The sequence below is a fragment of the Paroedura picta genome, chromosome 5 (genome assembly GCF_049243985.1).
Source record: "Paroedura picta isolate Pp20150507F chromosome 5, Ppicta_v3.0, whole genome shotgun sequence".
Lineage (NCBI taxonomy): Eukaryota > Metazoa > Chordata > Lepidosauria > Squamata > Gekkonidae > Paroedura > Paroedura picta.
The window spans coordinates 54,768,588-54,840,676 of NC_135373.1; the positions used below are offsets into that span (position 1 = coordinate 54,768,588).

A 72,089-nucleotide genomic window follows, 5' to 3' on the forward strand; every position below is an offset into this window, starting at 1 on the left:
GGTGTAACCAACTTATTGCAAACTCCCATGGAATTTTCAAGGCAACAGATAAGCAGAGGTGGATTGCCTCTAGCTTCCTCTGCATAGCAACTCTGGTCTTTCTTGGTGATCTCCCACCTACCTAGTAGCAATCTGAAAAGTCACATTCAGATGACTGGTATAAACTTGGAGTAGTTGCTGCTCAACTGCGCAGTCCGTACTCACTGGGCATTGGATAATGGATGGTAACCATGTCTCATTCAACACTAGAAGTAGGTTGTTCATGAACAGGAACTCTTTGTTTCATAGTCCCATGTTGCTAACTTCACTTCTTCCAGACCGAATATCTAGGGGTGAGGGCTTTTTCATCTTTTTCCTTCACCAACTGACTAATTAATAAGTAAAATCTGTTTCACTATTAAAACAAATGTCCCATAAGTCTCCAGGATATGATATTGAACCTGATGAGTGCCATGAAATAAAGTCAGAGTTAGCCGAATGCAAATATTCTCTGCGTTAATCTTAATGATCCTTTAAAAAAACAACGGGTTTGATCCTGCAGATTCAGCACATCCCATTGCAGGCGGAGTCTTTCCCTGATACAAGAGGCTTTGTTCTTGGTAGAAGAACCCCTTGTGTCAGAAAGGCCCCTTGAAGCATCCCCCTGTTGAAGAAATAAATTGGCTCCACAGGGTACAACTCAATACATTGATGGATAGCCAAATAAGCAATCTACAAAGTCCTCAATCGAATCCCAGCACATCTCTCCCTGACATGCTTGTTACCTGTGTATGGGGAGGTTTTTTTAAAAAATGAGAAACATTGCTGGAGAGGTATTAATTTTGTTTTGTTTGTTTCAGAGAGGGAGCAGGAAGTGAGATTAATCCAGACTGTTCCATTTCTTTTGAGAAAAAAATAACTTCTAAAATAAAAATTAACTCCATGTGCGCATGAAGACCTAGAACTCAGAGGGAACATTTCGGCCATCTAGTCCAACCCTTTACTCATTACAGGGAATCCAAATCTTGAGCTGACACATATCTGTTCGATTTCTGCTTGGTACCTTCAGAGAAGGACAGCCTACTCACCCCAGGCAATTAGTTCAACTGTCAAACTGCTCCCTCTGTCAGAAATAGCTCAGATCCTGTAATTGAAGCACCAGATCTAGTGCTGCCTGCTGGGGCCACAGACCAGTTTTTCTTGTGTTTGAAAATAGCAATCATTTCCCTCAGACCTCATTTCCAGGCAACACATGCTCAGTGATGCAAGACCATTGCTGAGGGCTGCCCCACCTTAGGATTTGTACTCCGTCATCGTCACTTTTGCCATTTGAACCCATTTCACTTACTAAACACAATTACACCCTTCTAAATCCAGGGATGATCTGTAGGATTGCACTGTGGATGTATTCTCTATCCAGAAGCTATCTAGGGTGCATTGAATATTTTCTTTGGTTGTATTTCTATTTGCTCTAAGCCTTTTTCAAATGAAGCTCTTTGAGGTCTTTGCGACACAAGTGTATTATCAACAGTGTGAGATACAGATCACCAAAGCATCCACTCTAACAGCATCTTCAGGGAACAAGACATTCTGGAAACATAAATACTTCCAGAAATTGTCAGTTGTACTGAGCTATCACTATGGTTGCTGGCAAATTCCTAGAAAGAAGAGTATTTCTCTGCTTCACCTGAATAAACAATATCATCCGGTTGGCATATGAGAAATGGCAATGGTTTTTATGTGCAATTGGAATTTTAATAGAATGGTATTAATTTCCTCATTAAAAATACTACTACAGCCTCCAGTCATGATATTCTATCAAGTCCAGATTGGTCCTTCAACCACACTCAAAGGGCAATCCTGAACAGAATGACATCCTTCTGTTTGCCCAAGAGTGCCTCTGCCTAGCTACCCTGGGCTTCCTTGCTGGTCTCCCATTCAAGTACTAACCAGGGTGGCCCATGCAGATCAGGGCTTTTCCTCTGAAATACATGTAGAAGAACAAGAATTGGTTCTTATATGCCACTGTTCTCTACCCAAAGGAGTCTCAAAGTGGTCACCTTCCCTTTCCTCTCCCCACAACAGACACCCTGTGAGGTAGGTGAGGCTAAGAGAGCCTTGATATCGTTGCTCAGTCAGAACAGCTTTATCAGTGCTGTCACTCAGCTGGCTGCACGTGGAGGAGGAGTGGGGAATCAAACCTGTCTCGCCAGATTAGAAGTCCGCACTCCTAACCACTATACCAAGCTGGCTCTCCATGTATATCCATGTGTGTGCAGGTGTATATGTAAACACACCATGCTCATAATTCTTTATATGAATACTAGCTTCAAAGCCCTACAGCCTACCTTCTCATCACATCTCACGCCCATCATCGACTTCTGCATCTGGAGAGCTGCCCCAGCAGAGAGCAGCCCCTTGGTGAGAGGGGCAGCGGAGAGGTACCTGGCCAGTGGGTGCACCAGTGGAGAGCTGCCCCTGGGTTGGGGAAGGCCTCTTGCCACATTGTTGACATGCCGAACGGCCTTCCCGGGCCCAGGGGCAGCAGAGATGCCCCTCCCCACTGGGCGCGCCGGCGGAGAGCTGCCCCTGGGTCCGGGAAGGCCTTTCGCCGTGTAGCAGATGCAGTGAAAGGCCTTCCTTGACCCAGGGGCAGCAGAGAGGCCCGCGGGTGGGAGCTGTTCAGGGTGGGCCAATCTGGCCCTGATTGGCCCGATTCCATCTTGGACAGCCAGACTCACTCCACTCTAGGGCCAGTTTCATAAATATAAAGAGGAACTATGGATAAGGATGATGTATAAATTTCAAGCCTAATTCATTAACAAGCTTAAATTGACCACTACTGTAAAGGTGGCTCCTGTTCAGGGGTTCAGATATACTGCAGATATACTGATATGATGTATATATATTTTTTTAAAGGAACAATGGCAGTTATTCATGAAAAGGCTCCTGAATTTTACTTCACTTCAGGATTAAATTCCCTGTTCCCTAAATAAGTCATCCACCTGATTTTTTTTTTTTACTTTCATACATTTCAGATTTAAATCCCCAACTACATAAATATTTGAAAGTACTGTAAGCCAAAGGTGAAGCCTGGTCTAAAGTAGTTTGGCGTCATTAGATGTACTTTAATCATCTCGATAAAGTTTATCGTTTCCATTTCAGAGTATGAGGCTTTGTGCAGATGTAATAAAGAGAAAAGGCCTACAATCTATCCCAGGGCATACTTTATGAGGACACATAATATTCGTATTGGAACTGAGCCATCCCCCAAAATAGGGGGGTTATTTTTTTTACAATTTATTTGATAGCAAAGCAACTGCTCAGGGCAAAATCCTTATTGCATCTGTAAAATGTAGATATCCTTTCGAGCTGGCACAGACAATCTGGGCACTTTTCAGATTCAGCAAATGTTTACATATTAGAGTTTTTCATTTGCAAAGTGAAGGCTTTGCTTAGACTAAATGTGCTGTTTCATATCCTCAAGCAGCGCTTTTTGTAACTTTCTACTTCAGGACAAACTTCTCAGTATTGAATTGTCTGCTTAGATCCAAATACAGTTTGTAGAGAATTCAGAGGTATGTTCTAATTTACATAGGGTTATGTAAAGGCCTAACTGGGCCTCATTCGTAGAATACAACTGACAGATGGTCCCAGAGCATATTCCAGATTATTCTGGGTACAGATTCCAGGGCAGAGTCTGCACTTACTTTTTTTATTCCATTGTCAATCCTGTTGAATTCAGATAGCTTTGAACTCGGGTCTTCCTCTTCCCCCCCCTCCCCATTGAAACAGGAAAGTGTTCTGCATGTGGTTAGGGAGGCTCAGAAGGGGGGGCAAATGGAGACTCTTTCTCTGTTTTCTTGAAGGGGGGGGAGAGGATCCAAGAAGTCAGAGGAGGAAGGAAAAAATCCTTTCTTTTCTTGAGGGGGGGACGGACGAAGAAGGCACAAAAAAAAAATCCAAGGCCGACAGAAGTTGAGAGAACTTAGGGGCTTCTCCTTTAAGGCAGGCTTGTCACATGACCACCTGTAGCCAATCACAGGTCCTCTACCACGGAGGGGAGCCCAGATTCAAAACAATGCGATTTTCTGAATATATTCAGGATTAAAAGCAGTCTGAGATATTGCAGTATAAAGATAGGGTCACTCGGGATCAATCCTTCTTGCTGCAGAAGGAAAATTAAAATCGCCCCAAATCCAAACGGAAATTGCATTCTGTGTAGAGGGCAGGGAGTGAATCGATCTGGGGTTGGAATAAAAGCTCCGTGCAGTTTACACCTAGGAGAAGCTAGGTAGTAAGCAAGCTATTTTTGGGGGGGAAGCTGATCTTCTTGGCTAGGAAACTAAAAAAAAACTTCTGAGGAACACTAAAGTACCCAAAAATGCTGTTGAAAAGCCACTGCCCCACGAAGCAGTGGTCTGCCATTTGTTACCACAAACGTAATTTGTCCTCCCTTAAAACATTGTCATATTGATTGGTTGATTGGAAAGGAAAGATAATAAAGAAGGAACAGTCAAAATAACAATAGGGGGAAAAACAAAGAAGTGAGGCTGTACATCAAAAAGAAATAGTCATGAATATTTGTGAATGGAGAAGTCTCTGCTGGGCATCTCTACACCAATGGTACATTTAAAATATGTGTGATTTATAGAGGAACTGTCCAGTGGTCAAGAAATGGTCAGTTGTTGAGTTCAATGGAGGCTAGCTATTAAACTAGGAGACCAAACTTTCAGTCAGGCTTTGACTGAAAGTCGCAATACCAGAAGAGAACAGTGGCAAGCACCAAGGCCTTCAGGAAGTATCCTTGTAATGATGGTCCTATGATGACCCCATAACGATGGGAAGGAACACAGTATGATGCAAATAAGCATGCAACCCCATTGGAAAGATGTAGGGTAAGGATGTTCTCTCTCACACACACACGCCTAATGAGCAGTCCCCATCAGATGGGCTATCCAAATGCTCAAAACTTCTACAAATTTGCACTTGTTCTGTTTACTAGCTGCAACTGAGCGTTCCATGAGAACCTCAGGCCTGTTCAGAAGGTTACTTTAAGTAGTACAGTAGTAGAGTACATTGCAAATGGCAGCTTTTCAAGCATGCACATTTTTCTCACTGTTTGATGGAAGTTCTAGTTTCTATCCCACAGACCTCTCCTAACCATATACTGCTCTGCAGCCAATTGTTTATATACAGAGAAAGCAAGATATATTTTATATTTTATATTTATATTTATATATTGAGTTGTCTGCTATGGACAACTGGACTGCAGGGAACCATCTTTTGATGATTGTCTCATCTGTACTATTCATATTATTTCATGTATGCACTTTTTATGCACAGACCTGGCGACTTCAGACAGCAGCAATGGGGCAGGGGTGCTACGTGGTTTCCCATTTTGGTGTCCCTGGCACCCCCTCCACTGTCTAGCACCCAAGTGCTGCCTATTGGGAGGGCTACCTCTGGTTACCCATGCCTCTGTGTATACACAGGAACCACTAAGCCAAATCCATCAAAACAACTGAAATTTCATAGGTCCGCTTCCACTGTTTCAGTTCCCTGCCATAGCATAGCAAATCTTTGTTTTCAAATAGCTATTACAACTGGTATATTGAATTGAACTTAAATCTCACCCACTCCCAGAGATGAGGAGAAGGATTTAGTAATGTTCAACAGATGCTGAATCCCTTTGGTAGATGTCGGATTAATGTTTGCCCTTTGAGTTTCCTTTTCAATGCCTTCTCCACAAGATGATGGCGTCTGCATTTTAATGACTTCACTTTTTCCATTATGCTTGACATCTCAGGCTGACTATTTTTGCAGCCATTTCCTAACACTCTCAGGCTTTTACAATCTCTTTATATAAAAAGGTGTACTGTAGAAATAAAATTCTCCTTGCCCCATCAGATATCAAATATTGTGTTTAAGTTGCCTCATCACACTCACATAAAAATATGCACCTATGCACACACATAAATGTAATGTTAACTTTGCTATCTGTTAGATTTGAACTAAGATGCAATGTAAGCCCCATTTGGGAATTCTAACTATGTTCTAAACCAAAGCTGCAAAACCAAAGCTGCTCAGAGCAACTATTTTCTATGAAAAATATCTAGCCTTTTACTACTCCCCTTTTCTTCCTGTTAAGGAGACAAACTCAGAAAATGCTTTCCCTCAAAAGACACAAACTGACTCGATCCTTGGGGTGGGGCAGAAGGCCACAGGAATAATAATGCTTTAAAAAAAAGAAATGCTGAATAAAGTAGGATTTGGGGCCAGAACCTCAAATCAGGCAAACACAGGATTCCTGACCCCATGTTTCCTGTAATACTAATATGGGTCAGGAAGGATTTGTAGACGTCAACCAGCAACTGGGAGGAGGGAATTCAACGTGTTCCTTCATTTAACAGTTTCACACCAATTCTTTTTGAACAGCTGTCTTCCCAGCATGCCCCTTGAAGAACCGACATCAGCTTAGTTGTGGAAGAAACACGCCAGGGCCTTATACAGAGGGAAAAGGGTAGACTGTAGGCAAGGTAATATTTAAGCATTCCCCTCCTATCGACCAGTTTTTTAGGCAAAAAACAAATGCCCCCAATCCCTGTTTCTGTGCATTTAAGCCAGTGCTAGAGCTCACAGGTTTGCATAAATGATTACCTCCATAAAATTTAAGCATATTATCAAATAGTACCTCTCAAGGATTGGGGTGCTTGACTTCCAGTGGGGCTTCCCCCCCCCCATGCAAGCCTTCTGCTTCTGTCGAGCCGCCTGCTCTGTGTTCGTCCGTGCAGTCCCTTGCACGCCTCCTCCTCCTCTCTGCAGGCCTCCTTCTCTTTGTCCTGCAGTCCAACAGGTGAGGCCCAGAACACGGCCCCCCGGGGAGCGTGGGGAGAGGCTGCTAGCACCCGCTGTATTTCGCCTACAGCGGGTTTATCTTATAGTCACAGCTATAATGCTACAAAGCACATCTTACAACATCACCTCAGATCCAGCAGAGTTAGTGCAGATTCCGATTTCAAAGGTACAGCAATCAACTGCTTAAAATGGCTGCCTAGCTAGACAAAAGAGTGACTTTTGAACAGAAACATTTCTCTGTGTTTTTTGTGGTGTGTAATATGTTTAATTTTATATTATGTTCATAAGACTTAATCCAGATCTTCTCCCTATATTGCATGTTATGTCTGTTTTTAACCTTAATCCAACAATCTAGAGCAAGTAGAAATACCTTGATACGCACAGGGATGTCCCCACTCCGAAAAGGTTTCCTTATCCCTACAAAGGAAGGGGCAGCTTTGCTTGGGGAAAAAGGATGTGTGAAGAAGGATATGTCCAAGTGAATAGCAACACTGAGTCTCAGTGGGGACACCTGCTTTAGAAGATTCCGGGAAGCTTTACCTTTGGATCTGCGGGGAGTGCCTTAGGAAACAGTTGCTTCTATCATAGGAAGATTCTTGGTTTAGTACCTCCCAAGATTTTCTGATTGCCCCCTCATGGCAGCCATTTTGTGATTGGTCCCACCCCCCTATAGCTTTCTCAATATTCCAAAAGTTCCCATAAGGCTTGAAAGGGTGGATAATCCGAATTTAAATATTAAGACCACTACTTGAATATTATGTGATATAACAGAATATTAAGACCACTACCATCTAAATATTTTTAAATTATTATAATTTTTTAAAATTACATGCCAAGTTGTCCTCAGTGAGCAAACAAGGTTAAGTATCTTTTAAGATCTACAAGGGTCTCTTTCACTTATGCCTCTGCAGTAGGCTAAATGCGGCTGAGCAAACAGCCATCTAGTTCCTTATCTGTTTCTATTTTTGTATATGTTGTAGCAAGGAAAATAAATAGTGGTGTTCTCAGACCCCCTACCAGACGTTTGATGCCTTTGACATCACCGTAGATTCCCTATGAGTTGACCAAAGAGAGAGCTTCCTGTGGCCTTCCATAATCATCAATCTTTCAATCTGTGTCTGGGCAGGAAAAAATATGTCCTATTTTTAGAAGCTTTGAACATCTTTACCAGCGGGCATTCTCTGTCGGCAAACAATGTTCCACTGTGATTTTCCTTCACTAGATGATCTGCTTTTCATTCAAATAGTGCTTCTAAAGAGCCTACAGTTTCAGAACTTGTACAACAGGACAGCAAATCACACCTGGATAAAACTTCAGCTTAGTTAATTTTTTTGAATGGATATTTACAGAGGAAAATTAGGTCAATGGTTAGAAAAAGAATTGGTTTTTACATTCTGCTTTTCATTCACTACCCAAAGGAGTCTCAAAGCGGCTTACAATCGCCTTCCCTTCCTCTACTCACAACAGAAACCCCTTGAGGTAGGTGGGGCTGAGAGAGCTCAGACAGAACTGCTTTGTAAGAACAGTTCTAACCAGACTGACTAGCCCAAGGTCACCCTGCTGGCTGCATGTGGTGGAGGAGTGGGGAATCAAACTCGGCTCTCCAGATTACAGGCCACTGGTATTAACCAGTTCACCAAGCTGTCTTTCCAGCATTTCCAGACAATTCAATCACAGTTGAACAACACAAATCTTGATGCATTGGGGTTAGAAAAAGGCTTTGCAAGCTAGAATTAATTCAAAGACAATCCTTGGCAATAGCACAGTCATCTCCAACCAAACTCATTTTAGTATGACTTCCTTCTAGAATGTTTCAAGTATATAATATATCCTTATCCATTGTTGTTCCTCTATATATCTGTGAAACAGCCTGGGGGTGGGACATGTCCGGCTGTTCAAGTTGGAATAGGGTCAATCAGGGTGCAGCTGGCAGCACCCTGATTGGCCATGCCCCCGCAGCTCCCAACGTCCATCCCTGGACTCTAGTCTCTTTGCTCTCAGATGTGCCTCAGTGCCTGGAGCCAGCAGCAGGTAAGGGGAGAGGGCCCTGGGCAAAGGGTCATGGTGGAGGGCTTGCAAATGAGGGCCTCTTGGCCTTCTAGGCTGGGCCTTCTCACGAGCCTGCTGACTGCCTGCTAAGGAGCTCTGTCCTGGGCCTGCTAAAGAGCTGCCCGGCCCACGCCCGCCCCACTTGATCCAGCTGTGTGCTGCAGCCCAAAGCCACCTTAAACTGTCTGGCCAGGGGCCAGGGGCAAGGGGCCCCTTCAAGGCCCGTTCTTAGGAACGGGCTTTGAAGCTAGTAATTATATAAAAGGAATAACCCCTCTCTTTTTTCTATACTCATGCCCCCTTAATCCTCAAAACCATTCCCCATAATTTAATTCTTGTTCATATCACATAAAGAAATCTATAAGACATTTCCAGTTAGCAACAAATACAGATGTTGTCTTGTCTCTAATTAAAGAAGTTCGGCTATCTCTACCAGTTCCATCATTTTTATCATTCTTCCATTGTGTGTATCATGTCATTTTAAGCATATAACAATCTCACTGCTGTAGTCATATATATATAAACAGAGTTCTGTGTCTTTTTTCAAGTTTATCCATTAGTCCCAAAAGTATCTGGTTTCAATAGGATTTTTTCCTTATACAGAGAGATACTGAAGGTTTGCTGCAAGTTTAATTTTATTTTAACAAATATGCATATAGAGACTGGGCACAAGCAGATATCCAGACAGATGATATATGACTTTCAAGAAAACCCAGGTTCCAAAAAGCACACAGTTTAGCATGGGAGTGCTCTTGGCTACCTTCAAACCCCAAACTTCTGTATCCTTCACTGCTTATATTTTTACCATTAAAATGTTTCTCTCCAGTTCCCACTCAAGGAGACAGTGAATGCCAATAACTAAATGCCACTGGAAATCAGCAGATGCCACTGAAAATAAAAATCATCCTCAGTCACTTTCAAGAATCCTTTATTTATTTATTCATTTATTTATTTTTATATTTATGACCCATTGAGGATATATTTTTAAACATATTCTAGTCTTATTCTTTAAACACAGTTTTCAATTGACCCCAAATGAGGCAGCCCAACTTTTGATCAGGTCAAAGTATAACACCCATGCTAAAGGTAGGACACTGGTTACCAATTTCATGTTGAGCTCAGGGTGCTGCTTTTGGCCTTGGGAACCCACATACAGGAAGATCTGCCTGTCTCAAAATCTACTATTGAGTGTAGAAAGTCATTTTGGTAGTCTTCTCAATTGCCATTGCTAAGTATAGAAGCTTGCTTATGGCAGCTTTGTAGTTACTGTTGTCTGGCAGTGGTCCACCAAGTACTTTTCCCCTGAAGAAGCCTGATTCCATTGGTGTGGGTATTGGAATAATAACTTCCACAACCAGACTTTGGAACAGGTCCAGTATCTTCTGTTTTTGTCTGTTGTGGGGAGAGGAAGGGAAAGTGACTGTAAGCTTTGAGACTCTTTCGGGCAACGAAAAGTGGGGCATAAAAACCAACTCTTCTTCATGAGGGCAGCATGCAGGGCTTCCAAGGCTTCCATTCTGTGATCAAATTGTCTCCCCTGCCAGGTAGCTATACTTATATGGCTTCTGTTTTTACCTGAGTCTTCCTTTGTGGGTGACCTTTTCACCCCTCCCTCAACCACTGTGACACATAAATCCATAGGTCAGATATTAAAGAGCTTATTGCCCTACTTTGCTGAAGGGACAAATGCCTCAAATGGCAATATTGAGAGGTCGGTGTTCTCCAACCAGTAGCTACAGAAGGAAGACAGTACTGAGCTGGAACTACAATTAGCTGTATCGCTAACCCTTTTTTCTGACCACATTATACATTGTATGTTGTTCAACACAAAGCTTGTGTTTTTTGTTCAACTTTTATTTTTTCTACTTTTCAGATAACAAAAATTAAGGGATATGGGCTAAGGTAGCATAGGGTCCTAGTATGGCTTGTATTTAAAATTTCTCGTGCCGTGTTGTTTTTTCCGGGGTGTGAGAAATATGGCTTCAAAATTCTGCTCAGCTCTAAATGAATTCACTAATCTCTTTTTCATCCAACTGCAGTTCATCCATACCTCACAAAGGATTATCGTTGTCAACCTCTCTTATTGTTTCCCTCTCCTACTGGAAGGCAGGACTAGATCCCCAGTAAGTGATGCCATTACAGATGAAGCCATAAAGCTGCAAATATCAAATCCAAATTACAGGTCCATAAGAAAGCTAGCTGGGAAAGGAAACTAGGGACAATATTCATTCTACGCCTCAAGTCAAGAGTGTCTGTTTGCATTTCTGTTGCCACTGATGGCTTTTGCATGCAGCATTTATTTCTCTATAACTATTTGAGGTGCATCCAATAAAATGAAAATATTTTCAGTATGTACGTGGGCTGGAAAAAGATGAGAAAAATGTTGATAATATGTTTATGAAATTTACATTTGATTTTGGGAAATTAATAATTCTAAATGACAGTTCAAGATCTCCATACAACCATTGTTTACCACCAAGATGTATTTGCATTTTCACACACAACAACTGAATTGACTTCAATTTCCCTACCCCCCAGCTTTACAGAAAGTTTTTCATGAGTTTAGTTTAATGGGGAGAAAATTGTCAGGCAAGGCACAAATTACTTAAATTGAAATCTTTCTGTAGTTTAATTTTCTTTGTTTGCCCCCCTCCATCCAGTAAAGTACAAAATCTAACCTTAAGATACAACATCACCAAATACTTCAATGCACTATGCTGCACAATTTGTCAATGGTGCCATTTTGTTTTGCAAATACTTATATAGAGTCTGTTTAGACTTGCCCAAACTGCATTGTTAATATGAACTTGTTGCAGTAAATGTATGCATGGAAATTGCCCTGTGATCCTTGGAGGAAGTGAAGGATGGAAACTGAACTAATAGTTATTATAATTTAAAATATTAACTCCATAGGCAGACAAGAAAATTATTTAATGGCAATTTGAAAATTCAGACAAAGATTAAAAAAATATTAGACCTCTTAGTTTTACAAAGACTAAACACTGCAAAATTTAAGGTTATTTTCAGAGGCATTTTCCCTTGTGGAAAAAGGAGGAGAGCCAAACTGTACATTAATTTTTTTCATGTGTTCCTCACAGTCACAAAGCCATTGTGGGGAATGGCTTCTTTAAAAAAAAAAAAACGAGAGCAAGAAGCTTGGGGCAGAGAGGTAGTTTCTCACTCAAAAACTTTGCTGGGGAGATTTTTTAAACCCCCTTTTCTGCTATACGTGCAGATAGTCGCCGTGGAACAGCAAACTCCTCAAAATATCTCACACAAAAAACTGCTGATGGGGAAAGCAGGAGCCCCTCCTCCCTCCATGGTGCCTCACTAAGCCTGTTTGTGCTCTTTTTCTGTTTAAGAAGCATTTCCCTGCATCTGCTGTGCAGCTGCAGTGAACATATGAAAAAAGTAATATATAGTTTGGCTCAGAGATACTGATAAAACACATCATACATTAAAGCCCTCCAACATACCAACACAAAGCAATACCTCAAAATTGGGGATATTTGCCTTTTAGATGAACAGGACACCACTCTGAAACTTATTTACATAATCTCATCATTTCATTTTTATATGCATCACAAACTCTTTACTGGCATTACCTATAAGGCAATAAACAATATGGCTATAATTCAAAGTAGTATTTTACATATCATCCGGCCATGGGATATTCAAGCTGGAACCTTCTTTGCAGGTTTTATGTCTCCTGCAGCAGCTCTCCTTGAAGAAACAAGCCAGTTTTAGAAGGTGGTTTGCCTTTTCAGGAGTGGCATAGTGGGAACTGCTGCCATAACTTCAGTGGAATACAAAATGGTATGTGTGTCATATGATGTTTTGTGAATGCCCCAGGACCCTTCAAGCAGTAAGCTAACATGAGGAGCTGCCAGAAAAGGGGAGGGGGAGGCAGCCATCTATCTCTATGTTCATGCTTTCTGGATCTTAGCTACTGTGTTAACAGTTACTATACGTTATCACTTATGAAAAGTCTGGCAAGCCCAAAAGTGTAAGCGCATTTAAAATTGCCATTGTGCCTACTGAGTAATGAACTCCCTATTTTTAAGTGGCATTAACATTTTGTTGAACAAGTACTAGAAGGTGATGGCCAATATCCTGAGAAAAAGCAAAGAAATCATGCAGATGTACCATTGCAAGAAGTTTAAACATCCTCCTTGGTTTCAATGCTAAGCCCTTTCCTTTTGGCAAATCTCTCACTGGAGATGCTTATAAGCTAACGAAACAGCTATGAGACATTGCAGAACCAAAAAGCATAAATGCAGAGGATTCCAATGTCATGCAATGGCAGAAGAAAGTCAAGAATGTAAGGGGCATGCACTCATGCATTCTTCCCTGCACAAGAATACCTTGCTTCCACAAGCTGGATCACAGCCATAGTTCTCCCAAGTTTTTACACATTGCACTTAGTATAGAAAGAAAAAAAACTTGCACTTACTTGTAACTATTGGTCATTGAGGATCTTCTGTGTGGGCATAAATGGGGTCTGTGCATGAGTAGGTCTGCTGCTGGAGAGGTTCTTACAGCTAAAAGCCTCCAAAGGGCTCTGTGCGCTAGAGTCAGAAACTTGTTCCTATCCAAGGGACCATGTGCTTCTGAGCCAGATATGCAACAGGGCAGGAAGGAGTGTATGTGCTTGCATGGAAGATACTTGGTCAACGGTAGTTACAGATAAGTACAACTTTGTTTTTACCATTTATCTTTTTTGAAGTCCTACCTGGGGATTCTAGGAAGCTACTCACCAGGTGGTGGGGCATGCTCTCCTCACTTGAAGAGAAAATGATGTATTGCCTTCCCAACTCGAGCTTCTCACCTCACCTGACAATCCAAAGCGTAGTGGCAGTGCTCCCAGGTAATTTGCTGTTTGGAAATTCCCTTTTCTTCTTTTTTACTTACACAATGTGAGATATCTATGGTTTCTCACCATCCCTTTGTAATGTTGCATTTGCCCCTGGACTCACTTGATTGCTTCACCAATTTCTGACCCATTAGGCAGAAAGCACTTGGGGTCCAGTGGACTGTGTGGTGTTTCTTCCCTCCCCGTATAAGACGCTTTGAGAGCACTTGGAGAAGGTAAGTCTTATCTACTTAAAACTTGCAAGACTGATTGTTGTTTTAGACTTTTATTTCTGGAGTGCAATCTGAAACGTGTTTCCAAACAGCCTGGTTATTTTGGGTCAGCTTGTACAGTGGAAAAAAGGGAGGTTTTCGTTTCATGGCTGTGAATGACCTTGCTGATAGAAACAGTTGACTGTAATTTAATTGCTGCCTGCAATTAAATGCTTATAAGGATGCTGCAGATTTATGTGAGGACTTAAAATCACTCATAAAGAGTAAAAGGAAGCCAAACCAAAACACTGGGTGTTTTTCTTTTTCTCTTTTCTTCCCCGCCCTGTGTTTAGTACCATAAGGGTTTTTAGAAGTGCAGAGGAAGATGAGGGGGGAAAAAAAGACCTAGAACCCCTCATGAAGGGCCTCTGGCATACAAGCAAAAAGTAGAAATTTATTTGAAAGCAATAATGGGATTAATCATAATGTGGAGGTCCCAAACAGGTTCAGTCCCCTGGGGTCCTTGCATAGACTCAGTAAGCACAGTGGTATACAAACATATCTGCTGATGACCAAATAACAGCTCAACAGATCTCCATCATCTGTGCTCCATCAAAGAAAGCTGCCAAAGCCATAGCTCCAGAAGAGTGGGTATGGATGTTTAGTGGGCAAGGCAACCTGAGAAAAATCCACCAGGACAAAGGTTGAGCTGATGCCCACTTTCCTCTATTAAGACCAGATAAATATACAAATAGTGCTCTTAACCAAGTGTGGTGTCTGAGTATGTTAGAACTCACCATGGCATATGCTGAAGCATTGCCAAAATGCCGGCCTAAATTGATCTGCTGCATGGAGAGTTTGATGGCTTCAGTATGCAGGACCTTATCACAGGGCCACTTGTCCTTGGCAGAAGCTCCAGGAATGGTAAGAAAAGCTGACAGCCAGTCATGATGGTCTGGCAGTTGGAAATCTTGCAGATGTCCATCCTAGGACATCCAGTTTTCTTCTCTATCTGTGATTGTGGAATAGTAGGCCTGGCAGGCTTTAGATTGCATTTCTTCTGTCACTAGAGAAGACAGAGGAGAATGAGTTGTCAAATAGTTAAAGGGCTCCTTCTGGTTATGAGAAAATGTTCCACTCTTCTAGACATGGGTTGGAGGGATGCAGGGTTTTTTGCCACATTTCCTGTGTAATATCCTTAAGCCTCGCTAACACCAGGAACGAAGTAAATTGCCAAAGCTATCTTTAATTAGAGCGTAGACAAGGGTACAAAAACTTATTAACAAGATAAAAACTGAAAAGAAAAATCTTGTAATACTTTAGGCCAAGCTTTGGGATCAGTTAATAGGTATAACAAAAATGAGCTAAAAACATATTTTAAAATATTAACAAGAAAATTAAGAATTTAAAAGGTTAAGGGTACGCAATAATACTTGTGAACTTCGAAGAGGTGACTCAATATCTTATCTATTGGTTTGAGTTCAGACATAACAACTTCTATTTCAAGGAACTGAGCCATATGCATTGTCTGTTCCTCATGCATACAAAGATCTTCTGTAGGAGAGGCTGGAGAGGGCTCACTCACCCTCTCATCTAGTCTTGAATCTGACACAGTGCTGGATCTGTCCAATTCGATAGTAACCTCCATTGCTGAAAGTGGATAAGAGAAAGCCCTATGAGAGTAGAGATATACATTTACAAACCTGGATGAGCAAAGTTGTTCCCCTCATTCTTCCAGATAACTTGGAGACATCATATATAGGTGTAATGGCCATCACATAGAGGGTTGAGACTGAGGCCATGGAATCCGTGCAATTTGCTCTGGATCAAAGTGACACAGGACACAAAGGCAGCTTCTACTTTCGCATCCAAGATTGAAACCGGAAGGATCCTGGATCCATAGATGGAAACTAGGCTCCTCCTGAAGAGTTGCAGATTGGAGCACAAATTTGCATTTGTCCTTGGACTTAGTCTTCCCCCTATTGCCTGGTGGCTTGGTGAGGCACAATGAGCCAGAAGGGAGCATGACCTGGATTGGACCTATTACTATCTGGATCCAGCAGGTGGAGCTGACCATATAGATTCTGAGGACATGGTAACATAATTTTTCTGGAGTTGACATAGACAAAGGCTCTGATGTTTTAAAGGCTTTCTCCCACAATGCTGCTTTAATTTTGGATGCCCTATCCTTAGAAGCTTTGGGAGTATAGTATTGGCAGGCTGTACATATGGGGATGGTGTGCCCTTCACCCAAACAAACAGACTAAGTCATGTTCATTGGTTTGGGTCAACTTTGCCCCACAATGAGTGCATTTTTTAAAAGGGCTTGTTGAGCCATAATTACTTGGAAGTCAGAACAATCTCAGTGAACCAGTGGAAGCAATTCCTCAACAATGTAAAGGACTGAAGTCTTTGAAAAGACAGTCTTCTCCTTCAGTGGCAAAAGAGGAACTGAGGGTGGGGAAGCACATGGTCTGTGGGCAGGAACAAGTTTCTGGTTCCAAAACACAACAACTCCTACAGGCTTTTAGCTGTAAAAACCATAGCTGATGCAGAGTCCCCATGTAGGACTGCTGAGAAGATCAGTTATGAACACATGGTGGCAGAACATTTTGGCTACTATACTTTTGGGGGAGGGGGGAATTCTTTAAAATAAAGTTTGGACAAAATTAATTATGGAGAAATGGTTAGGTCACTTCCCATTTAATCCTGAGCAGGTGTAAAGGATCTTTTGTTTTATAAATAAATTTTAAGGAGAAGTATAAGGCAACATGCATATCATGAAAAATAAGAATTTGTAAAAGGGTCTAAATAAAGAAAAGGCAAAGAGTTTGAGTCTGCTACAATCAGTTCTCAAAAAAATGGAAACCCTTTAGGATGCATCAAGTTATTAAAATATTCTGTTCAATGTTTCTATAAACAGATACTGTCACAAGTAAACAGACAAAGTGGATTGATTGTTGCCAATTATTTAAACCTATACAACAAACATAAATAAAACTGCTCAAACTATTAAATATTGTACGGTAAGCCAGTAAATTCACGAACTGATTCTTCAACTTAACTCAAGACTATGACTGGAATGCATAAATAAATACACAAACATATTTGTGGCCTTTAAAAAAGCTTTGCTCTCTCGTTTGGTTAATACAAACATAAAAAATGAAAATGAAAAAAGAAAACAATTTCATGTCAATGTTTAGAATAATCCACAGTCTTTCAGGTTATTTTTTATGATGACATCAGTGACAGCATCAAAGACAAACTGCACATTTTTTGTATCTGTGGCACATGTGAAATGAGTATAAATTTCCTTCGTATCTTTTCTCTTGTTCAAGTCCTCAAATTGACATTGGATATACGCAGCTGCCTCTTCATATGTATTTGATCCTGAGGAAAAATAAATATACAAGACTTCAGTTCTAAAATAATTAATCATCAAAGTGAATACATCAAAGCTAAAACTGAGGAAAGATTACATTCTCTTCCACCTCTCAGGATCTGAAGATTTGTTTAGCTTCAGGGACATCACATGCACATTAAGGAATATTGAAATTGTTAAGGGATATGCTTTAAACTCTCCTGTGACAGGTGTGCATGAGACAGAATCATATGGGCTTAGGAATTTGTTCTAAAAACTTTCTTTTTAACATTATGAAATTCAAATGTATTCAAATGACCGGGAGAAATCTGATGAATAATTCCTTATATAACTTTTTCCAAATGTATTTAAATATCTCATGCTCTATAGACAAAATACTGTTTAATTTATAAATTCAAAATGTTTTCATTTATAAATTCAAAATGACTAAGTAAAATAACTTCAAAATCAGGTTTCTGAGTAAATGGCAACACACTACATTCTGTATTTGTTCTTATCTAATGTGGTATGTCTCAGAATACAACATCCGAAACAATTACTTTAAACCAGTGGTACCCACCTGGTGAAGTGTGGAGAGCCGAACACCCATGACATCAAACAAAAGAGCAACATCTATTCCTGGCATGAGGCCAACACCTTAGGAAGGCTTGTAGCTTATTCATTATACTGGTGCCAGCTGTTTCAAGGTGAGAATCAGCTGCCAATCACAGGCCCCATCAGGAAATGTCCCCTTTCCTGAATCAGGAAGTATGTGCCACATTGGTGAACGGCGCTGAATACAGCCACAAGCGGCATGAAAAGAGAAGTCACAATGGCTCCTGACCAACTGAGCAAAAACCACTGCTTTAAACCCTTTGAAAAGAGAATGTTGATTCACTGTGTTTTGAAATAGGCCAAAAAAGAGGCAATGGCATTAAGAACGCACAAGGCCTTAGTCCTTGTGAGCTCTCTTGTTGACTACAAAGCATGCAATTACATACAGAATATATAAACAATAATTCAGAACTGAAGATTTTAGTGGATTTTATTTACTCCAAATCATGGCAGGATTTATTTTTACTTTTATCTATGGTGGCATCAAATTTACAAACTGCATGCCCAACAAAAATATGGAAGACCTACAACAAATTACACAGTACAATGTCTTTTTATATAATCCTTCTACACAGTGATCTAAATAAATAATAGACTTTATTTTTGAATATACGTTATGCAGGGCTACTACCCAACAGAGAAGTGAAATTCCCAGATATTTTGAAACCGTGGGGGGGAGGTGTATTAAAAACCAAGCAATACTTACTGTCCTGTCAAACCTAAACTAATTTTTCTACTTTAACAACAGAAAATGGATCGTTATAACTTACTGAGCATATAAAATCACAATATTTGAAGTTTATGGAATTTAAAAGCTATAAATGCTTTAGTTTTCCACAAGCAAAATTGTAAATCTATCCAAAGCTTAAGAGAAAACCACAATTCTACCTTAGTCCATATGCCTTAATGTTAAACAGAAAACACAAGCTTTGTGTTAAATAACGCACAATATATTATTTGGTCAGAAAAAAAGGTCTAATAAATGATCAGTAATAATATCTGGACAGCTAGATATAGTTTCAGCTGGCTACTGTCTTTTTCATTCTGTAGTTACTGGTTAGAGAGAGCTCAGTTCTCAATGACACTTTCCTCTGAGGCACTAGTATAGTTTCTGCCTCACCTTTTGATCTTTTTGTCCCTCCAGCTAAGTAAGGCAATAAGCTATTTGTTACAAAACCTATGGATACATGTGTCAAAGTAGTTTGAGGGAGGAGTGAAAAAGTCACCCAGAAGAGAAGATTCAGGTCAAAACTGATACAAAAGCCCTGTATGCTGCCCCCATGAAGACCAAATATCCTCCTAGGAGCAGAATGACATCTTGCATTTAATAGCTTTATATGTTTACAGCATACTAACCTTGTCTTTAAAAGCACTTCACACATTCTAAAAGACAAAATATTTCATTGGAAGGGCTTCCCCCCCCCCCCCACAGTACTCACCAAATCTTCCAATTTTTGTTAGGAAAAATGAATAAAAGGCCTTGGGGAACTTCCCCCCTCCCCCCCCCAATTTCTCTCTCTCTCTCTCTCTCTCTCTCTCTCTGGGTTTTCACTACTGGCCAAGCATCTTGGGCTTCCTCAATCACTTCACATATACTGGAATCATTTCCTACAATACACAAACACTCCAGTGCAAAGGATGACTGCAGTGGACAAGCTACCAAGGAACACCTACTGCTGAATTTCAAGGGAAATTCTCTGCTTCAACATTATTCCTTGGCATAGTTCCTCTCTGGAACCACTGGTACAATTGAAAACCTACTTTTGACCTCTCATGAACAGAGATAAATACTCATACCACCAGTTTGTAAAATGAACATAAATCAAACTATGTGCATTAATTATAATATTATACAGACTGTAGATTATATCTCAGTCAACCAAATATTAGAATATCACAAGTGACAGATGAGTACAGTCAAGATTTTTTTCTGCTTCCTTTTTCCATTTAAAAATGAAATACCTGAATATTCTGGGTAACAAATTGTGAGGGGACTCCTTTTGATTTTTTCTTCAAAGAGATCCTTCTTATTTAAGAAGAGTATAATAGATGTGTCTGTAAACCATTTATTGTTGCAGATGCTGTCAAACAATTTCATGCTCTCATGCATCCTATTCTGCAATGGAAAGAGATGACTGTATGTCACATAGTCCTTGCTTCTTTGCATTCCAACAATCAGGAAATCACAACTATTTTATGAAAGTCAAAACACATAATTTTTCCCCATGACTAAACAATTCCAGGCAGAAACCAAATGGTCAGTGGGATAGAAAGTCCATTTTTATTTGAGAGATTTTCTATTTTCAACAATGAGTCTGAACACTAATTCAGCAGAAAGCATTAATCCTATGTAGAATTATTCAAGTCAAACGTCAATGATTTTATCTTTAGAGTAACTCTGCATAGGATTGTGACAATCAACTAAAATAAACTTTGAAAAAACTAAGATCATGGTATTTGCAAAAACCCGATATAAGTTTCCCTGGATAATAAATGATAAACATATAGAACAGGTCAATCACTACAAGTATTTAGGCATAAACTTTACTTATAATAACAGTTGGGCCAACCATAGAGAAAAAACAATCAAATCTGCAAAAGGCCAGTTGTCCCTTTTAGCCAAGTTTTATCATCAAAAAGGCAACAAAAACCTTCAAGCAGCAATTAAAATCTACAATGCCAAAATAATTCCTCAGATTCTTTATGGAATCCCAATATGGATGGGTGCATTTAATAATAAATTAGAGAACATCCAATCTTTCTTTTTCAGAAATCTGCTAGGAGTCCCAAACTGTGTGGCCAATCATACACTTGTCGCAGAACCTGGCCAACAGAGTCTAGAAGCCCGGCCTTGGTTTCAGTCCTTTAAATACTGGTTAAAAATCCATTTCCACGCTCAAACGGGTAGTTTGTTAATTAACCTTTTGAGTGACCCTTATTATTTCAGCTGGCTGGGCAAAATGTCAAAAAAACTTCAAATTATGGGTCTGGACATCTCATCCCTTAGCATGCAAGATGAAAGGACGATACTAAAGCTAATATCACAGAGACAAGAAGATCAGGATATACAGATTCTGGGCTCCTCTAAAAACAGTGTATGTTCTCCCCGCTTCTGGAATATTCCCTTGTCTTACAAATCCATGCCCATGTATCTCCAAATTTTGGAGACACACCACTTAAAAAGAGCATTTCTAGTAGCTCGCTTAAACATCTTTCCCTCAAATGTCACCCGAGGTAGATTTTTGAAGATCCCTCCTCAGGAGAGATACTGTTTACATGGATGTAGTGTCCATATACTTCTGGTGTGTCCTAAAGTTTGAAGTATTTCGTTGCCCGTTAGCTAATTATCTGAAGAAATTGAAATTCAGCTGTATTAATGAGATACACTGGATTAAAATGATACTAAATGTGAGGGACTCAGCAACTATTATAAAAGTAGCAAAGTTTTTACTGGCAGTTTTAAATGAAAATCTTTTACGATAGATTTTACATCTGAAACTGTTTGAAATTTTCATTTTATGCTTTGCAATTTTATGCCAATAAAGGTACTCTGAATCTAGGATTGCACTCTTAATCACATACAGAACCCTAAAACTGAATGTTTCAAAAAGCTTAATTTTGGATGCATGGATTTTGGTCACAAGTGAAAGAGTAATGGAACTTATAAAATATTGAAGACAGGTATGTAAAGGAGAATGGGAGAAAGAGAAAAGAAGTACTTCCACTGGTTATGTCCTTCCCCCAACTCTTGTTTAAAGTTAGAACTAGAAAGAAAAATGTACAGGCAATGGCCAGAATCCAAACAGTCTGCTAGTGCATACAAAGTAGACCTCAGCAATACATGGCAACTAGAAACTTACTGCACAAATGCAACCATAAAATACACAGTTTTGATAAAAGGATTTGACTCCATTGTCCAGTATGAATATGCCTCCAAAAGTATTAAGCAGAATTACCCCCTACTAAATCCATTGAAGTGAATGGGATTAAAAGGGTGCAACTCTGTTTAGGGCTACTCTAGTATGAACAAGAAGAATGACTTTCCAAAACAATGCAGATGACGTTTGGGGTTTTATAATTATAGTTAGCAATGGTAGTTAGAGAAGCTTTTTTGCTTTCAAAATTGGTTTACTTGCCATTTCCTCATCTTCCGCAAGGACCAAGTCATAATCACTAAGTGCTACGCAAAAAATTATGGCAGTCACTCCCTCAAAACAATGAATCCATTTCTTCCGTTCTGATCGTTGGCCTCCAACATCAAACATTCTGCCAAACAAAGAGCACACATTTAGTGATTGATGTTAAGAATGTATCATTACCAAAACAAGAACTTTTCCAATCCTGTTAACTATGGCTTGAAAACAGAGGCTTACAGAATTCTAGCCAGTTTCTGCTGCAAATTGTCTGTTTTATGTATGTATATACAAAATTGAACAAATTAAGCAATAGATTTCTTTGCTTACTGGTGCAGGATTCAACCAGTGAATTCTGCCAGTGCCTCAGTATTTACTTTATTTTCTTCAAAGGAAAGGAATACTTCTCTTCCATACCAAAAATCTATCAGTTGTACAATGCAACTGTAATCCTACACATTACAGGGCTTCAATAGCATTCTCTCCAGCTCCTTATTTAACACTCTTCTAAACAAACTTGGGAGCTCACTAAATGTATTAAAACATCAGTTCAAACAACAATATAACCAATGCAAATAGTAAATCCAAAAAGCCAACATGAGATAAAATATATTCATATGGCCACCCTCAAATGCCATCTTAGACAATTCAGTCTTCCAAAGTTAACTACAGCTCATGAGGAGGGGAGGAAGTCTGCCTTCCTGACAATCTCAAGAAGGCTGTTCTGAAAAATAAAGGCAGCCACTGTTCAAGACCAAGATCTACAGTGGCAGTTCAGTTTTCATGCATTCCAAGGGAAAGGAAGACATGGCAATCACAATGCTTATACTCACCATGGGCATCTTTGTTTCAGTGGTAACTAAGGTAGTTAAGATTATTCTGTATGGGACTCAGTTTGGGGATGTGGTTTATAATAACTGGCATTATTGAGTGTAGTTCATTGTGTGTAGTTTTTAATGGCTTGGAGACTGCTGGTCTGGTATTTGCAAGGTGACTTGAGCAGCATGCATGTTTAAATTACGTTCACAGCATTTTAAACATCTCAAAGGATAGAAAGACAATAATTCCTCATACACACTTGGACCTCAAGAAAGGGAATATCAAAATCACTATTTTTTTCTTACCAAAGTCAAAACTGAAACAAGGTGCATGTGTAGTAAATACCTTGATCACTAGAGGGGCTTGAAAACAGGAAGGAGATTATTTACAATCTATTTTCTACAGAAATCATGACATGAATTCTCAGCACGTAACATGAAGTAGCTTGAGTCTGAGGAAATACACATTTACAGTAGCAGCAACAAAATCAGTCTGAAAACATAACTATGTCTCCTTTAGCCTCTTCACAAGCTTCAAAAAGTTTGTTTGGATGATGATATATTCCTGTTGCAGCTAAGAAAGTATCTACATATACATTTTGCTATGAGAAACCATCTGGATTTTTTAATTATGTACAGAAAATATAGGTCATGTTTTCAAAGGCTTAACTCACTTAAAATGAAGATCTTTGAAAGTAAAGTGGGTTTCCACTATTCCTGTAGTTTTCACTCGAGTCCTGAGAACGTCCTGCTGTGTTGGGATGTAGTTTGTATGAGCTATCCTGTCCAAGTCATTCAAGTAGCTGAAAATAGAACAAACACTAAGTACAAATTAAAAAGTGTGTAGATATAAAGCGTTCTTTTAATGCATGCCCAGTAAAGACCAATTTTATGGCACAGATAGGCATTTTTTAAAGAAAAAATGAACATTAAAAAAAAGGACTAGGTACTATTATGTCCCAACAAGTGCACTGTTCATCCATTTCAAAGTATGAAAATAGCCAAGGGGCAAGTTATAATGTCAAGTACTCTAAGCTGAAACCCAGCAGGAGTTGCTTTTGAGTATTACTGCATATCCTGTTGTTATTAAGATTAGTCTGTAAAGTAACCGTCAAGGAATAAGGGGGCTCTAAATTTGATGGGATTTAAACAGCCTAAGTGCAGTCTTGCAGCTAAGACTATTTACTCACAGATGTGTTGCTCCACATTTTTGGATATGACCTTTTTGGAAAGATCACAATCACATCAGCAATGAACACTACGTGAATGGGAAAGTGCCTACACCAGGGCCACTTCGGACCATGCAGTTATTCCCACCAACACTTCTATTCACACACCTTTCCCTTCAAAACCTCACAGATCACTATAGCATTATAAGTGTAATAATGTAGGCTGCACATTTCCCCCTATTTCATAACTTGCAGTATAGTGGTTAAAGCGTTGCTGTGAGATTAAATAAGGAGAGGAGAATGATGTATACAATTTTGGGTCTTCATGGGGGGGGGGGGGAAGTATGGTATAAACAAACAGACACAGCTTTTAAAAGAAAAAGCCAAACCCCAGAACACGGTGACAACTGATCATTAAAAAGCTTTAACACTACAGTGATTTAACAATTCCTGTTTGTTCTTGTTTTCTCCAGTCTCTTTGCCTATCTCTCAATTGCTGCTCTTTGGTAATTAAAAGTAAACCACTTGTGTTGCTTTTTTTCACATGACAGTCATTGATCAATATAAAATGCATTATTAGAAAGACAACAGAAGCATTCATGAATTTATTTGTCTTAAGAGTATGTATCTACCAATATTTAAACTCCTACACATGCAAACTACAGTAGCAGTTTTTTAAAATAAGATAAGTTGCTTTTCGCAATGACTAATGTAATGATATATTAAATTATTAATAATTACTATTTAAAGGAGTTATTTTAAATAGTATAATTAAATGCATAATTACATAAAGAAGGCACTTCCATCAATATTCATTACAATAGGATTTTTGGGTGCGGCTAAAAGAGAGACTGGTGAGCTGTTATCAGATCTGTAAATGCCTTTTTGTCATAATTTCTCTAGCCATTTTTTCAAGAGAAACCATGCCATACACATGCACACCCCACACAGAATTTCTATTTAAAGCCTTTTTCTACTGTCAGCAGGCTGAAGAATGAGGGTAATCTCTGGCACAGGTAACATCCCATTGTCTCTGCAGTAATCCCTCCCACCCTCTGCATCAGCTGCTTTTTAAAACTATAGTTCTATAGTCACAGATCTTCAGCTTCTTTCTTTATCACCTGCCTTTCTCTACTACCAAAGAAGCCTTAACTGTTGCCTTATGCTTACTATGCTGCAGAGTCATTGAGTTGATATTCTCTGGATCTGTTAAAACAAGCTTGAACACCACAGTCTTTCCACAATCTCTTGATAACGCCAGCAAGTTCTGCTGTCATAAAACCTTCCTCTGCTGATCCAGCGAGTACAAAGAGTTGCCTGGCATCATCCTATTTTAAAAAAAAGTGCCATTAAAATTTTATTCTAACGTTTTCACATTCTGCTGCAATGGGCAATAGATCTGTTTATTCTGCAACATGGAAAAGTCAGATGACTTTGGAACAGCATATGCCAAGTTAAACATACATTAAATCCTATGCTGGAGACTGAGTTTTTAAAAAGTGGCATGAGTCATTATCAGTTTAACTTTCCAAAGGCAGTTTACCACAGACTTTCACAAAATGAGGAAAACCTGCCAGAGAAGTAGTGGGCCTTTGATTGTTAGAGGAATAAAGAGATTGGAAAATTGAGAGATGGCAGAGAAGCTCAATAAATTTTTTGCTTATCTTCACTGAGAAATGTGTACGGTATGCACCCATGCCACAGCCTTTATTTTCAGGAAGGGTGTCTGAAGAATTGAGCCAAATTGAGGTGAACAAAGATTAAATTAAAGACCTACTGGGGAAATTAAAAATCCTGAAGAATATACCCAGTAGTTCCTAAGAAATTCAGATGTGAGACAGTTGATTTACTAATCCATATAAGTAACCTATCACTAAATTAAGTGGCTGTAGCAGAAGACTGGGGAGTGGTATCTGGACAAAGCTCTCCCATACCTGCGAGTTGAAGGCCAGCATTATATACATAGAATTTTGATTACAACTTTGAGTTGGTTGAAATATTGAAAACTTCTAGGATAAGTTTCAAAATCATAGGAGGAAACAATCACCGATGAAAGGTCTACTTTGAAAATGGAACAAAATCTAGAGTCCATTCTGGTTGTTTCATTTATCATTAAAATAGAGATTGTATAAACATTGTTAACTAATTTTGATAGCCTAGGACAGGTTCTCTCTTTTCCTGTTAGGATATTTATTCAGAACCACCTGTTTTTTTGTGTGTTGTAGAAGACTGGAGAGTAGCAAACATTACACCAAATTTTAAAAAGGGAACCAGAGGGGAACAGGCCAGTAAACCTAATGTCTGTCCCAGGCAAATTAGTAAAAACTCTAATCACTCAGCATCAAACCAACAGGCATTATTATGCCTCACCAAGCTAACATGTGGCATTTGTTCAAAAAGGTTCTTAATAATATCATGAGGGAAAATTAGCACGGCAAATTAGCAAAGAGAACTCCTGCCTCAACAAACTTTTTGAGTTCTTTGAGAAAGTGAATAAGATGTAGACAATGGTAGACAAGTAAGTAGTGGGATCCCACAATGATCACTATTTGGGCCGGTATTTAATTTATTCATAAATGATCCGAAATTAGGGGTGAGTGGTTTGCATATGACACAAACATATTCCTGGTGGTGAAAACCAAGGCTGACTGTGAAGTGTTCCAAGAGGATCTCCATAAATTGGGTGAGTGAGCAATAAAATTCTAGCAAATTAAGTTCACTGGTGCTAAGTGTAAGGTGATGCATATTGGGTGAAAAAAATCCCAGCTTCAAGCATAGGCTAACGGAGTCAGAACTTGCTGAGACTGAAAGGGAGAAAGATCTTGGGGTCTTCGTGGAAAGTGTTAACCCAGTGTACTGCAATGGTGAAAAAAGTAAACTTTTTGCTAGGAATGATTAGGAAAGGTATTGAGAATAAAATAGCCAATACTATAATGCCCCTGTATGAACTGATGGTATGTACTCATTTTGAATACTGAATATAGTGCTGGTCGTTGTATCGCAAAAAGAACATTGCAGAGCTGGAAAAAGTACATAGAAAAGCAACTAAGATGATTTAGGGGGTTGGAGCACATTCCCTATGAGGAAAGGCTAGGACTTTTCAGATTAGAAAAGAGACAACATGACAGATGTTCATAAAATTATGCATGGGGTGGAGAGCTGACAAAGGGAAATTTTTTCCCTCTACTAATGTACTAGAACTTGAGGACAGCTGATGGGCAGTAGATTCTGGATTGTCAAAGGGAAGTGCTACCTTACAGAGTGATTAACATATGGAATTCATTGACAGAGGATGTAGTAATGGCCAGAGGAATACACAGTTTTAAATGGGGATTAGATAGATCCATGGAGGGTAAATCTATTAATGGTTACTACTCATGAAGACTGAGGGGAACCTCCACATTCAGAGCCACAAAACCTGTCCTAGAGCTAAGTGGTCACATCATGGGAAGGCCTTGGCCTTGCTTGATGGCTCCCCAGAGGAATTGTTTGGCCACTGTGTGAGACAGAATGCTGGACTGATCCAGCAGGGCTTTTGTTACATGCTTAAAATTATAGAAAATTCTTACTGCCACAGACCAATGGACTCATATTTTAAGATGTGACTACTTGTTCTTTCAAGTTTTTTGTTATAGAGACACTGGTACTTCCAGGTGGGCAAGAGTTAACCAATAAAGGTCATTACTGCATGCTCTGAATACATTCAAGAAAAAACAGTTCTAGCTTATTTTCAGTGGGCTTCACTTCTGTTATCAATGCAGGAAGAAATTATCCACTGAACCAGAATTCCAACATTTCTTGCTCTAAGAATTAGTTTTCTGCATTTAGTTTTCTTTGTGATGAGTTTTTCAGGGCCAGGGAAGATCCTTCAGTGACAACCATCAGCATTTCCAGTTTGGTCTTAAGTTTTTAATGAGGTAATGAGAGTAAACACAAGGCCACTCCCACAATGAAAAATAATGCCTTCAGAAAGTTAAACTGATAATGACTCATGCCACTTTTTAAAAACTGAAAAAGACAGCTATGCACATACATTTGCATTGTTCATTTCTATGAAACAACATAACCAAAGCACAATTTTTTAGGTTCTTTCTGTCAAAAATATTATCTTAATGAGAATTCTGGACCCACTACTCATTTGGTAGCACTGCACAAGCCATCCCTTTAGTACAGTGGTTCTCAACCTGCGGGTTGGGTCCCCTTTGGGGGTTGAATGACCCTTTCACAGGGGTCGCATCAGGGCAAGCAGCTTGGCTGGGGGGCGCCACCCACACAACAGCCTTGCTGTTAGAGGTAGATCGAGATAGAGCGTTCATCTCTCTGCAGCAGCAGAAAACAGTGAGATCAGCATGGTGGGACAAGAGGCAGAACTGAAATGAGAAACCAATTTATATACAATCATGAATAATGGATCTTCACACCATTGGTCAGTTTCGGTTTAATTTCTGTGAAAGAACACTTGCATAATGTTATGGTTGGGGGTCACCACAACATGAGGAACTGTATTAAAGCTCCTCATGTTGGCATTAGGAAAGTTGAGAACCACTGCTTTTGTAGCTGTTGGAGGTGTGCTTAAAGTTGTGCAAGAGGTAAAATTTCTCTGCCTTCCGGGTTATTTCTGCTTTAAACTCAACAAGTAAATTTTAAGTAAATTTTAATTTTAATTTAAAAAATGCTTTCCTCTCCAGGATTTTCAGATGAGTTTCCTTGCTGGCCAACCCTGAATTAATTTATAGAAAAAGTGAAAAGAATTTTAACATCATCAGCAGTGAAAAACAAACTTCATGAATATACCATTTAAGGAAAACAGTAAAGTATGGAATTGCATCAATACTTACAGCCCTGGCAGAGTCCCCAAAGTCTATCTTTAATCGTCCCATTGCTCGAATTATAGCAATAATAGATTGTATTGTATTACTGTAGACAACAGCTTTGTACTGTTTACATTCTTCTTCTGAATAACCAGCCTCATGGATAATCCTAAACAAGATAAAATATATTTAGCCTTTGGTTTAAGTAAAGATTATGTGTTAACTTATTATCCCCTTCAAATCATACTTACTTCATTTGTTTAACAATTGTGCTTTTTCCAGACTCACCAGCTCCTAAGAAAAAACACACAAAAACATTAGCAGAAGGCCTGATATCCGCTTGCGTATTTAAATTACATATTTAATGACAGCAATTTAAAAAAAAAATCTCTTCAGAAAAGTTTCAGCGGACAACATAAAAAAGATCATGGTAAACCAAACCTTCTTTTCCTTTCCACTTACCCAAACTCTCCCTTTACTGATTTCCCCCCACAAACAGAGATATACATTAAGCAGGATATACAGTGCTCTAAGTTCATCTGCTCCATACAAGCAGCATATATCCTAGAATACAATGCAATGCACAGGAAAGATACAGTATATATATGACAGTGGCATCAAGTGGTCATTGGAGAGGATGTAGGGAATTCTGAGGCATGTGCTATGGGGATTCCTTTGTTTAAGCTAGGCTCTACCCACTTCCTCGTTCTTCAGGAAGAAACATAACAAGACTAGCCAAACCTACTGAGATCCTGAACCATGTATGATAATCGTCACAAGTTCCAAGAGCCACAAGGTATATACATGCTTCTTTGTATGCCTTTTATTTTATTCATACACTACTAGGAAGACACACTGCATCCAGGAATGGGCTCTAGCGGCATACCTGGAGGTGGCAGGCTGGGGCACAAGGTGGGCAGGGAGCAGGTCAGCAGCTCGCGACGTGATGAAGGGAGGTAGTAGGCAGTGCGGCGAGGGAGTGACACTCAAGTGGCAGGGCGGGCAGCTGGCGGTGGCAAGGGCGCAGCCAAGAGTCACCAGCGCCACATGGGGGCAAGGCGGCTGCCGGGCCAGGTGGGTGGAGAGAGCCACACGGCCAACAACATGAGTGGACCAAGGAGAGCATGGAGACATGCTCCTCCTCCAAGTTTTTGTTGAATTTTTCAGTAAGGTTATTAATTTAAAATATTTTTCTTTTCTTTTATACATGCAGTCTTCTAAACTGTAGAATACACCCCTTCCCCCAAACCTGTCTCCTACTGTGACAAAAACTTTTTCAAGGAATGGCATTTATAGGTTGATAGGCATTCTGCTACTACTAGGATGTGAAAAGGTCACAGATGCATCAACTGTGGTAGGTAGGGTCAGCAGAAGGTGGCATGGCACACTTGCAGTGGGTGAAGGGAAGTTCTTAATATATATTACAAAAGCCCTGCATTCCATATAGATGACTTCTGTTATGAAGTACATAGCTGCAACTGACAGCAATGCTGCAGAGATAGTGTGGGCTGATTTGTATGTTTTTAACTTATGGTCCTGGCAGCACTTATCCGCATAAACACAATAAAACTACTAATATTTTGACTGTGTACATATGGAAACAAAGTTCTATTGCAAAACATGTGGATATTAACAGAGAAACAGTTAAGTAGCAGCTGAGGTGTTTCAGTAGTAGACTTAAACAATCGATCTTAAATGAAAAGATTTAGCACTCCATTCTTAGGTCCCATGACACTACACTGCTGGGGGAAATTTTAAATAATCATAATGGATGCAAAAAGTCAGCTCTTTATTAATCTCTCCCCACACTCCAAACTATGACAAAAAATCTACAAACAGGGATTCTTGCCACTTATGTGGTATCCATATAAGAAAACATCCACATAAGAGGCAAGAATACTTGTGCCCTGCGCTCTCCCCCCTCATCTATCGTTTCTCCCTTCTCAGGCACACTCACACCCAGACTCTCTCCCCCCTACCTTTTCCCTCCTTAATTCTAGCAGGAGGGCCATCATGTTTGGCAGTCTTCCGCCACCTCAGCTGGGCTGCCTGCTATGGGACTCATGCCAGCGCTCGCTCCTGCCCCAAGCAGCCCCGGTCATGGCCTAGCCAGACTTCAGCAGCGCTGCCAGGGGGAGAGAGCAAGTCAGCCCCCGCCTGAGCAGCTCTGGCCGTGGCCTTGCCATGCCTTGGCAGGGCTCCTGGGGCGGCAGGGGCAGGAACAGAGTCCCTGTCAGTGCCTCCCCCCTGCCCCAAAAAGGCCTGGAGAGGCCTTGGCGGGCCTTTTCGGGGTTGCCAGGAAAGGAGTGGAGTCCCTGTCAGCCCTTCCCCCCCCATCCTCAGCTGGCCTGCCCGGGGGGAGGGACTAGCACCTGTTGTGTTTTTTGATACAATAGGCTTTTTTGCTAATTTTCTAAAAAAAATTATGTCTGTTATACAGGTAAAGACATCAGTATTTCTGGAATGAGTTCAAAATAGGTTTAGAGGGGAAAATATTTTTTTTTCTTAAAGATAATCACGCACCTGGAGTTCATTAAGTGGTTCATCCATGGCTGACTAGCTGCCTAGCAGCGCAAATAAATAAATCTACTCTGAACACATTCTAAAATAGTGATTTCTTGATATTGATATAACAGCTGTGAATATTATTAAAAGAAAATCCACTGCCTTGTATTGGACCAACCAGAGGAAGGAAAAAAAGGGGGGGAAAGCAATAAGGAGTAAAGAAAGGAGATCAAATTACATATGAGGAAAAATAAATACAAGAAATCAATGCTCTTTCATGATTATACAAAAAGCAGTCTGTCTCAGAAAATATTTAAACCACAACCCAATCAAAAAATTACAACAGATCACAGAAAATTCTCAAACCAAACAATAACATTTCAGCAAATTTGCCAGGCAATCTTTTTTTTTTAAAGAAAAAGGATAAAACACTAGGCCCAGATGGACTGACAACAATGTATTACAAATATTTTGAAGAAGTGTTAATGATACCATTTTAAAAAGTTATGAATGAGCTAAAAGAAGGAAAAATGATACTCTGATATGGCAAGAGGAATAAATATTAATGTTTATAAAACGGAGCTCTTCCGCCAGGTCTATGGTTGAGGCTGGGGCCAGCAAGGTAGATCTATTGCCCCCCGGGGTTTGAAGTGAACATCGTTGGACCTCCTTCTCTACCCTTCTAGTAGTGGGGGTGGGAGTGGGGGTTTTCCGCTATTTTGGGGGTATTTTAGTCTTTTAATGGGAGTTTTAATGGAGATTCTTAAGACATTGTGACCCGTCACGAGCCTGTTAGGAAGTGGCAGGAAATAAATTGAATAATGATAATAATAACAATAACAATAATAATTATAAAAAATGTATAAAGAAGGCGGCAATGCAATTCTACCACAGTCTCATAGGCCTATCTTGCATGTATGATTTTACATTTGTTATTTAAAAGATTTTATACTGCTTAAAAATAATCTATAAAACAATTTATAAGAATCAAAAATTAGTGCCAAAAGAGATACAAACTGGAGAACCAAAAAGCACAACAGAATAAAACTCAAAAGACTCAATAAATCAATTTGTACTTGCTTTCAAAAAGAAAACAGGAATGAAGGCATTTTCCTAACAAAATTACATTGTTGCAATTTTTTAACCTTACTAATTGGACTATTACATTTTGTGTCCTTCCCATGTGGCAATAATCCAACCTAGAAGTCATTAAAACATGGATGACAGCAACTATATCTTTCAGTAAAAGATACAACTGGAAAAGTGCTCTCTGGCCTTCATCTATTCTCTTGGTGTAGTGGTTAGTAGTCTTGTAATCTGGCGACCCGGGTTTGATTCCGCTCTCCCCAACCTGCAACCAGCTGGGTGACCTTGCACTTGCCACAACACTGATAAAGCTGTTCTGACAGTGCAGTAATATCAGGGCTCTCTCAGCCTCACCCACCTCACAGGTTGTCTGTTGTGGGGAGAGGAAAGGGAAGGCGAATGTAAGCCGTGTTGAGACTCCTTTGGTAGAGAAAAGTGGCATATAAGAACCAACTCTTCTTCGTCTTCTATCTGAAAATCTAGAAGTACTGCTAGATTCAGGGCCAGCCACAAACAACACATCTGGAAGGAATATAAAACCATCCACCAAAGGCATTTCTCCAGGTAACCGCTTCACCAAAATACACACAGCTATCACCTATTTTTTACCAATATCCTTGACTTTAGCTCATGATTAGAGGAGCTGTTGCATCATGTCTACTTCTTGCTTGAAGAACCAAATCACACAAGAAGAATCCATAATACAGCTTCTTCCCACACGAGAATCACCTCAACGCTTGTAAGGCAAGAGACAATGGCAAGCAACTGTGTCACCTCTTCCATCCAAATAACCTTTCATTTCTAACCTAACTAGGAAACTTATGCAAGTAAACACACTGAAGTGGATCTGTGCACTACTGACACTGTTCACTGTGATTCCACATTAAGAAACGGGCCACGGCAAATGTTTTCCTTCATGAACAGTTCCCCCATTTGATGAACATCCCCTGGAGAGCACTAGGTCCCACTCTGGTGCCACACTTTAAGTAGGATATAGACAAATCAGTTCAGAGGAAGGCAATGATCATGAAAAGAAGTCTGTAAACCAAGGTCTAAGGAAGAAACCAAGTTCTAAGGAAGTTCTAACCTGCAGAAGAGAAGTAAAAAACAGCATGACCGCATTTTTAAGGGCTGTCTGAAGGACTGTCTCACAGAGCATGACAAATACTTCCCTTTGTTCAGTAAAGCAAAACTATATCTAATATACACAAACCAGATTTCAGCTAATGCTGGTAGTAGTATACTTCTGAGGTATTGTTTTGAATTTCCAGCCGCAAACAATTTATGCTTCTAGTGTTGGTCTTCCAAAGCTTTCTGGAAAGATTATACTTGCTAATATAATATAATAATGTTATATAGTTTTTCCCACAGGACTCTTGAAACATTTGGATTTTTCTTTTAGCTGAAAAGTAAATAGTAGAAACTAGAAACAGCAGTATAAAAAACTGCAGCAGTTATTCGACCAAAAAAGGAAAGGACTCATAATCATTTTCGCTTTCAAATGCATACGGCCAGTTGCCTTCAAAATTGTGGCTTTCTGTTCATTGTGGTTAAGCAGAACTAAGCCTCAAAAAATGCAGTATCCATCCTGCATAGATGTCTCTTAATGATTCCTATGTCGTTTGTCAGCAGAAACAATATACAGAGTTTCTATGTAAGAAGACTCTAAGACCACTTTTTGAAGTGGATAATGATGGCGAGTTGAAAAAGCCTCCAAGTTGTACCATTACCATGAAAATTAGTTCATTTAAATAGCATAAAATGACTTCTTTTCACAATGTTTTTCAAGCTCATTCAGCTGTTTTCATTTGTTCTCTCTTGTAGCACTTTTAGACTCTATTCCTTATGTCATTCGTTTGTCAGATTTCTTGCTACATGGCAGAACAATTCTGAATGAAGTTACACTCTCCTAAGGTCAATGACAACAATGGATTTAGAAGGGTATGAATAGTAAGCAACAAGGACTTGCGGTAGGTATCAGGCATCCCCCTCTCCCACTATTTCCTCTTTCCCTTACTGAAAGCCCCAATAGTCTCTCCCCTGTTCCTGATCCCTTCATTATTTCTAGGGCTGCCAAACTCCAGCTACAGAAATCAATTCCCCTTAGGATTGACAGGAGCTGGGAAATCCATGGAGATTTGGAGCTGGAGCATTGGGAAGGTGACGTTTGGGAAGGGAAACAACTTCAGCAGGGTATAATGCCATGAAGTCCACCATCCAAAGCTATTTTCCCCAGGGGAACTGCCATCTGGAGAGCAGTTGTAATACTGGTGAACTCCAGCCTCAACCCATGTGTAATGTATGGCATGAGACTCTATGATGTCCTGACCTGCGGGTTGTCCACGCTTCTGGCTTCTCTACCACCTCTACCAGGAAGAGAAAAGCCACGAGACACGAGATAACGCAGGAGGGGTCTCCCTTCAGGAATCAGTCAAACACACAGTTTACAATTGCACTTTTACAAGCAGGAGGCGATGCATATTGTCCGCCTCTGTGCAGAAATTATTAGATTCTGTCCCTCACTGACACAGCCTGGGAGGTAGGCAGGAGGAGGGTATTAAATGCCCTCTCTCATTGGCAGAAGTCATATGACAAATTTCACAAGTTCTAGTGCTGAATGGAAAGACATGACAAAGGACTGATGGGCTATACCCCTTTGTACAACACCTGTGGCTACAGACCTGTCCCACCAAACAATTTCCTGGAATTTCCTGCTTTTTCTCCTCTTGGCAATCCTCATATCCTGATACTGCATCATTCTCTCCTTCTCAGCCATTTACCAACTTACTTTTTATCTGCCTTCCATCTTCAGCAAATTTATTCTTTATTGACATTATTTGTACTCCACATTTCGCCACAGTGAAGAACAAAGCAGCTCTCTAATTTTTGTCCATACAACAACCCTGAGAGCTAGGTAAGGCCAAAACTATGTGAGTGATCCAAAAATGGCATTATACTCAGTTGAGGCCTCTCCCCTCCCCGTCCCAAACCCTTCCCTCCTCAGACTATACCCCAAAATCTTCATGAATTTTCCTACCAGGAGCTGATAACCCTAACAAAACTTGTCCCCCATGAGCTCTCCCACAAAGGCCTGTAATGCACCCTGTCCACTCCCCCTGAAACCTGGAATACTGTGTGTGTGTAGCTACAGCCACTGAGGGAACCTGTTGCTTAAAGCTATGGGCATTCCTTTTATCATTTTGGGATCTTTTAAGCTGCCCAGGGCCCTTTTCAGACTTGAAGGAAGATCTGTCTGGCCCATTCACCACCCCAGTCACTGGTTATTAAGTATCCAAATATACGTCACTAATAATATGATAAGAGAACTCTGCTTAGAACTGTTAATTTATTTTCATATCCAAATATCTTTAAATGCTACCCTATACAGTTACTCCAGTTTCAGTCTATTAATTTTAGGACAGTCATATGAGTCTTGCTCAGATCCCTTTAGGAACCTCTGCTATTTTAGTAACCTAAATGTTACCATCAAATGTTGTCAATTGTCATTAATAAAGGTTTGACTGGAATCAGGTCCAATGCTTCTTTGTATTCATATACCTCCAGAAACAATAATATCAGCACCCTAAAGCCCTTTAATCAAAAGCAAGACACATTACTAATTGCACAAGTAAGCCAACTTTCTCATTTGACTGAACAAACAAATTTGTTTTAATTGTGCTTGTACACCTACGGGAGGGGCTGCTCCTCAGTGAAAGAGTATCTGGTAGGCATGCAAAAGACATATGTAGTAGACAAAGGTAATGGGAAGAAATTCTAAAAATTGCAAAAGTGGTTTCAACTTCCTTTAAGTGGTACTTAGAACTACACAAATTGGGATTCTGACTGATCATGTATGTTTGCTCTTCTTGCTTTTCATTTTAAAAGATGGCTCAGAGCTGTGTTTTTTTCAGTGAAATTTTCACTTTTTTGTTTAAATAAATGAATAAATCAACGAAAATTCCAACAGAAGATAGAATTCCAGACATTTCAAGAGATGGAAGAAGCCCACAGAAAAACAGTTCCCACAGTATAACAGTTAACGTGTATATATACACAACACAGAGTGGTGCACTAATGAAATGTTATTGATTGATTGATGATTGATTGGTCTTATAGGCTGCCACTCCCAGACCAGCTGGCTTGCGGCACCTTACAACAATGCATAAAGCGATATAATGATTAAAATTCCCCTCCCACCCTCCCAATTCAACATCTGAACTCAATAGAAGAAGAAGAAGAAGAAGAAAGAAGAAGGAAGAAGAAGGAAGAAGAAAGAAGAAGAAAGAAGAAGAAAGAAGAAGAAAGAAGAAGGAAGAGGAAGAAGGAAGAAGGAAGAAGAAGAAGAGTTGGTTCTTATATGCCGCTTTTCCCTACCCGAAGGAGGCTCAAAGCGGCTTACAGTCGCCTTCTCATTCCTCTCCCCACAACAGACACCCTGTGGGGTGGGTGAGGCTGAGAGAGTGCTGATATCACTGCTCGGTCAGAACAATTTTATCAGTGCTGTGGCGAGCCCAAGGTCACCCAGCTGGTTGCATGTGGGGGAACGCAGAATCGAACCTGGCATGCCAGATTAGAAGTCCGCACTCCTAACCACTACACCAAACTGGCTCTCCCCACCCCACCCCCACCTCTGCAGAGCCCAGGTCCAACTAGATGTCCCAGGAGAGGTAAGGGGGGGGGGAGGCCACACTAAAGGCCACATTAAAGGCCACACTTGAATACAGAATAATGTAGACTTAGACCAGTTATTTCAATAGGCTTAATTACATTTGACTTGGATTGTGCCCTTAGTCATTACAGCATGTGACTGCAAAGGTTTTTTCCACCAGAATGCAATGAATGAAAACTACTCGGAAGCTACTGAAATACCAAAGGGAGTGAGGGGAGAGACATAAAAACATAGTCACGCACAGTTATGGGGTGATTTGCCATTTCCTGGTTTCATGTCACAGCCCCTGGTGTTACTTGGAGAAACTGCCACATAAATCCTTGGAGGTCTCCCATCCAGATACCAGACAGGGTCAACCCTTCTTAGATCTGACAGGATTGGGCTTGACTGGGTTATCCAGGTCATAGCACTCTATACAACTATAAAAAAGCTTATAATTATTTTTAAAATTGTCTAAACCAGTCCATTTGAAGAAGTAACAAGCTCTGATTCACAAAAGTTTGTTGGAATAAATTAACCTTTAAAACTGCCACTAGCTTCCTGCTTTATTTTAATTACCATCAATTATCAAACAATAAGGATAAAATATGCAAAAGAAAAAACCAGTATAAAATTCCGTTAAATGCTGCTTTAAGGGAAGTTTGGCTTAGAGTTTAATTATTGATTACTGTTTCAAATACTTTATTAGATTGCAATTTCTTATGAAGCAGTTCAGGAACTAGATGTTAAGATAAAATGTAAAAAGAATAATGTCTGTAAAAATTCAAACTTCAGAATTATCACCTACAGTGTCTACTGATGAATAAGAAATTTATGACTTCTGGGTAACTCTGCATAGGATTGTACTCCCCACCTCTCAAACCTGGAGTGAAATGGTAAGATTTTAACTGTAGTTTTTATGTGTTTGTCTTTAAGGCTGCACAACACTTGTTAATTTAACCTCAAAGCTGTAAAAAGGTTACAGCTCAGCCCACACCTATAACAGAATGGGACTTGCTTCTGAGTTAAAGCATGGATAGTATCAGATAACAAAGACCATTTTAATCGCAACATTTTTGCAAGATAAGTTAATGACAAAATATGTTCTCCCTGCAAAACATGCACATAGGATGCTTCTGTACTATTATCTTTTGGCATTGCTGAAGGCTTCCTTTTCACAAAACAGAATGGCAATGGTAATAACACTTCATAAAACCTCTTAAAATCTGGTGACACATGGCTCAAAAGGCAAGATCCATTGCTATGTGTACTGGGAAGAAAATCCTGCTCAGCAAGGATGTTGCTGCTCTCTGAAATTGCTCTTTGAAAATCACAGCATACTTTAGTTTCTTTCTCTATGTTTAATAAGTTATATCCAGTTCACTAGAAGCACATTCTAAATTAGAATGATTCAAGGACACATTCAGAATGGGGGGGGGTTACCAGACTGGGGTGGGGCTTTGTCTTTTTGATTCAATAAAAATTTCTTAGGGTTTTAAAAATCATAATTGAAAAATCACAAAAATTACCATCACAAATGAAAAAGGCAGGAATGCACACACCTCTGATTAAGGATTCAACTCAGGAATTCAGGTTCCCTTTTAGTGAACAGGAAGTAATTAATCAAGCTAAGAAATGGTTTTGAAGGAGAGTTCTAAAGAGGGTGCCTCAATAGAGACTTTTCAGTCCATGTGAAGACAGCTGTTACTACATTGTATTATAAATGGGTAAAAAACCAAACAGAACAAGTCTTTAAAAATGCAAAACAAAAAAACACAGTATTGTAATCAATTGAATTTTCTGTAAAAACTGAGTGAACCCATGATGCCTATGCTAGGCTACATAACTCTGCTCATATTTGTCACATGTGACGGTTTGCACTGATTTCTACTTAAGAAGCATGCCTGTCAACAGATACATAGGCAGAAAAAGAGATATGTGACAGTAATACACTTGGCTTATACACCACCTTTATTTCCAGTGGGAATCAATAATAGCTAACAATATAATTTTCCCCTCCTCCATTTTATCCTCAGAATATCCTCTCTGTCTAACCCTGTAAGGTAGGTTAGACAGAGAAAAAGAGATTGCCCAATGCTCATGCAGCAAATATCCATGGCAAAGCAAGGATTCAAACTGGGGTCACCCAGATAATAGACCTACTATCTTAACTACCATGCCACACCAACCTCAAAAAATCATTATTAAATGAGCATAAAAGACATCTGAGAAAAAAGGACTTTTCCAAATATATAGCACATAATCATTTTACCAGTACAGGAAATGATTGCTAGTTTTCCAGATGTTACTTCAATTGTGATGATTTCACTACCATGACAAAGCCTTTACAATATGTTTTGGGTTGTATTTAAATGAAAACCTAGCAATCATATGACACCCATTATCCTAATAGCACCCATCTGTCTTTCCTAAAGTACAGCCTGATTCTACACAAATTCTAGTCCTATTCCTCGACAGTAAATCCCATTCAGCTCATCAGGGCACACATCCAAGTAAAGTGTGCACATGACTGCAGCCTTCGCTTCTCCAGCATTTCACAGATGCAGCTGGGCAGTTATGATCCTCCCTAAGCAATCCTTAGAGCTGCCAAGGCAGAGACCACAGTGCATGTCAACATTCAGACATACAACAGGGCTCCAGCAGAATGTGCTGCAGCATGGGATACAATACAGTGCCTGAAAATACAATCTCCCCCCAATACCTACAAATGCTTCAATCCCCACACAACTCTGAGAGACCAACAGACTCTTGGAAATGCTTTTATGCCAGCATCATCTCTAACAAGATGATTTTAAAAGGGGGAGGAGCCACTTCCTCCCCCACTTCTTTCAATGGTCTTGTACAATCCTCTCAGTAGTGAAGGAGGGAAGAAGGGGAGATAGTTAGGTTGGAATTTATTTCAGAAAAGCCTACACGGGCATGAGCCCATGGATGTGGCTCATTTAAACTCTACTCATGCCGCAGAAGGAAACAGGAGTAAACCTGTTCGCAATAAACCAATGGGAAATAAATAGAGGATCGGGATACAGGAAGGGGCAGGGAAGCAGAGAGAAAGAACCAGAAAATCTGGGCTTGTTCTCCCCCACTCCTTACCTAAGAGAAGCAGCTTGACTTCCCTGGCTGCCTTCTCGCCATCCTCTCGCAGGTTGCGGTCGATCATTTTACTCCTCTCCACCGCCGCCTTGTCCTCAGCGCTCAGGGTGCAGCCCATCTTGGGGGACGGGAGGGGGGTCTTCGGGTGGGTGAGGGTCAAAAGGTTGTTGCTGTTTTTGTTTTTAAACGAAAAAAAGCTAAACCAAATATCAAACAGTGGAGGATGAGGAATGACCCACCCCACTCGAAAAAGTGGAAGGAGTGTTTCAAGAGTCTACTTGGGTAGAGAATGCAGCGGCAACAAGAAGGGTCTGTCTGCCCCTCCCCACAAAGACAGTGGGGCAGCCGCCCCCCCCCCAAGATAAAAAGACTCCCAGGTCTCCGACACTCCCTTTCTCTTCAGCGCCTTCACTCCAAGGGCCTGTGCCTCAGTTTCCTCTCCCCAGGAACGCCGCCGCTCTTCCTGTCACCAAAAGGGCTCCGCAGGCGCCACCTCTTTCGCTTGCCCTCCCCAGACAGCGGCGCTTCCGTGCGGGCACGCGCGCCCAACGGCACCTCTTTGAACCGGGCCACGGGGGAAAGGGGTAGGCGCGCGCTCTCCTTCCCTCCCACCCTCGTAACTGAAGAACAGCAGCTACTCGAGGAGGGGGACGGGAGAGCGCATGCGTATTGGGAGGGAAACGGTTTAGTTAGTATTTTGGACGCTAGTAGAAACGGAGGGAGGGACCCGGATGGAGCTGAGAAAGGGCGGTTGCCTCGAACCCTAATTGTTTTGCTCACTCTTCTGCGGCGCCCCCTTCGCTTCTCGCAAGCTATGCCTGTGTGACGTGCGCAGGCACGCGAATGATTCAAAAACTATAATTAAAAGGGTTGGAAGGGGCGGGGAGATAAACAACAATCGCATGTAAACGGCTGTGGCGAGATAGGGAGAAGGGTCCCGAGGAGGCAATTAGGCGCGTGACGGCGGAGGCGACCCGGGCGGGGCACGCCCACAGTCTGGACTCTCGGGGGAGGGCGAAAACGGATTGTCGTCGTAGGCTCAATAGACACGCAAAAGGGAACTCTTCGTTAGTGAAACCGAACCGATAGGGTCGTCAGCTCTTGCGTTGGGGAAATTTGCACAGGGGGATTTTTTTTGTGGGGGGGCGGGGGTCTGAGGAGGGTGAGATTTGGGGAGACAAGGGACCGGGGGATATAGTAATGTAGAGCAAAGGTGGCCAAACTGGCTCTCCAGATGTCCGTGGACTACAATTATCGTGGTAAGTATAGTCTATGGACATCTGGAAAGCCAGAGTTCGGCCACTCCTGCGTGGACTAGCCTCCAAAGAAGCTAATTTTCTTCAGGGGGAGCGATCTGTGTTGTCTGGATCTGAATTACTTTTCTGGGAGATCTCAAGGCCTCGTGTAGATTAGCAGCAGTAGCAGAGATCTTAAAAAAAAAACACGCTTCCCCATTGGAGAAGGGAACTTGTCTCACACTAAACATGATGTCAAGGTGTTTTTTGTGTTGTGCTCATACTTCCACCAGTTCACTGCTTCTTGTGGGTGCAGTATTGGCAAAAGAGATCTATTTAGGGTTGCCAGCACTGAGTTGGGAAAAACCTGAAGATTTTGTGGGTGGAGTCTGGGAAGGGATATACCTCAGCAGGTTGTAAGGCCATAGAGCCCACTCTCCGAAACAGCTATATTCTCCCGGGGAAATAGTCTCTTTTTCCTGGTGAACGAGAAGCTCACTAGGCCCCACCCGGACGTCATTGTGCATTTTTAATGTCTGTTGGCACTTGCAACCAGATTTAAATGATATTGTGGGACCCATAGATTTTTATACACCTAGTACCATGTTTAAACATGTCCTAAGAACTTCAAAAATAAAATAGAGGGGAGTGCCGCGCATGAGTGGCATGTGGCTGCACATAGCGCAAACGCACAGGTGCGGTCCTGGGGAGGCAGGGAGCCCTGCCCGGTGCCAGGGCCTTCGTGGCCCAGCACCGGGCCGCAGCCCCGTGATTGGGGACCACCGCTATAGATAATTTCCGTTTGCATTACTTCTGTAATTTAACCTGGGGTTTTGTATTTTTTGCTGTAGTTTAAAAGTGTAGGTCTCTAGGGTAAGGAAGGAGGTGGGACTGGATGGGTGAGTGAAGTATTATGTTAGCTGCACTGTGGGGGCAGAGTGCGTTTCTTCAGTGGGTTTATGTGGGAAAGAAAACAAAGGAAGATAAGAGTTGAAGGAGAGACTGAATGAGTGACTTAAGAGCACTAGCATCTCTAGCTTATTTGGCACTCAGGGTAGGTGGGTGGCCAGGGCTTATTGATGCTGGGGCAGGCAGAGATGGCAACCTCCAGTTGAGTCCCCCAATCAAATTGGCAATTCCCCATCCCTTGCTGGGGGGGGGGGGCTGGGAACCCAACCAGCCATACTCACCCCATGACCATGGGCTCCAGATTTCTGACAAGCAAACAGATAGGCCAGTGTCTGTCTGCCTGAGGAGTAGCACAGTCTCCATCCCATGGAGTCACTCTGCCCCTCCTCCAAGTCCTTGCTGACCTCCCCACAGTCTGGATTATCCACCTGCGGGCCTCTGCAGCATGGCAGTCAGGCCAGGCTGATCTCCCTGGCTCTGGTGCTTGGGAAGGAGCTGTGGTCACACCGAGCCAGGGAGTCATCCCAGCCGTGACAACCCAAAGCCTCCAAGGGTGGCAGCACCTCCCATTCAACAAGTGGGGCAGGTGTGGAGGCTCACTGGAAGGCTACTTGGTACCCCCCCCCCCATCAAGTGGAGCGCAGGGTTGCCATACCCTGTGTATTCTACCGCCTGAGAAAAGTGTCTTGGTGTGGAAGTTACAAGCCTAAGTGCAAACAGTGAAAATAAGTCCTTGTGACTAGATCTATTTATAGAACTTTTAAGAAAGAAAAAGACCTGCATGTATCTTGCAACCAGGAAGTCAATACTCTTAAAGAAACACTGAAACCATTACATAACACTGAAACCATTATGTTGTTACATTTCTAAATAACTTCTATTTAGGTAAAAACAGCAATCTTATCTTATTTAGTATAATGAATCCCTTTTTACCTCACAGCCTCCCCCACATGTTGACCATGCTGTCATTTGCCCAATATAACTCAGTCATCCTGTTCTTTGAGTTAAACTAAAAAGTCTTAAGAACCTTTTGTGGCAAAAAGTATAAGTAATTTCAAAGCTTTATACAGCCATTGCAGATGTTCTGTATTGGGTTTCGTAAACAGGGTAAAACATTTACAGGCCTTGTGACACAATTAAATGTGTTCCCTGGTAGGAACTATCTGTTTCATACTATCACAGCATCCTCCAGGCACACTATATCAACTAGTTCAGCCCTTAGACACATCTCCCAAGAGCTTAACTAGTTTATCAAAACTGGTGAAATTACATTTTACATATAGTGAATGTATTTTTCTTTATTACATCTCACCCTCTCCTAAGGGAGGATCATTTAGGGGTTTATAAGATCTGGTGGGTCATGTAATGAAGTGGATGCTCAGAGGACATAGGGCAGGAAGTGCTTGGTCACACAATGCATAATTAATGGATAAAATACAGTGTGTGTAGCATTTTCTAATTTTCTTTGAGTTGCATCTGTGTATTTTGAGATTGGTTGCCTTTCTGCCATTTCTGCAGAATGTGTCAAGTAACTGAATTTAATATGTTCAATTACAACATAATTGGTCTTTAAATTAGCTATAAAAAATCTCAAGAGACCAGTGCTTCAGCGCAGGAATTTGTACTAACTTTTTCTTGCCTTCTTGAGATTGGACAATTCTATGTAGATGTTCAATATTACAAAATGTGTGCTATCTATAGTGGCATGCTCCAGTAATTTTAATGAGTTTTGTGTCAGCACAGCTTTTTTTTATCAAAGAAGGTGACCTATAATTACATAATGTTAAAAAATGAAGTCCTTGTAAATTTAATAATTCTATACCTAAAATGTGTTAAAATAATTTGTATAAGAACACAGGTAATGAAGCCTAAAATATCCACCAGTTACCCCAGGCTATAATCAGCTAGGTGACACAGTTCCCTGTCCGTTAATTTTACCACTCAAAGCCATGATCCCCATATTTAGGCATAATAGCTTGCTAAGGAATATTTCCCCGTGTGAAGAGTTTGTTCACTAAAGAGCTCCAAAAATTTCCCTCATGACAAAACCCATGAAGGAGGGGGAATGTATAACACTACCTTTTTTCAGATTGCATCTTCTACTGGCTATATAGGCCATGCTCTGGTTGGGGGAGTTCCAACTTTGTGAATCAGCCAGTTAGAAATATACTAAATGGCCATATAATCCTAGGTGGGCAACCCCAGCTTGTGTGCTGAACAGTAACATGCCAGGCCATTTTGTTTGGCACACAAGACTAGATTTCCACCCGTGAGACTAAAGCAGAATTAATGTGGTTCAGTTTGCTCCTGTTGTTTCTAACCAAGTATACTCCTTTGTCTGCTGGCATAGCAAGTATTTGGGGGGAGGGGGTTGGACCTTAGGCCAAAAAGGTTGTCTAATCATGCTAATCAAACAGTGTGTGGTGTTCCTCCAGTATGCCTCTATAATTCAACCTTTGTGAACCATCAGGTTACCAACTGAGAACAGATGGCCTGTATCACCACTTCAATCTGAGAGATTTCTTCCGAATCAGAAATGTTCCCTGAGCATTCCTCTCATTATTGCAAAAAAGTATATTCAGCATCTTAACTCTAGTAATGATAGCCAGTAACCATCTTGCAGTTCCTCATAGAGGAGGAGGCCGTAGCTTCTGTACCATTTTGATTAGTTATTTTTTTTTAATTAATTTTAGAATTTTAAAACTTTAATACTTAATTTTACTGTGTACTTTTTAAACCTTTCTGTAAGCCATCCTGAACTTCCAGAGAAGGATGGGGTATACATTCAAAAATAAAATAAATATATTTCCATGCTTTTTTTCACCGGCTTTTAATTTTTGATCCATCTCGTTGCCACAGTTATTCATACCCTAACAAGGAAGTCTGCCTGCTGCCTTAACTACAACCACTGTAAATGATAGAACACTTTTCCCACAAAAACTAGCAATCTTTTGGGAGAGTATAAAGTGAGATAATGCAGCATATACAAATGTATTGATCTGGCTTTTAAAAATAATACCTGTAGGATACTGCCTGAACACTTGCTTCTCTAATATGCCAACGGAAACAAGAAAGACAAAATAGACTGCTCCTTTCTGCCTCCTAGCAGAGGTATAAATAAGCCAATAAATGACTAATGGTTCTCATTCTGCTGCTGTCTTAATGGACGATTCACTTTAGGCTGTCTTGTGGGTGGGTCAGCCAATCATCCTTGGTGACAGTCACTCTGTATAATATTGATTCATAAATGATTTAAACCACTAGTGAGAGAGCTGTTTTTGCCTGGCCTGCCCTGGCAGATGTTGGGAATGCCTCCGTCTATCACAACGCTAGTAAGAGTATCACCATATTACTCACTTGCATTCAGACTGTTAATTCTGTAAAAATAAATGTTCAAATGCAGCTATTTTTTCCAGATGGTATGTAGAATTCTCCCCCTGCCAATATGATCCAGTTCAGTTGGGATTGCCAGCCTCCTGGTGGAGCCTAGAGATCTCCCAGATATACAGTTCCTCTCTGGACTAGAAATCAATTCCCCTATAGATAACTTTTGATTTGGAGGGTAGATTCCATGACATTATACCTCACAGAGGTCTCTCCCTAAATTCCTCCCACCACATGCTCCACCCTCAAATCTCCAGGAAATTCCCAACTGAGAGCTGGCAACCCGACAACTATTTTATAAGGAGGCCATGGAGGGAAGGCCAGTATTCTCAGCAACACATCTCATTGCTGTCACTATAATACTTTCCATTCACTTCTCTTGCCTCCAAGGAGCAAGTGATTTTCTTGGAATGGTAAAAGCCGGAATGGCCAGTAACAGACCAGAATGGGCATTAAACAAACAAAAGTGCCAAAAAAATAGAGAGATGTATTGCAGGCACTTGAGAACAATATTTTAGAAATGAAAAGTTGGGAATTCCACACCTTTATTAACCCTAACCAGGCCAGAAAGGCTCCAGAACATGCCAGAACCAGCATTAAACAAACAAGAGTGTCACAAAAAACAGTGGCATGCATTATGGATACTGGCCTATACCAGAAGCATTTTGACCCGAAACAGGTTAATAAAGGTGTGAGAATTCAGTTTTTTCATTTGTAAAATATTGTTTTCAAATGTCTTTAATGCTTCCTGCTAGTTTTTGCAGGACTGCTGTTTGTTTAATGCAAGTTCTGGAGGCTTTTTAGCCCAGTAAGGGTTAATAAAGGCACAGGATTTCTGCCTTTTTTATTTCTAAAATATTGTTCTCAAGTGTCTGTAATGTATCCCACTGTTTTTTGTTGTTGTTGTTGTTGTTGTTGTTTTTTTTGCAGTACTCTTACTGTTTTAATGCCCGTTCTGGCTTGTTCCAGACCCATCCAGCTTTTATCTTGTCCTGAAAAATGTTCATTTTTATGGCTTCCACATCTTTCCTTGTCATTATAGCTCTGATAATTTTCCTTTGTTCTTCTGTAATCCCAGATAAATTTTGCGGGTTTTTTTAATCATCTATTTTTCCAATGGAACATCATGTCCTTTATATAAATTACAATAATAATTTAAAATGTTTTTGGGATAGCAACACTATTAATACAATATCTCCATCTTATTTTCTTATCATTTTCTTGTCATTTTCTTATCTCTTTCCTTTCTCAGTTTATAAACAACTACTTTCCTGGTTTATCTGCATATTCAGAATGTCTTTTCATATAATTCCATTTTATTTTGACTTATCTTACCGTTAGCATGGATAACTATTGTTGCAAGACTTTACATGCATCTCAAATCATTCTCAGATCCATGCCTTTATTTAAACTGACTTTTAAAATGTTTTAATTTTTTCCTTACAGTCCTCAGCAATTACCTCTTTTTGTAGAAACATTTCATTCAATCTTCATCTAAAAGTGCCAAGTTTTCTTTTATAAATTTAACTTGCTAGGCTATGGTTTGAAAAAGTGTTTGGTAGAATCTCAAACTTAAAAATCTAAATGCCTAAGTGTTTAGAAATTCAAATTATTTTTATTCTTGAAAAGGATCTATGGCTATCAGAAAAATAAGTATACTCCCTTGAGGTGCCATTTATTTGTCTCTATATATCAACCAAACACAAATTGTCCATCAATTAAAAAAAATCCTTGGCAGTTTTAATATTTTCCCTCAGAAAGTCTATCCTTTACTAGAGAGATTACAGCATTCCAATCCCCCATCAGACACCAAATTTCATAATGAAAATCTGTTAGTCTGTCCATGTTGTTTAGGAAACATCCCATTATCCTCATTTGAGGCATAGATTTCCAACACCATAGTTTTCTCTCAAAGTAAGTTAACTTCTTTCTCCACAATCTACCTTGTTCACTCATCATTAGCAATTCTGGTTTTAACTGGGGATTAATATATAATATAACTGTTTTTTTTAAATACTTGCCAAAATAAATTTTTACCCAAAATTTTATAGACCAATTTTATAGACTTTTGTAAATAAATAATATCTTGTTTAAACTTTTTTCACATAAAATATTTGTTTCTCTTTTGTGCATTTGCTGTACTTATATTCCATGGTAAAACATTTGTAATCCATAATTAGACGTAAATAGAGAGAGACCATTTATAGTCCATATGTAGTCTCCAACATTGGAAGAGTCCATACTTGTATCATCTAGTTCCTTATCCTCCTTTTCCATTTCCCACTGAGGGTCTCAGGAAATTTATTCTGCATTTCCTACTATTCTCTTTAAAATCGTTCCAAACATTCTCTTACCTTTGTACAGAATTCTGGAAATCTCTCTTTGTCCACAAAGTTATTTAATTTAATTAGACATTAAAAATGAGGTTGGAAAGACTTAATAACCACTGTAGTTGTGAACAAGATGTTTTCCCAAACTCCCAGTTGTTCAGACCACAGGCTAACTGAGGGAAAACATTTGTTTCTGCAATTTACCTGTGGGAGCTGCTATTTGGAGGATAACTGGGCTATCTCTTGATCTCCCTTTCATCTGGAGAGATGACATCAGCCAAAATTCACACTCCATCTGATGCTTTTAGTTGTGGTGTTCCTCTGTTCTTCCAGAGCCATCAGTCCATCATGAATCCTAACTGGAAGTCCCCCTGTGATGGTACATTCCATTGCAACATGAAGTTGATGAGCAATAAACGCTGTTAGACAAAGGGAAGTGCTTAAATGAACAAGTAATTAAAATGGAATTCACTATCAGTGAATGTAGTAATGGTTATAAGCATAAAGGACATTAAAAGAGAGTTGGACAGATTCATGGAGGATTCATGGCTACTAATCATGATCAGTAAAGGGAACTTTCACATCCAGAGGCAGTAAACAACACCAGTGCTAGAAAGCAACATCAGGGGAATTTTTCAGCCTCTATGAACTGTTTGTTGCCATCCAGGTCAACTACTAGGCTGCTATTTGAAACAGGACACTGGACTAGATGGACCACTTGTCTGATCCAGCCAGGTATTTTCTATGTTATTCTTTCTGCTTCTATTGTACTCATATATATCATGCAACATACACTATGCACAACCCTCTCTACCGTGATTTATTAGATATCTATGTGCATGAATAAATAATTTCCAGTGAATGTCAGAGAAAATGACCATTGCCATATATTATTCACAGAAAGAATTAAATAATTGTCACAATTTCTGTTGGCTTTACTTTGCCAGGCTTTGTTTTAAACACAGCTTGTGGCAGAGTGGAGGTGATTTGTAGGAGCTGCTCAAGTGTATTAGCAAAATTGCTCACTGACACAGGCCTGGGTGTTGATATAAAGCAGCTGTCCAGATTTTTTTTTTGTTTACAAGTGGATTTAATAATGGAGTGTACTAGTCTGTTAATGTGTATGCAATTCAATTTATGGGGGGAGGGGAGTAATAACTTTCCTTCAAAATTTGATTTCCTTTTAAATTATATTTTCTGCAGCATATTCCCAGAAGAGCCAGTAAATTGTCAGAATATTTTAATGTAACTGGATAAATGCTCCAGCTGCACTGATTGCTATTCCTCTGTGTAGGTCCACAGTCATCCTTGATTTTTGTATTTACATCTTGTGGTCATCTTCCTTGGTGTGATGTATCGTTGACTGCTAGGCATGCAGATAGATCTGAGATGATGGCAGAACTTGGATTAACTGTTGCTGATTCTGTGCTGTTCTCCAGGCCTGTTCCTAAAGGAACTGTGGAATTGGGGCAACTCTTCCAAGAGAGAGATACCAATTTCCTCCAGAATTCTATTCCTTCTTTCATCTTTTCAGCTCTCAGACAGTGTCTTTTCGGTCTACAGCAACTGGTCGGGGGGGGGGTGATTCAGATTCATAGAAATGTGGTATAGAAGACAAGGAATCTATGAAGAACTGGAAAGGGATATAAGAAAATGGGGAAATCCCTTCATATTGCAACTGGAGGAGAGTGAGCTAGACATGCCGCTTCAGTGAACTTCACAAGTCTAATGTGACACTGTTTCTGTATAGCAGTTTGCTCATAGCTTAGGTGAGCCAGAAACTTCAGCAGTACAGTGCATCTTTTTACTTTGCCCCAAGAGGGAAGGGAAGCATCACTTATGATGCTCAGGTACCCTCTATAATAAAAAAAGGTTATTTTGTTGTGTTTGATCCCATGCCTCTGGTTCATCCTATTCTAGTTCCTTCAGCACCTCCATCTCCCTTCCTTTTCCAGGAAGTTTCCTCTCTGCTGTCCAAGAGAGTTATATTTAAATTGCCCTCAAATGCTAAGGGGGAAGGGTTTTTCTCTAGATTTTTTCTGTAATCTAAAAGGGTGGTAGAAAGAGACCCATCGTAAGCCTCAAGGACATGTCCACATTCCTCCAAGAGCTGTTACCTTTTCCACAACAAGGTTCGTGGTTTGTAGTCTTCAAAGAGTAGGGCCACCCAGAGGTTGCCCTTTTCATCTCTGGACTCAACAAGAAATGCCGCCTGTTTTGTTCCAGAGCAGCTGTAGACAAGGGATCTCAGGGATTCATTCCAACTGCATTTGCATGGCCACTAAATTCTATACAATCCCACCTTTGGGGGTTTTGCACAGGGTAATGGCCAAGATAGCAGCCAACTAAACCTCGTCCCATTTTGGTCATAGAGAATGTGATTTTGGATTTAGCCTCACTGAGCCTCCTTCATATGGATCCTGTTTTGCACTCAGAAATCCAGTCCATGCATCTGACAGCTTGGCTGATTCTACACTAGTGTTTTTTTCCCCCAAAAGGGCAAAGGATATTAAGATCGCATGTAAGATGCCCTCCATACTGCTAAGTGGAGAAAATACTCTGACTGGACTATACAGCCAATACTTGGGAGATGCCTAATTTTTTTCATTAATTATTATAGTTAAAGAATTGAAGTTTAGCATTGTCTTCTGTTAAAGTTCACCCAGACACAAAATCAGTTTTCTTCACTGTAATCGGTATGTGTTCAGTATTTTCTGCTCTGGAAAACCAGAACTTCCTAAAGGGTTTGTCTAATTCATACCCTCCATCTGTTTGACCTCTTTCACAATGCAGTTTATTCCTTGTTTTTTCCAAGTTAATACATAAACCTTTTGAGACCATGACCAAGTCTTGTCATTTCTTTCTTACACAACTGCCTTCCTAATGGCAATCACCTCCACATGTAGGGTAGTAGAGTTGAATGCTTTAAGATGCAGTCTGCCAATTGGCTGCCATTATTACCTTCAATTGCTCAGTGAAGATCTATGTGCTGCTGCCAAAGCAGCCTCTCATATATCCAATGACCATTCAGTAGATTTGCTGGCAAAAGCTCCATCTGATCTTGCCTTCTTTCCAAAACACTTGTTGGGAGCCAGGAAAGTGTTGATGAGCATTATGTTCCTCTAACCTAGGGTTGCCAGGTTGGGAGGGTTGGGGGCAAGGACATTGTTGGGGCGGCATTGCAAGAGTGATGACATTACCTCCAGGGAAGATCTGGAAGTGATGACATTATTTATTTTATTATATTTATATACTGCCCTCCTTGAAGGCTCAGAGCAGTTTACATAAAGCGTCAAACCAATACATGAAACAATCCATAGCATATAAATAACTGTAAAAATAGTATAAATAACTGTAAAAATATTATTAATAACTGATAATTATATCAACATAACTGATAACAATAACTGATATAATTATCAACTGATAATTATCAGTTATATAACTGATAATTATATAACTGATAATTATATCAATTGCAACAGTGCAAACAGATCCAGAGCATGTTGATGGAGTCCTGGGAGGGAGGTAGCAGGGGCCCTTCAGACGTTGTTGGTTAGCTGCAAGGACTGCTGGAAACCCTATGTTAAATGTCATACTGCTTGTGATGCTGATGAGTTTTTGTTGTTTTTTAATCCCCTGCAACAACTAGGGGGTTGGTAGGCCTACTGTATCCCCAGCTGGCCTTCTCCCTGGTTTCTCATCATTTCAGTATTAGTTTAAAAATGCTTTGTTTAACTGTACACTGTATGCAGGAGTCATTGATTAAGACATTAATTCATGTGCCACTATTCATTGGTATAAATTAAAGTTGACATAAAAAGTAATGACAAGAATTTCATTTATATGTTATATCAAACAACAGAACATATTGAGGATGAGGGGCAATAGGTTCAGAACAGACAAAAAGAAATACTTCTTTACACATGTGATTCAAATGCAGAATTCACTCCAGAAGATGTAGTGATCACCATCAGCACAGATAGCTTTAAAAGAGGTTTAGACTTATTCATGGAGGAAAGGTCCATCAATGGTTGCTAGTCATGGTTAGTAAAGGGAACTATATCCAGGGGCAGTAAACTTCTGATTACCAGTATTGGGAGCAATTTCAGGGGAAGTTCCCTGGCCTCTTTGCCCTGTTGGTGGCTCTCCAGAATAACTGGTTGGGAATTGTGTGAGACAAGATCTAGGTAGACTACTAGTCCGATTCAGAAGGGCTTGTCTTATGTTTTAATATTCTAGTGCAAAATTGTAAACCCTTGTACTTTCATTGAGTTTGCTGAAAGGTGCATTGTTGAAGATAGTAGATGCCACCATGAAATTTCTAGGCCCCGTGGCAACCTGGAGCCTGAGATTCATTGAGCTCTGTAATAAATTATGTCAGAAATCCTGATTTCTCCTTAATATGCATGCAGAGTTACTCTTCTGGTTTGCTAGAACGGTTATTTATTTTGAGCCTGAAGCCATTTGTTGCCACTGCCACTGACGGAAACAACTGTGTGATGGTCAACAAGTGTCGAAGGATCAGATTTTACACTCAGTCTACAACTGCAGTTCCCAGTTGTCTTTCAGTTTATTTATTAGAAGATGTTGTAGCCATAAGCCTTAAAATTATGAAATGAAAAAGGAAACAAAATGAAAGAATGGTTATCACAATAACCATAAAGAACATACAGTATAATAATTACACACAATCAATAGGAAAACCATAACAGTCCAAACCATTAAAATTGAATAGAGAAAAAACAAATAAAATTTCAGTTTTAAGTTCCCTCCCAGTTGTGAATGGCAGATTGAACCCATACAGATCCTTTTGATCAGAGATTAGCAGTCATATGAATGCCATGGCCCATGGTAGTCTCGCTAAATGTCACTAAAGGTAAAGGTATCCCCTGTGCAAGCACCGAGTCATGTCTGACCCTTGGGGTGACGCCCTCTAGCGTTTTCATGGCAGACTCAATACGCGGTGGTTTGCCAGTGCCTTCCCCAGTCATGACCGTTTACCCCCCAGCAAGCTGGGTACTCATTTTACCGACCTCAGAAGGATGGAAGGCTGAGTCAACCTTGAGCCGGCTGCTGGGATTGAACTCCCAGCCTTATGGGCAAAGCTTTCAGACGGCTGCCTTACCACTCTGCGCCACAAGAGGCTCTTTGTCACTAGAGGCTAATTATTTTAATGGAGCTGGTCACATGACTGGGTGCTAAGCAGAGGGTGCTTTCAGAATGAATGCACAATCTTTTTTTAAAAGCTATTTTAAAATTAAAAGTCTTTATTCTCTTTCTTGACCCTTACTAGTACACTGAGTCTTGCTGTCCCCAAAGGCAATTTGAGGATCCCTAATAAAATGGGACATAAGATATTGGTCAGGTCAATGTGATCCATAGAAAGCTATAGTATACCCACTGTGCCCTCATTTTCTTCCTCCTCTTCTTTTAAAGTCTTCAGGTGAGGGCTTGTGTGCTGAGATTATCAAGCTACTTCCAGAGACAGTGTGATGGGAGAAGGTAACCAATTGCCATGGCAACAATGCATAGCGGTTCTTGTCACCAGTATGGTGGGTGTCTCCTTTCAAACAAAACACAAGAAAATAATTCAGCAGGCTCTTCAGGGATTTTTTTTAAAAAAAAACAAACACCACAATAAAGTAACTGGTGATTTTTCTTTTTACAAGAAGCTTCTGATTTATGCTAAAATATGTTCTTGCTTCATATAGCCAATGACTCCAAGCTAGCAAATATTTTTAATGGATGCACTTGCTAACAACTGTGCACAGCAAGTCTATCCTTGTGAAACATTTGCGGGGAGGCATGAGACTTGCATCCACCCAATTGCATCAACATATCTACTGCAAAAGAGAAGGAAAAAAACACTTCCAGGAAATTGCCAAGTAGGGGACAAAAGGTTTTAAGGGGGTTTTAAGGGGATTATATTGTATGTTTTTACTGGGGTTTTGTTTGTGAGCTGCCATGAGCCAGTTTGCTGGGAGCAGTAGGATACAAATTGAAAAATAAATAAATAAACAAGCAAACATTGCTGATGGGGTTGCCATTCTTCAGGTGGGGCCTGGAGATCTCCTGGAATTACCACTTATCTCCGGGAACAGGGATCAGTTACTCTGGAGAAAATAACTTCTTTGGAGGGTGGACTCTATGACATTATGCCCAGCTGAGGTTCTTCCCTTCCCCAAAGTCCTGCCTTTCCAGGACAAATCTCTAGATATTTTCTAACATAGATTTGTTGGCCTTATGGATGGTGTAAGACTTCCTAATTCTGTCTAATGATCAAAGAGTTTTTGGTGTGCATGCAGATATGTGATAAAAGTTTACCCATATGTTTCTGATGTTGGGAGATCCAGGCTTGAATCGCTATCCCTACTATGCTAGGATACCTTTGGATCATCTCTTACTGAGTTGTTGTGAAGAGAAAAAGGTCAAATTGCGTATGCTGCTCAGTATTTCTGGTAGGAGGGATGAAGGAAGGTTGGAAGTTGGAACAAAAATAATTTAGATGTAGATAAATTATCTTCCCCTGATTGTTTTGATATTTGGTTGAGGAAAAAGTCAGGCATAATGTGATTACCTGTCATTTTTGCTCACCAGAAATCAAAGCATCCCATTATCAATTGGGGAATCAGCACATGGGAATCTCTGCTCCTCTGTACCATGGTTTCTGTCCATACCATAGCTGCTTTTAGAATTGAATAGGGCAATCATGGAATCACAACACAGGAAGTAATTTGGCTCAGAGTCACCGTATTTTATATAGACTGGCCATTCCCAAAGTAATCCAAAATCAATGCATAGAAGAAGGGACTTGTGGAATGTTCATAAATTAAACAAATTTGTATAGTTCATTTTTATGTTATTCTGCTTTCAGCAGTCATAGATAGGGGCTCTGAACATCTACTCCCCAACTACATGTTCAAACGTTCCTCTGACTTCTGAAATTTCAGCCCATTCACTTTCAAACCTTACTAGGGATAGAAACTTACTTCTCAGGAACAATTTTAGTATCTTCATTGTCAACCTTAAATTTGTGTAATTCCCCAGTGGTCATTATTTTGGCTTTCTTGATATTCAGCTGTAACCCTGGTTTTGCACTTTCCAGTTTAACCTTCAGCAGTAGACATTTCAAGGCTTCATTGTTTTCTGCCAGTAATCTGTTGCCATCTGCAAATCTCAAACTGTTAATATTCCTTCTATCAATCTAAATTTAATCCATCTTTCCTTATGATATATTCAGCATATAGATTAGACAGATAAAGAGATAAGATACACCTTTGCCCATTGGAAACCATTCTGTTTCTCCATATTCTGTGCTAACAATAGCCTCTTGTCCAGAGTGAAAATGGGCTTAGACTGGTACAATTCTACTTAGGACAGCACTATGTGCCCTTATAATATTTGCTTAATGTAGAAATGTACAGGCGAGACAGAAGCAAATGGAATTAGTCACTCCTACAGGTTCAGATTCCCAGAAGAAGAGCCTGCACCACAGGAGGGATTCTGGAAATACTGACGGCACACGTTTTTATAGATTTTAAATGGAATTGAGGAGGGAAGCTGAAATATATTATCAGGGCTAAAGGTGCTTAACACAAAATTTTTGGCATATTTATTGAATTTCAAAGTATAAATGACTTAGAGAGCAATCCTAACAGGTCTCTGCTGATATAATTCTATTCAAGTAATCTTAATGGTGTTTACATTCTTTTTAAACTTTAAAAGTTATTATTTAGACAGATATAGCCTCATATAATCATTACAGAACTAGCAGCGTATCTGGAGATAATTATACAACACAAATAATTATATTAATAAATTATATATCATCAGAATCCATGTTATAGGAGATGACATTAGAACAAATAACATTTAACTGATCAATATATGCTTAAAGACATTGTATCTATACTAATAATACTGGAAATCACTATCTAATGCTATAGATAGTCTTAGATCTTTAAAAAGCTTCATATTGTGAGTGAGTAAAACCTTAGTCATCACTTCATGCATTCCAAACAAGACACTATTATAAAGTATTTTTAAGTGCTCCAAATTTCCAATTTTTCCATGAGGAGTAAAAAGGAGAAACAAACTATTCTCCTTGATGCTTTGGTTATTTTGTATTTTTCTGGTCCTTCCGATCACTAATTCCCACCTCGCTTCCCTTTCAGTCAGCTTCCCAGTTTGCTTTTTTCTGTTCTAAATCAAAACCACAGCTTCTTTATGCACACACACACCTGTGTCCCTTCCTCTTTGCCCAGAGGGCTCATGTTCTTGCAGCATTCATGGGATGAAATAACTGAAACACTGAGATTTCCATCTCTAGGGGAAACAATCGTCTACCTATGAGCTTTTCTTGGTGAATTGTAGGCTGGCTATCCTGCTGGTTTACTAGCCCAACACATTAAAAGAGTAGTCAGCCAGCATCCCCAACAGTATTGTTTTCTCGTCCTGCCTTTTTAGATGATTTTTGTTTCTGTGCTGATCTGTACAACAATTCACTTCTCATTTGCTTTATACAAGGAGCCAGCCAAGAAAACAGAGAGAGGGAGAGAGAGGGAGAGAGAGAGAGAGAGAGCTGCCTTTTGTTTTAGTCCTTCTCTTTCTCTGAGCACAACAAAGGATGTCTGGAAAATGATGTCATCTGATGGGTAGCTGGTGCTAGCTCGAATTAAGAGAGTGTCTTTTGTTCTTTTCTTTTAATATATAAAAAGAGAATTCAGAGCAATTTCAAAATTCAGTCCTTGTTATCTTTTAACAACATATTTATCCAGAGCCTCAAGGGACTTGGTATAATAAAAACTGATTTTTGTCTTTATTCTCCTGCCACAGAAACAGGGCTGGTTGCTTCCATGCTTTTTTGGGAACCAGGGAAGTCAAATTTCTCCCTGTTAAAAGCAGAGAGAATAGATGGATAAGCAAGTATGATTCATCAGATACAATGATCTCTCTCTCTCTCTCTCTCTCTCTCTCTCTCTCTCTCTCTCTCTCTCTCTCTCTCTCTGTGTGTGTGTGTGTGTGTGTGTGTGTAGTAGGAAAACCTTGGAGTGTCATGTCATGTGGAATATGACAAAATTTAAATGGTCCAACATTTCAAAATTAAGGTCCCATTTTCCACTCACATACTCTCAGAAAACAGTCTTCCATTCAATATTCCATTGGACATGACTTATCTTCAATTATACAATCAAAATGCATGTTGAGTGTTGATTCCCATAGGCACCATCACCCCCAAAGTACTTAATTAGGCAATCCAGGCATTACGCCATTAGATAAGTTTGTCATTAGATAAGTTCCAAGTGAAAGCCTGTATGATATAGGCAGACTATCTAACTTGCTTCAACACTCATTTTCACAATGAGTTGATTCTCTGTTTCACTGCCTTATTTACCTCACAATACTGTGTTGAAGATAAAAAGCTGAGAGGGGATCTTGTGTCTGCTGAGCTTCTTAGAGAAATAGATTAAAACTGAATGCATAAATAAAGCTGCTTTTTGGGATGATCTATAATGGCAATATCTTAAGCTTTTATACAGGAAGAATAACAAGGTCAAATTAAAATTATGTCTGTATTGTGTGACCAGATGTGATCACCATTTTGTCTGAAAGGGGCAACATATGTATTTTCAGTCTCATTATATGCATCTTAGAACCTTGAAAACTGGAGCTCTATAGAGTTAACCACATACACATCAGGGGGGTGGGGGGCAGGATAGGAGGTTTCCTGTCCCCAGATCTTATTGCCTTCCAGTGCTCTGGCAGCTGGTGTGTTGCCATTGGCACAACAGCATTACTTTATAGTGCCCACTGGTTCCTGAAGGGACATGACATCTCTTCTAGGTTTTTCTCAGAACTAACAGAATGCTGCTGCATGATATGCAGAATACCTCACCATGTCACCAACCCCAACTCCTGCTAGTTATCAAGCCAGTAGTAGTAGTAGTAGTAGTAGTAGTAGTAATATTAGATCACACTGTTTCAAATTACAAAAGGCAAGAGTCTGGCTTTTTGACCCTCTCACAAGAAGTCAATCTACCAGGCAAAGGCTCTGATAAATTTACCAACAAGCAGAGGTAGGGTGGCTAAATCCATCTCCCCCTCCCGCGGCCCCCAGCCACCAGCAGGGATGGAGGGATGGAGTTGCCAAATCCAAGTTAGGAAACACCTGGATATTTGGGGATAAGACAGGTACCTCAGTGGGATGCAATGCCATACCCCAAAGAACCTGTTTCACCAGGAGAACTTATCTCTGTACTCTGGACATGGTCTGTAATTCCAAGGAATCCTCAGGTCCTATTTTTATTTTTATTTATTTATTTATTTCCCGCCTCTCCCGACAGGCTCGAGGCGGGTCACAACAACAAACCCCATTATGATGTAAACCGTCCTGAGCCTCTGGGGAGGGCGGTATATAAGTATGATAAATAAATAAATAATAAAATAATATAAATATAAATAAAATTCCCATTAGAACATAAATCTACTAACATGATGGCTAAAAATCCCATCCCTCCTCCAATTATCAAAGAGGTGAAGAGGAAAGGATAGGAGAGTAGCGTACACTCCAACTCCTAGGGGGGGAGCGATGTCCCTGGTTCGCTGACTCCAGCCTCAACCATAGACCTGGCGGAAGATCTCCGTTTTACAGGCCCTGCGGAAAGCTGACAAATCCCGCAGGGCCCACAGATCACCCAGGAGCTCATTCCACCAGGTAGGGGCCAGGACCGAAAAGGCTCTGGCCCTGGTCGAGGCTAGGCGTGCTTCCTTTGGGCCGGGGACGACCAACAGGTTCTCACCCGCAGAGCGTAAGGCCCTGCGGGGAGCATAGAGCGGTAGGCGGTCCTCAGGTATGTGGGTCCCAACCCGCGTATGGCCTTGAAGGTTAAAACCAAAACCTTGAACCGGATCCGGGCAGCAATTGGCAGCCAATGCAGCTGCCTCAGCACCGGCTGGATATGGGCCCTCCAAGATGTTCCAGTGAGGACCCTGGCAGCTGTGGAGGTTGGCATCCCTAGACAGAGCAATTTTAAACAAATTACATCTTTCTAAGTAAATGAGCTTAGAAAGGTATAACTGTCTTTAAGAATGCACTGTTAAATTGCTCCATCCACTTCACAATGCATTTGTAGACTAGAAAGTCACACTTCTACAACAAAAAACTGTATTATATTTCCAATCCAGCAAGCCCATATAAAATTAACAACTTTATTATTATTGTAATCTAAAATGTCCACAAACAGTTGCTGTAGCCAATGTGCTAAACTGCACCATAAGTAGGGTTGTTGGATGTATTTGGATGTGTGATACAGTTTACTAATGTTACAGAATTATTTTTTGCTATATATTCCCATGGTCATGTAAGGAGTTCTTAGTCTGATGAAGAGTGCTTGCACTCGAAGGCTCATGCCCTAAATAAATCTTGTTAAAGGTGCTCCTGGACTCTGATTTTATTGTGCACCATAAGTGTTTTCAGTTTTTCACTCCTGTAAGCAACTCTGGCCTAAAGCATGTCAGAAGAAGCAAAAGCTGGTGTGAAATACTGTTCTAAGTCAGAAACATGGGTCAGTAAAGGAGCAAATCCACCCACACCACCACTACTCCTTACCATTAGCCAGGCAAAGAGCTTGCAGTTTCTAACTCTTATAACTCAAAGCAGCTTGAAAGGCAGCATTTTCCCACCACTGCCTGTGGAGAAATGCGTTTTTCTTTGGAAGCTTGAACTGAGCAAAACCTTTAAAAAAGCTTTAAAAAAGTTTTTCTCTCTTGGCAGAGAACAGGCAGGAGGCAGGAAGTCTATTCAGTTGCTTTCCAGCCTCCTTTCACCCTTCTTTTTAGAAATGTTACTAGCTTAAGGCAATGGGATGGTCCAGTCATCCCCCGCCCCCAGCTAGATAGGTGATATCTAGCAGAGAACAGATATTTGGAGAAATTTAGTGCTACAAAACTTCAGGGGAAAAGCTTCCTTAACCTGATATAATCAGTGGAAGGAAAAAGAGTTGAGAAAGCTTGTGAGAACTAGGAGAAAGGGCTTTCTTTTTGGTGCTGATTTCATCAAGACAGAACTGAGTTCTGTAGGAGGCAGACTCCAAACCTGAGCAGAACCTTCAGGGCACTGGGAACCCTGTCGAACATCAATAACATTCTAAGCGAAAGCATTTGCCTTATATTTTACATCTACTACGCTAGGGCATGTACAGAGGTAGGGAACAAGGGATCACGTTTTACCCTTTTGTATCTCTTGCTCAACCTGCTGCTGTGCAGATAAATGCTTTATAACTTTTGATGATGCTGGGACTAGTTTTCTGTACCACATAGACCTCCACCATCTTGGATATGCTATTTTAAAAGAAAAACAGAAAACAGAAGGAAGGGGAGGGGCAGTCAGCTGGCAAGCCTAAATGGTACACAAGGTAATAATCCATCCTTCTGATAACCAGAAGCTGAATAGCAGGAGGCACAGAAAAGTCTTGAAACTCAGAAGGGAAGCTAGGAGTCCTGATACAGGTCAGAGCAGGATTATGCTGTCACACTATCACTCTTTTCTGCTAGTGAATGAGACTCCCATATTGCAGTGACTGTTCCTCACAGTCAGCAGATCTGTATACCCCAGTGGAAGACAGCCCCCATTTTCAGAAAGCCCCCAAAGGTATCAAAAGTTGCCCCTTTTTGAGTAAATAACATCTGAAAAAGGCTAATATATATCATGTATGCATCAGAATATATAACATCATCACAAGGAATGTTAATTTGGGACTGAGAGCTAAAAACTGTTTCACGGGTAGTATGACTGTTGTACTGATTTCCTACATGATCTTCTAAAACTTGTTTTTGCACTTTTTTCTGGACTTGAATAATTTTGTGCTAGGGTTTCACTTTCTGGAGTCTTTGTGGCATAGGGGAATAACTACTGATAAGATCTTGACCAACTTTAATATTTTTGCCAGTTTTTTTTCCAAACTGTTACATAGCACTCTTCATTGCAAAAGTGGCCTATCAGTCTTGTTGAAAACAGAATCAGTGTCAATAGTGATGAGAAATATTTTGCAAAGAGAAGATCTGACCTTTGCAAATATTCATATAAATTCTGCTTAATGAAGATGAGATTGTCCGTTCTCCGTTGGCACCCAAATGCTAATGCATTCTGAAGCCTTGAATTTTGCAGAGAGATTGGCAGACAGGTTTCTAACTAAGGGTTTTTTTTTTTACCAAAGCTTTTAACTAAGATATTTCATCATTTAAAGCAGTTTTATAATCTGAGGTCTGATTTATGGAGATTTTTAGGGCACACAATGGTTTTGTTTTCTTATTGATAATTTATGTTTTATGATTTTGTGGTGTTGCATCACCTTGAGTGGGATTCTGAGGAGGCAACATATAAATCCCCCTAAATAAATAAACAGGAATGCCACTGGCAAAGATGAGATTCCTTTCAATATAATTTTATTCAGGACAGTATTAGGATTGGCCAGATTTTTTTAAATATCACATTAAAATAGGCTTTTAAAAAGAATACGCAAAAGCAAACCATGAGCAAGAAACTGGTCTGTGCTGATGAAAAACGTCTGGTCAAGTGATTCTAGTAGCCTCATCACATGCAATTAAAGTGGAACATTCAACCCTTTGCCTCTTGCTGGCAGCCTTTCCCACATGCTCAGTCCCTTATTTCCAATACTGCAAATAACTCATCCATTTCCTTCACTCTCTTTCTTCACCTTTTTGTTGCATTTTTTTTGCCAAGGATTATCCAGTCTGTCAAACAACAAAGGTCAAAGCCATCAGTAGCACAGATTGACAAACCGATTATGCACGGGCTGGAATGCCCAAGCTGGTGGCGACAGGGCTTCAGGGAAAATCCCTAATTATGCTCAATGTCGCCGCCATCCCGGGCACCGCTGAGCCCAGGACCTCAGAGGGAAACACGGATACTTCTGCATGCCTGGGTCTCCCAAGGGTGCAGGCAAGGGCTAGGTCGGGCTAGCCCAGTGTATAATCAAAGACGCCAGGCTTTGAGCCCAGCTCCTCCCCTGACCTACAGAGTCCCTGATGGGATGCCTCTCACCCCTGCCATCTCTGTGGCTCCACAGGGCTGATGGGCATCCCCCCCACCCCTACCATAGTGGAAGAGCAACAAGCTGCTCCCCACCATCATGCAGTGGGGGCCCCATGCCCTCAACCCGCCCCCCCCTGCTTTGAAGCTCTCCCGCGCTTCTGGCCCCATGTTGCGTGCATGGGGCGGTTGCTCCAGGGCAGCTAGCTTGAGCCGAGGGAGCTCCTCCCCCGTGCATACACGGGGGACAGTGCGACTTTTCCTCCCACCGTAACGCCATGGCAGCAGCCCAGCATAGCTGCCACCATGCATAATGAGTCATAGAGTCACCAGGGGCTGGTTGGGAAAACCAATGCCCACTATCATTGAGCCGGCTTTCTGGGTCCAAGCTAGGGTTGTCAAATCTGGGGTTGGGAAATTTCTGGAGATTTGGGGATGGAGCCTGGAAGAGTGGGGTGTGGGGAAGGGAAGAACCTCAGAGGGTATAGTGCCATAAAGTCCGCTCTACGAAGCAGCCATTTTTCTCTGGAGAAATTGTCACGTGGAGAGCAGCTGCAATTCTGGGTGACCTCCAGCCCCTATCTGGAAATTTAGTTGTAGCTATAATTCAGTGGCAATGCTGTCTAGAAGGCCTTCTGGTAGAGATAACTTTGTGAAGAATTTATGTTCCCTCAGAGTAATAGAAAATTTGACAAGCTTCTTTCTGAAATTAGTCAGGGCCTTGAACTCTACAGAATGTAGCTTCTGTGATGTGCTGTTTCAGAAATCTTTTTCTTTCCTCTCTCAGTTTCCAGAGTTACTTTTTAATTCATGCTCTGTTTATATTAGGATTACCAGATGTTCCTTTATTTGAAACAGCATTTATAAAGGAATGTTCTTTGTTCTTGCTCTCTTTTCAGAGCAGCACATCTCTAGGGAACAGAATGTATGGGTAGAAAGGGAATTTGCTTATAATAGAGGATTTCACTTATATGTAGATATGAGAGCAATAGTAATGAACATGCAGCATTAGGGCAAGTAATAACAATAGTTCGTTTCACATGTATTTTTATCCCCTTGAATGCAAATTTGGTGTCAAGTCACAGCCAACCAACTTTAGTAATATATGGGCAGTTACACTACTGAATGCTATTTTTTAAGACAAGGATTTAAAGAATCTTAAACTTACTTGACAATTTTTGTAAAAAATAAAAAATCTGATCTATAAGAAGGGCCAAGAGTTGGTCTATGAATGGAGCAAGGGAGGAGAGCCTTTTAAACTGAGGCAGAGCACAAAGGATTAGAGCCATGGAAACAGAACCCTAGAGCTTTTTGGTGGGTCCAGGCCAAAAATCTAGCTCAGAAGTCATCAAAGGTAAGGTCCTTTGACATTACCAAAATGTTGAAAACAGGCTCCACTTCAAATTGCCTGCTGAGAATACACAAACAATTCCACATTGGTTGCCTTAAGATTGGGGTCAATCATAAGATGTTAGAAGTTGCAAACCAAGCATTACCTTATGATGTAGCAGATTTGCCAGGTCTCCTGCTCATGTAGGAGACTTTCTGCTGGCAGTCCATTTCATCCTACTTCCATTTGAAGGGCCAGCTAGGGAAATGGGTAGGAGTCAGAAAAATGCTATAGTTAAATTATAATGTTTTAGATGAATGTTAGAGGGTCTCTCTGGCATGATGATGTCAATTCTGCATCGCACTGGAAATAATGTCATAACACCAGCATGGTGATAAAAGAGTATGTTCATGATCAACAATCGCTGAAGGAATCTGTTTCTTAAAGCTACAGATGCTCCTATAATTTCTGGATTTTTTTTAAAGCCCCAATTTTTTTTGTTTTTGTATTTTTAGATTTCAGATTTTTCTCCACATCTAGGGCCCTTTTGAGGTACATAGAAAGATCTGTCTTGCCTGTTCACAGCATCAGTCACCAGATCTAATATCCAAATACTGGTTGACTTCGCTGTCTTAACCATTAGTGGCTCTAATATTCTGTTAGAGCCATTATGAGCAGAGCGGTGTCTGGGACACGTCTGGGCCAGACTGGGCCAGCCCAAGGAGCCGGCCACAGGGAGTGCTTGAAGCCTTGTGGACAGTTGCTCCTTGGCCATGGGAGAGAGCACTCCCATGCTGCTCTGGCCAGGTTGCTGATCCGGCTGGCTGCCAGCTCATGCGGCAGCCTGGCCAGGGCACTGCACTTGTGGGGCAGCCCAGCCGCCTACCGCCAACATCAGTCACACTGCTGCAGCTAGGCTGCCAATCCAGCCAGCCAGCCACTCGCACGGCAGCCCTGCTGCCAACATTAGCCATGCTGTCACAGTGAGCCCACCAATCCAGCCAGCCACCTGCTACCAATATGTGCGCCTGGCCTCGACCCGGGCCAGGGCCTTTTCAGTCCTGGCCCCAACCTGGTGGAACGAGCTCCCAGAAGAGCTAAGGGCCCTGCAGGATCTACCAGCTTTCCGCAGGGCCTGTAAGACGGAGCTCTTCCGCCAGGCATATGGTTGAGGCCAGGGCAGCTCTCCCACTAATCCATCAGAGGATCCCCTCCAATACTGAGATCTCTAACACCGAGATCATGGTTAGATCTATTGTATTGGTGCCACCCTCTTCTGAACATTATTCTCTCCACCAGGCTGAACTAAGATCAGAATTGTGACCACCGCCGCTATATGTTATGTGATATGTTATATGTAACTTTTAATTGGGGTTTTTATGGGGATTTTATTGTGTTTTAACTATTTATGTTGTAAACCGCCCTGAGACCTATTGGGAGAAGGGCGGTCTAGAAATTAAATAATAATAATAATAATAATAATAATAATAATAATAATAATAATAATAATAATATCACACAAGCCTCCAGCACCAACCACAGGTAGGGTGATGCCATATCAGTCATGCCCTCCTGCTACTAGCACCCATTACATCCTTGAGTGCAATGGGATTTGGGCCTAGTTAGAATATAAGATGGAATGAAACAAGGGAATCAGTATTTAATGAGCTGGCTGATGATTCAGTTAGTGATAAATGCAAAGCAATCCCATCAGAATATTTGCTGTTTTGGAGTGCTATAGCCCAGATTGATAGACAGTTGTTTTCAGAGATAATCAAGGGCATTTCTACACCCTTAAAAATGTAGTGTAATGTTTGCCAAAAGAAGGCACTGTATTCTAGTCCCTTCATATGACATTGTCCACATCCAGTGTCTGGGCAGTAACCAACCAGCTACATCCTCCATTTTAAAGCGCTAGTTGGCGAATTGCATAACGTGGCTTTCCCAAACTATTTAGTGCTAGCAAAGGAAGAGCAACCAGCAGGCAACAAGCAGGGGGAAGGTATCGAGGTTCAAACGTGCTAAAGGTACCTCCCTCCCTCCTCCCTGTTCCCGGGGATGGGACAAAATTGACTGTAATAGACTGTGTTTGTCATTATAAGGCAGCTTCATCTAGTGTGTATTACCCTTTCATGCATATCCTCTATGTGCCATGTGCATGTGTGTGTATAAAATGATGTCAGATTGCAGTTGCCTCATGGGCCTATTATGCACGGCCGCTGAAACGGTGACATGGAGAACGCGGAGGAGGAAGAAGCGAAGCAAACTGCTTATGCACGGAACGGAAAGCAATGGTGGCAAAACCCAGAGTATCCGATTATGCACTCGGGTACTCCGGAGCCGCTTCTGGTTGTGCCCTGGTCCCGGGAAGCTCCACTTTCTTCTGCATTTCGCTAACGCGGCTTTTTCGGCAGCATACGTTGACTCTGTGCCCGGTTGCTGCCTGCAGCGTGCATAATTGGTGGTTTTAGCCACCGCCATTCCACTCCGAATGCGGACCTTCCACTCCGTGCATAATGGACCATGGTGTTGCCACATGGGATTTTCCAGGCAATAGACAAACAGAGGTGATTTGCACTTGCCTGATTCTGCTTAGAACCTTGAATTTCCTTGGTGGTCTCCCATCAATGGCCCATCTGATCCATCTCAGGCTGTTTAGCTTCCAAAAAAATCAGGCTAGCCTGGGCTATCTATGTCAGGGTTTGCTATCTATAGGATAGAAATCTTCATGACTTACCTGATTACAAAATATTGCAAAAGAAGAGATTGCCTAGAAGGAAAATTAGTGTTAGTCTGATTAGGACTGGGGAAACCCAGCTCCAAAGCCTCCATTCTACCACAGACAAGGAGAAATCCAGATTTAATAGTTGATGTGCTGGACTGTATCACACGGAGTTCCTTTGTGGAGGGTAGGATAAAATATAAAATAAATAATTTAGCATGTTCAAAATGTTGCGTGAGTAACTAATAAATCCTTATTATCACATGGAGAAGCTGCAATAATTTCCCAGTTGTGTTCATTTAAGCATACTGTGTGCTTTGATTTTATACAATTCTGTTTATCCCAAGAATTGTCTTGGGATTTTTTGTTGTTGTTGTTTTTACTTCCTTGCATTTTATTTCTCCTCCCCATTCAGTCAAGCGTCTGTGTCAATACTTTTCAAGACACTGAAACTAAAATATGTTTGGTCAACCGTAGTCTTTGAGCCCATTAAAGATGTCATCTTAAATCCAAGTGGTACAGCACATAAGTGTAGGATTTTATTAGAATAGCCATTAGTACATTTGTGTCTGTGACAGGAATGACAACTTGATTCAGACCTTACATAGAAGCTGTTTGGAACAGCAAATAGAAAATAAATTAGCACAAGCACCAGAATTAGGCAGCTGAATGTTTAAAAGCTTAGAATTGTCATCCTTAGTATAAAAGGTGTTGACACGACATGCCTGACTTCATGCTGAACTGTCTCTGCTTTCAGTGATCTGGATGAACTATAAGAACACCATTTCTTTCTGTAACTTTCTGTTTGTCAGACAGCAATGAGAATATGCTTTAGATATATGTGTGTGTGGGGGGGGGGTTCTTGTTTTATGTCTTCCTTATTTAAATCTAGTCTAGCTTGGATGTCATCCATTTCAAATTAATAGCTGAATCCAACTATTCCCTTACACCAAATGAGGAGCCATCCCTCTGCTGGAGGCGGTTCTTGTTCCTTCTGAAGAAAGGTTTCTTACTTTTTATGGTTCCATGCTTTTATGGTTCCTAACCTCCAGGAAGGGCCTGGAGAGCTCCTGTAATTACAATTGATACCTTGGCTATAGAGATCAATTTCCCAGGAGGAAATGGCAGCCTAGGATGGCAGGCACTATGATACCACATCCCTAGTGAACTCCTTTCCCTCCTAAAACTCTGCCCTCCCTAGGCACTGCCCCCAAAGCTACAAGAATTTACCAAGCCAGATTTGACCAGCTTGTTCATCTAACAGAAGGGAGCAGGGCCTTTGTGGAAGGTGGTATGAAAAAAGGACATTTAGCCATTTAATCAACTCTGGATATCAATTACCTTGAAAACTCCATGGGGTCACCATAGGTCAGCTGTGACTTAACAGCAAAAAAATGCATGCAAATGTTGGCTGGGGCTCACGGTTGAGCCCAGTACAAGGACAGAGGGCTCATATTGAGATATTTATTCTTTTTTGGCATTTGATATATTTCACAGCTTATTTTTGTGTGACCATGTGTATTTTTTCATATTAATTATAGTGAAGCTCAAAGTGATCTGGGCTTCTGTGGATCTCTAAGAGGGGCTAGAAAGGGAGTCATTGGATCAAGGCCAAAGTATTTTGCTTAACTCTCACATTGCAGTAATTGGAACTCAAAGACACGTTGCTTGGCTGATTATTTCCCTTTCTGGAAAGATCTTGGTTTCCTGGAAATTTCTTGCTTTCAATCTCAAAACTGTATGTAAGGCCTGCAATCCTATCCTAAGACATCACTGAGAACTTCCAACAGAATTCCAAATAATTACATATCTTCATCACAGTTGTTCTATATATACTTACAGATTGGAAGCATGCATATCTATAATTTAAGGGTGTCAGGTTTTGTTGGGAGGGGTTAGAGTATAAGGAAGGAATTGGAAGGGGGGAGTTAAGAGTATAAGCTTTTGGATGTAGTGTTACTATGGAATAAGGGGTTATACAGTGTCCAGTGTGCCTTTATAAATGAATGACTACCCTTTAGAGTTTCCATCACAAGGCTGGCATCCAGTACAATTTCCTCCAGGCAAGGCTGGATTCTGGGAATTTTTGGTGTGTGTGGGGGAATAACATGGGCATGAAATTAGAGTCATTGTGGGTAAGCAGGTAGTTGTGAGTTCCTGCATTGTGCAGGGGGTTGGACTAGATGACCTTGGCGGTCCCTTCCAACTCTATGATTCTATGACCTCATGAAATAAGGCTTCAAGGCAACATAATGATGTCTCAAGCAACACACTGGCATTAGCCACAACTCTGCAGTTGGACTAATCGCTAGAATGTTGCTGTAAGTGATATCCATGTGTTGGGCTGCTGGTGTCCACCCCCCTTTTCCCCAATTTTCTCTTGCTGCCCAGTTGAGTAGCAGCAGGAAAGGCCCTCTGGGGTCCATCCAAGCAAGCATATGGCAACCATATAACCCACGTCTGGGAGCATTGAGCCTACAAATTAATTTGGAAGCAAGAGCTTGGAAAGGGAGAGGCAAAGGTTCCATTTTATTGGCTATAAGGGACAATGTACAAGAAAGACCACATTGCAAGCAATAAGACAGTTTGCCATTTCAAAAATACCCAGCTGGTATGCCAACCAGCATTTGCTATGTGGAAAAGGACTGGCAAATGTCATCACCAGAAGGACTGATTTAAAAGAGGGGTAGTTTAATGGAAAGTAAGAGGGAGGACCACCAATGCTTGTTCTGTTGGCAGAGAAGCTTCAAGGAAAGGAGGGAGACTGAGGTGGTAGGAAAAACAAAAATCGGTCCCCTAAACTGAGGGGGAGGGATTTCTAATAGAGAGGTTTGCGGGAAGAACAGAGAAGGGAGGCTGGGAGGAAAGCAGGAATGGCTAAAGCTGTTTGTGAGGGATCTTTGGACACCCAGAGGAGGGCTAGGAGGATAGGTCCTGCTGGATCTGACCAGTGGTCCATCTAGTGCAACAGCCTGTCTCACAAAGGTAAACTATTTACTCTGGAGAGCCAACAACAGCATGTAAAGGGCAAGGCATTCCCTTGATGTTTCTTCCTGGCACTGGTATTCAGAGATTTACGGAGGTTCCTTTTAGTCATCATGGGTAGTAGCCAGTGATAAACCTATTGTCCACAAATGTGTCTAATCCCCTTTAAAAGCTGTCTATGCCTGTGGCCATCTTTGCATCCATTGGCAGCACATTTTGGCAGCTGAAATAAGGGTAGAAAGAGAGGCTATAATTAAGAAAGGCTTCTACAAGGTTTGCCCAAAGAAAAGGAGAGAGATGTATGGTTGCTTTGATGTCAACTAGGCAGGAAAGATTGGCCACAGGATTGGCTGGAAGCCAAGCTCCTGAAAGGAAGCTGAAGGAGGGAATGTAATTGGTAGAAGGAGGAAAGAGGCAGGGTAACAAGGTTCATGGGGATATGGAATGGGATGGTATAGTATAGTCTGAGCCTTGTCACATTTGGCAGCTCAGTAAGGCCAGTATTTGGATGGGAGCCCACCAAGGAAAAATTTGCAGAGGAAAGCAATGGCAAACCACTTCTGCTAATCAGTTGTCTTTAAAACCCTGCAGTTTTTACTTAAGAGCAGCTTACACACACAAACACATTTCCTTTGCCTAATCCGAAAATGTCTTGTTTTCCAGGCCCAGGAGCATCGTAGTGAAGGCTCTTCTTGAGAGCACCTGACCTGATATGAGAGGTTTAGCAGTCCCTCTTTCATCGTCAATTGTATGGGCTTTTGGTCAAGTGGTTTGAGAGGATAGTGGAGGTTACCACATGGAGGGCCACTATGGGGTTAGGGCTAACCTTTGAGTTGGCTTCTTTTTATTTATTTCACTCAAGAAGGGAATTAACCTGCCCTGTCTGATGGCTCCAAAGTTTTGTTGAAGGTGCATGAATGGATTTCACCAGTCCACAGACTCCCATTATTTAGACACTTAGTTTCAGTATTATCTCACTGAGTTACAAGACAAGCTTTATGGCAGGGCATTTCATAACTCATTGGTCTGCATACAGTGAGCCAGTGCTGATCTAGCCAGTTGCATTAAAGTTGTAACTTAGGTATCTTTTGTTCTACCAAGATGGAATGTATTCTGTGCTTTACCTGTTTCTACCTCAACATGAAGCTTCAGTCTCCTTTTGGTGTTCCCCAGATAAGCACATGAGCCCTGGGCTCCTTGGCTTTTGCTCCAAAGTTTGCCCTTGACAATGCTGCTTTCTGTCATTTCCCACATTAGTGCCTTGTAGCAATGTTTTGATAGCAAACACTATTTCAGAGTCTGCCCGGTAACAGCTTACCTACTGCCATCATAACATATCCAAATGGATGTTTACATGGCCAGCCTGGAAATGTTGTAACCCTGGAGCAGATGAGCCCAGCATGGAACCAGACTACTTCAAAGCCCTCCCCACTAGGAGTAAGGGGAGTGGCAGCAAGCTGAGAGCAGTTTTGGTAGCCTTGGAGACTTCTAAAGCAGAGAGAGGAGAGCCTGGTGCGAGACGGTAAAGGAAACCCTTAGTGGAGATGCAGTGAGCCACCAGTTGTCTGCCTCCAGATGTGGAATGACTAAGACCATTTGAAAAAATCCTGGTGGGCTAACAGCATGGGGGTGGGGTTGCATCTTCCACTGGGGCTACCTCAGTCCCAAGTGTAGAGTGGACCTGCTTTTATTCTGGTAGGTTCCTATATCCACCAAAGTGAGGGATTCTGCTGTTCTGGCCCTGTGCAGGATGAGGGAGCTGCTGACACCATGAGAGAGCCATCTGCCTCAGCCCTGTGTTTTCTGGACAATGAGCTGCCACTGCTGCTAGGCATTTTCTCCTGTACCCTGTCTTTTGGGGGCAGCGCTTGGAGCAGGCCAGAGTTGGTGCTCTTGACAGGGCTGTTTTTGCTTTCCAGTCACTGCTTATCTGCCTGAAGCAGGAAGTCAGGAAACAAGAGAAGTCTAAAGAACAGCCTGAAGCCTCCATATGAAGCCATGTGTGGGAGAAACTCCCCTTGTCACTCTCAGTGTGGGACAGATCATAGAGTAGACATCTGCACCTAAATACCACCTTATTTTATTAGTGATGTGATAGGTCCTGTCAGGAATATGATCTTGGGTACCCAGGCAGCACCAGCTTAAGGCTGAGACAGTACTTCCCTGTTCAGAAATGAAAGATAAAAAATAATCAAGAGATGAATACTATCTCCTGTCAACTGCTTGTGGGCTTCCTGGAGACATCCGTGTGGTCACTGTGGGAAACAGGATGCTGAGTGAGATCTGCTTTCAGTCTGATCCTGTGTAGGTTTGCCAGATCTAGGCTGGGAAACTCCTGGAAATTTGGGGAAGGAGCCTAGAGAAGACTGGGACCTCAGTGACTGACAACCTTCAACCAGTCCCAAAGGCCTCTAAAACAGAGCTGTTCTGCCAGGCCTCTGGTTGAGGCCGGAAATGCCGGTCTCCCTGCCTAACAACCCCATTCACAAAATTATAATCTGCCCAATATAAATTAACCCCCATAAGGTTTTTAAGGAAGTGGTTTCGATAGTGTTAACTTTAAAATTATATATTATTTTATGTATAGTGTGTTATTTTGTGTATTTTATTCTGTCCTTCTGCCCTGAGGAAACTGGGGAAGGTGGACTATAAAAATAAAATATTATTATAAGGCCATACAGCCCACCCTCCAAGGCAGCCATTTCCTCATGATGAACTGATCTCTGTAGTCTGGAGATAAGCTGTAATTCCAGGGGGGCCCAGCTCCCACCTGGAGGTTACCCATCTCACGTGTTTAGAATCAATAGAATCATGAAGATATACATTAGGACATGAATGTGATATAGAGGCCTCTTGACACTTGTGCAGTAAAGCTTTTGGTTGGGATCCACTAAGGAAGCAATCACAAGCAAAATGTAGGCTTCACCAATT

At 40.9% G+C, this 72,089-nt stretch overlaps 1 protein-coding gene across 2 annotated transcripts; it reads right to left on the reverse strand.

The window, feature by feature from the left end:
• Window positions 1-11,798: 11,798 nt before the first annotated feature.
• GNAI1 (G protein subunit alpha i1) lies at window positions 11,799-40,927 on the reverse strand. 2 transcript variants are annotated; one of them, XR_013231090.1, is made up of 9 exons: window positions 40,211-40,927; window positions 29,109-29,151; window positions 28,885-29,026; window positions 25,217-25,374; window positions 23,552-23,680; window positions 22,063-22,192; window positions 19,889-20,042; window positions 15,536-17,340; window positions 11,799-15,016 (listed from the first exon to the last, which is right to left on the reverse strand). XR_013231090.1 is itself a non-coding variant. In XM_077338049.1 (8 exons), the coding sequence occupies exons 1-8, from the start codon at window positions 40,326-40,328 to the stop codon at window positions 17,150-17,152; spliced, it is 1,065 nt and encodes a 354-aa protein (XP_077194164.1). In that variant the 5' UTR covers window positions 40,329-40,927; the 3' UTR covers window positions 11,799-17,149. The 2 variants fall into 2 exon arrangements, 1 of the variants encoding a protein (XP_077194164.1); XM_077338049.1 differs by having other exon boundaries at window positions 11,799-17,340.
• Window positions 40,928-72,089: the final 31,162 nt, after the last annotated feature.

Bases quoted from the DNA above. Each gene is read 5' to 3' on its own strand.
- GNAI1 (XM_077338049.1), bottom strand. From the start codon at position 40,328: ATGGGCTGCACCCTGAGCGCTGAGGACAAGGCGGCGGTGGAGAGGAGT. The intron at 25,375-28,884 runs GTAAGTATTGAT...TTTTTAAAATAG, and splicing joins TTGGGGACTCTGCCAGGGCT to GATGATGCCAGGCAACTCTT. The intron at 20,043-22,062 runs GCAAGTAAACCA...TTTCCATTGCAG, and splicing joins TTGCGGAAGATGAGGAAATG to AATAGGATGCATGAGAGCAT.